This window comes from Alnus glutinosa, chromosome 1 (assembly GCF_958979055.1).
Source record: "Alnus glutinosa chromosome 1, dhAlnGlut1.1, whole genome shotgun sequence".
In the NCBI taxonomy this organism is placed as follows: domain Eukaryota; kingdom Viridiplantae; phylum Streptophyta; class Magnoliopsida; order Fagales; family Betulaceae; genus Alnus; species Alnus glutinosa.
The window spans coordinates 46,386,480-46,440,996 of record NC_084886.1 but is presented as its reverse complement, the minus strand read 5'-3'; the positions used below and the strand labels follow the sequence as shown (position 1 = coordinate 46,440,996).

The 54,517-nt window shown below is 36.4% G+C and overlaps 5 protein-coding genes across 11 annotated transcripts; 2 read left to right on the top strand and 3 right to left on the bottom strand.

Moving 5' to 3' along the window:
- Positions 1-858: 858 nt before the first annotated feature.
- LOC133853361 (altered inheritance rate of mitochondria protein 25) lies at positions 859-20,240 on the top strand. 5 transcript variants are annotated; one of them, XM_062289598.1, is made up of 13 exons: positions 859-966; positions 2,002-2,069; positions 2,179-2,805; positions 4,549-4,635; positions 5,495-5,536; positions 5,660-5,704; positions 10,954-11,019; positions 11,108-11,159; positions 11,280-11,337; positions 17,900-18,020; positions 19,115-19,192; positions 19,275-19,381; positions 19,742-20,240. In XM_062289598.1, the coding sequence occupies exons 3-13, from the start codon at positions 2,197-2,199 to the stop codon at positions 19,770-19,772; spliced, it is 1,296 nt and encodes a 431-aa protein (XP_062145582.1). In that variant the 5' UTR covers positions 859-966; positions 2,002-2,069; positions 2,179-2,196; the 3' UTR covers positions 19,773-20,240. The 5 variants fall into 5 exon arrangements, with proteins under 5 accessions (XP_062145582.1, XP_062145578.1, XP_062145581.1 ...); XM_062289594.1 differs by having other exon boundaries at positions 11,108-11,164; positions 11,276-11,337; XM_062289597.1 differs by having other exon boundaries at positions 2,158-2,805; positions 11,108-11,164; positions 11,276-11,337.
- Positions 20,241-22,438: 2,198 nt separating this feature from the next.
- LOC133862502 (pathogenesis-related protein PRB1-3-like) lies at positions 22,439-23,014 on the bottom strand. The gene has a single exon (XM_062298368.1). It carries the CDS (start codon positions 22,996-22,998, stop codon positions 22,453-22,455), a length of 546 nt encoding a protein of 181 aa, XP_062154352.1. The 5' UTR covers positions 22,999-23,014; the 3' UTR covers positions 22,439-22,452.
- Positions 23,015-23,496: 482 nt separating this feature from the next.
- LOC133853335 (uncharacterized protein At1g51745) lies at positions 23,497-32,458 on the bottom strand. 2 transcript variants are annotated; one of them, XM_062289593.1, is made up of 4 exons: positions 31,892-32,457; positions 29,084-29,682; positions 28,613-28,909; positions 23,497-25,447 (listed from the first exon to the last, which is right to left on the bottom strand). In XM_062289593.1, the coding sequence occupies exons 1-4, from the start codon at positions 32,071-32,073 to the stop codon at positions 24,171-24,173; spliced, it is 2,355 nt and encodes a 784-aa protein (XP_062145577.1). In that variant the 5' UTR covers positions 32,074-32,457; the 3' UTR covers positions 23,497-24,170. The 2 variants fall into 2 exon arrangements, with proteins under 2 accessions (XP_062145577.1, XP_062145576.1); XM_062289592.1 differs by having other exon boundaries at positions 28,613-29,682; positions 31,892-32,458.
- Positions 32,459-37,332: 4,874 nt separating this feature from the next.
- On the top strand, positions 37,333-41,000 carry LOC133853319 (uncharacterized). Its single transcript, XM_062289591.1, has 5 exons — positions 37,333-37,587; positions 38,175-38,787; positions 39,025-39,303; positions 39,409-40,568; positions 40,684-41,000. Exons 1-5 carry the CDS (start codon positions 37,474-37,476, stop codon positions 40,762-40,764), a joined length of 2,247 nt encoding a protein of 748 aa, XP_062145575.1. The 5' UTR covers positions 37,333-37,473; the 3' UTR covers positions 40,765-41,000.
- Positions 41,001-45,605: 4,605 nt separating this feature from the next.
- LOC133862368 (uncharacterized) lies at positions 45,606-49,784 on the bottom strand. 2 transcript variants are annotated; one of them, XM_062298193.1, is made up of 4 exons: positions 49,614-49,784; positions 49,235-49,294; positions 46,471-47,139; positions 45,606-45,885 (listed from the first exon to the last, which is right to left on the bottom strand). In XM_062298193.1, exons 3-4 carry the CDS (start codon positions 47,134-47,136, stop codon positions 45,865-45,867), a joined length of 687 nt encoding a protein of 228 aa, XP_062154177.1. In that variant the 5' UTR covers positions 47,137-47,139; positions 49,235-49,294; positions 49,614-49,784; the 3' UTR covers positions 45,606-45,864. The 2 variants fall into 2 exon arrangements, with proteins under 2 accessions (XP_062154177.1, XP_062154251.1); XM_062298267.1 differs by lacking the exon at positions 49,235-49,294.
- Between the last annotated feature and the right edge of the window lie 4,733 nt (positions 49,785-54,517).

Here is a 54,517-nt window from a genome sequence, read left to right as displayed (position 1 = left end):
ACGAACACTGATTTGGATAAGGAAATAGCAACCCCTTTGCAGGGGTTGAAGAGAAGCAGGCACAACAAATATTAGATCAAAATCACTAGTGAATGGGTCTCATAGAGAGACCAATACCCAACCATAGAAAATATAAATACAGAAAGCATAAAACTTCTCACAAAGCATCGGTGGCTGTAGGACCACTACTTGAGACCGGTGCAGATGGCGGATGGCGGTGGAGATCAGCTCCCATGGCATCAGGCTTTGGTGCGTGGAGTGCATGCTTTGGCGTGAGAGTACCAGACGGCGAAGTAGCTGACGGTGGATTGAAGGGGAGAGATCCGACGGAATGGACAGTATGATGGAGATGCCTCCTGAAGTTAGTAGATCTAAGTTGAAAAACATAGGATCTAAAAATTTCAAGATACCGGTAGTCCGCTGTCGATGATGTTGCAACAAGTGGATATAACCTCCAAAGAGGTTTTGGATAGAGTTAGAGAGAACTGCAGCTAGGTAGTGGCCTCCAGAGAGGCAGTAGCATAAGAAAAGGGAAGGAAAAATGGGGGTGGTCGTCACATAGAGTTTTTAGAGAGAGGAGAGAGAGAACAAAGAGAAAAGGGAGCGGTACCAAACTATAAGGAGAGATGTATCATCAAATTGTTAATGATAATTGAATAATGTTAGTTAATTCGCGTTTCTTTAAAAAAAGAAAAAAAAGAAGAAAAAACCTCTCAAACACACAAATTGTATCTACCAAATCTCATGCTCTCCACGTCACTGCTATCAACACGTGGGGTCTCTTATTTCTCCTTGACGTGGCAGATGGTCAGTGGGACAAGCCGTCCCATTCGTTTGTGATCACCATACCAAATCCAAACTTTTTAAAAGGAAATTACGAAAGAGAGAAATGAGGGGACAGAGTCAGAGAGCGACAGACAGAGAGAGACAGAGAGGGGGAAAGAGAGAGTTGAAGAAGGAAGAGCGGTGAGTGTTTGATTGTTTTCTCGTTTTAAACTATCGCATACGAAAGCAAGAATGTTTTCCTGAAAACACTTTTTTGAGTTCACTCGTGTTGATATCAATAATGTTTCTCGAAGTTTTTTCTTTTTCTGTTTCCGTTTTGGTAATATCAATAATTTTGTTGTGACTTCAACATGTGATGTTATCGTATTTGCTCTAACTTATGTTTGGCTGAAATTTTCAAATCTGCCGTGTTTGATTGGGTTAGTGGAGGATCAAGAGCTCATTTGGACACCAACGTAGACCAACTTCTAGAGAGAGAGAGAGAGAGAGAGAGAGAGAGAGAGAGAGAGAGAGAGAGAGGGAGAGAGAGATGTTCGTGCTTTTATTCTTCTTATTTTTGGTATTTTATGTTTTTACTCTCTCTTTTTTTTTTTTTTTCGTTGTTGGTAATCAAATTGGGGGGGTTTTTGGTACCGGGAATTGTTCCCAATCTTAAGTCTATATAATGTCCAGTATGTATAGGTTGAAATTTAGATCGTGAAACATGGAATTGATACGCGTTTGGATGTGGGAATACGTTATAGTTTACATATTTGTGGCCATTTATGTTTTGCCAATGTAATGTGCCAATGAGGTGTTAGCCTTTTCTGCATTTTCTGTATTTATCATACTAATTCCATGTGTTATGTTTCTTCTTGACATGATGTCTCGTGGGAGCATGGATTTCAACTGTTTGGAGATATTTTCTTCTTTGTAACACTAATTCCATTTGTTTACCTCTATTGGAGTCCCATGTAGTTTATTTTCTTCTCTTTGCTTTGTTGTTTTTGGAAATCGTTTCTTTCCTTCTCTCTCTCTCTCTCCCTCTCTCTGTATTTTAGCTGGTTCTTCAGTAATGGTTTCATTTCTCATAACAACAACTCTTATATATGAAGCATATTCTCTTTCCTATAACTATTTGTTTCATTTTATGGAACACCTTTATTACAGTGCTGCTACTTCACTTAGTGCCGTTCCTGTCTGATTAATGTGAGAAAATTATGGGATATGTGACAGGAATCTTCAACAACTGTAGATCAATTTTTCTGAACTGGCAATCTTCACTAGATTCTTTATTTGAAGAGGTATTAATCTTACTGATTTAGGCAGTATATTTTAACTGTGCTTTTCAATTTTTTTCTTTTTTATTTGTAACACATGGAGTTCTATCAGTTTGCAATTCAATTTCTGCAGGCACAACTGTTCTATTAGATGAATTGGACAGAGGGTTGTCGTTGCCTTGTAAGAATTAATAAAACCATTGGAAGGAGGTCATCATTGTATCATTCTTTAAATAAAAACCAAAATGGTGCTTTTACCACCGAGAAGGTTTGCATCGTTCCTGACTCGCAATCTCAAAGTGGATGTCTTCCGGCAAGATCATTGTGGCAATATGGTTTGGGGGGTGGGGCTATAGGTTTTCAAGAAAGGCTGATCTTAGCAAGACCTCATGATTGGAGATTTAAGTTACCTGGTTGTTTAGAGAGAAATTTTCCTTGGTCAACACAGAGCATGATAACTGGTTCCCGCAAATTTGGACACATTGTTGAAAATGATACTGACTTGAATAGGGATTTTCTTGTACAGCTTTGGGTTGCCGATAGGAAAATGAAAAATTCTAGGGGAAAAAGAAGACGGAAAATTGTTAAGCATGGAAAATTTGGTGGAACAGCATATGATAACCAACATCAATATGGGAGATGGTATTCAGGTACATCTCTTAGTGAAGAGAATGTTTTGGACCAGGGTAAACCAGTTTTGACTCAAGCACCTCTCAGCCAATCTGTCTCAGGTTTTCTGAAGCCAGAATCTCCAGAGGAGGTGAGATTGAGCTTTAATTTTGTTTTCAAATTGTTATTTATAAGAACTTAGCCTTAAACATGATAGTTGTTGTGCATATGAATCTTCAGTAGCTATTCAGTTAATGAATGCATCAGTTTTACCGTGCTTTTGCTGCAATTTTGTTATAGCTTATTTTGTGATAATTGGATCACTAAATGTGCATATATGTGAAGAGTGGGGCTTAGAGAAAGCGTATAAGACCACTAGTAGCAGCTTCTGTTAGATTTTCCTTAAATTTAGAGAACAAAGCTACTTTTTGCTTTCCTATTCAAATAAATTTCACAATAGCTTCCCTTATCCTTTTCCTATACCATTTAAATATTATTTCAAATCAATACTAGGCAAAAGAGAGAGCCTTTTTTGGAATAAAATAAGGATAAGCTTCCCTTGGTTTAGGGAGTACCAAGGGAGTTTGTTGTAGGTACGTTTTTAGGAGTTTTTCCTACATTTAGGGAAGGGAATGAAATTTAGGGAGTCTGCTGCTAGTGCTCTAAGAACAAAAGAAGAAACAGAAAAAAAGCAGCAAGAGAAAGGTGGAGGTTGCCATTGGAAGATTTTCTTTGCTTGTTACAAATAGCTGAAATGCTCTAAACCTTCAGAAAGAAGACACGTTAGCCTTCAAATATTTAACAGCAACTTATCCATGATAATTTCTTCTGAGATTATCTTCATTTTGTAAAATTTACGTAGCTTGCACAGCCAAAATCCATGCTTATCATCATGAGCTTCTTATATTTTTTGGAACATAGAGTGGATGATTGATGGTAATTTGTACTTAATGTTAAATCACATAAGATCCTTTATTTGCCCCTAGCCCTACCTCCACATTTTCAGATGCAGATAATGCCATTGTGCAGGTCATGAATTTTTGTTTTTTGTTTTGTTTTCCAATGGCCTAAGAATCTCCAACCTTGTCCGTCAGTTATTTTAACAGCTTCACTTACAGTGTTATCTTATTTATCATTGAAATCCCTCTTTAGCATTTATGTATCACAAAGTCCTGGAATTTTTCCACAAGTGGCATGATATTGCATTAGGCCAATTTTTCAGGACTAAAAGTAGTGCGCCTAAATGTCTGTTTTATGTAGCTACTTTTTTATCAAAGTGGAAAGAAACTCTAGTTTTGGAAGATACTGGTAAAAGACTTGATGGTTTTCTATGTAATGGATTAGTAATCATTAATGTAATTCTCCATATTTCTAAGGCCTTTTGTACGTCCATAAAGATAATGAGCTTTGTGAATATGAATTTACATATTCTTAAGGAGGAATTTGCCACATGTGAATATCAGTTTTTCTTTTTGGGGGGTGGGGAATGTCATCACTTTGGTTACTTGTAAAGAAATTTAAGAGAAAGAATAAAATGATGATGATGATAAAGAAAAGACTGGCTGCCGAACACCAAAAAGTGATCCATCACGTGTGGACTTAGCTATTCTCTTGGAGACAAATTGGAACTCATAGGAAAAATAAAATGGAACACTTGGCCAATCTCTAAAAGCCTGTTACCTTTTCCAGTCCGTGTCTTTTTTTATGTGTTAGGTAATGCTTTACTATCTCCTACTCTTGGAGACACATTGTCATACCAGGATTAAATGCCATGTGACATCTGGTTTTGCTTGGGCTTGTTCTTTTCAAGTTTCTTGCGTTCAAAGTTAATCTTTTTCGCCTACTATATGTAACGTTGAAGATGTCTTAACTTGGTATTTTGTGAATATATTAGGCCCAGGTCGCACCGCTTCTTGCTAGGTCCAATTTGCTGATTACTAGGGATATAGAGTGGGCAAATCTTGTGCTTGGTTTTGAGCAGGTAATTAACTTCCCAATCATTATTTTCTTCTCATATATATATAACTTATATCAAATTATTTTCTTCTCATTCATCTTGATGCAGATTTGGGAGCATATTTGGTTATCCATATCATGTAAAAGTAAAACTATGTATGATACTTTTAGGATGCCAAAATATTACCTTTCTTAAAAAAAGAAGAAGTGTTTTTACCATTGGCTTTAAAATAAAGTAGTAGATTGAAGTGTTTATGGTAAGAATGTTGAGATTTTTTTGCAAAGCATCAGATCAACTCCAAGTATTTCCCTGCAGCTTTTAACTTGGGAATAAAAAATTGTCATTGATTTGTTTAGTTTTGTTTTCTGTTGTAAAATTCTATCTTTGCTTATAATATGTGGCTGATGAGCTTACATATTTTTCCTTTCTTTAATGGTCATCTTGCTTATATAGTTGGCCTTAAATCTGACATATATATGGTCTCACGGGATCCATTCATTTGCAACTAGAATTATGGTGTGTTGTCTTTCACATGTTTTGCATAATTTACAAGACTTCAAGCGAATCTTAGGATGTTGGCACTGTGATGCTAAGAACCAAATGCTTGGTTTCAATGAACAATTTTTGGATCCATTGTTGGTAGAAATGTGACATTTATTGTCTGCATGCATATCTGCTTTTGGTATTTGATATTATCCATCTGGAGTAGTTGCCTAGGTTTAGTGAGGCCTGTTACCTTAATTATTAAATGAGTGTTTGCATGTTTTGATAACCTTTTTTCTCTGGCTCTTTTGAGCATTTCATTTTCCATTTTCTTTTTCTTTCTTTTATTTTCTTTATCTAGTTGTCTCTTTGTGATCAATTTTATTTGGTGGAACTGTAGGAAAACCGGTATGCAATAGTAGATGTGTGCTACCCCCAGTCGGTGAGCAATCATTCTAATTCCTTTATTCTCCTGAAGTTTTGCTATGCACAATTGTGTTTTAAACAAATGGCTTACTACATCTTGAACTATTTGAAATTCCTGCTACTCAATGTTGTTTTGCAGCCTGTAGGTTTTATTCGTGAGCAGAGTAATTTCATTTTCAGACAGGTCTGTAGTTTAACATTGTACTTCTCATTTTTAAATTCCTACTTTGTTGCTGCACTATAATCATAGATCACATAATTGATGTCAGTTTGTTATTGACGGTAATGTATATGTCTGAGGATTCTTATCTCATTCTTCCCTTCTGGTCACTACCCAAGTCAGCACATCCACACGCTAATGTGTACATGAAAATCAATAAAGTTTAATATGTATGTCATAATAAAATGGAAAGCCTACATGTTTTCCATATCATTCTCATTATGTGGACAATGGCGTTGTCAATTAAAACTATCACTGTAATTCAGGATTCCTTTAGGTTTTTTATTTTATTTTATTTTATAGGTAATTCACAACTCATGCACCTGTAAATTCATTGCTGAAAGTGGTGTTTGGCATCTCTACCAAAAGTTCCTTATTTGGTTTCCAAGGCAAAAAACAACATGCACTATTCCTTGGATGTTGGTATCCCTATTTGTATTAAATACTGAAAATGAATTCCACCCCAAACCTCTGCATTGAGAATTTCTCAAACCCTTCATTCTCATTCCTTCTTCTACTTCTCACTTCTTCAGCTCATCAGTTTCCATGCCCTACTACATGACTGTTTCATTTTTTTTTAAAATTTATTTCTCAAACCCTTCATTCTCATTCCTTCTCTCTCTCTCTCTCTCGTTTCCGCTTCGGTTTCGCTTGAGGGTGTGTTAGGGTTTGATTTGATGAGGAAGTATTTGATGAGTGTTTCATGACTGAATGGGGTTTGGTTGCGATATGATTGGGGAGTTTTTTATTTGAATGGCTTAGGGTTTCAATTTTGGCTGGCTGTTGGTATCACTGGCTTTCAATATGCTCTTTACATGTCTCTGCTATTTGCTGCTTTTAATGTGCTCTTTTCCTTTGCTGGGTGAGTGTGTGTTCATATGAGTTGTGAATGCTCTGACTATATCGTGTGTGTGTGTGTGAGAGAGAGAGAGGAGTGAGTGCTCAGTGAGACAGTAACTCTATGGCAGTCTGTATGTGTCAGTGAGAGAGGTTTTGCATGTGTTTGTGAACTCATGCAAAATAAATGCTCTTTGTGTCATGTGCTTCTTTGTGAGTGTATGCTGTGACAATGGGGTCTCCGTGTGTTTTGTACGAGTGATACTAGTGAATGATGGTGTGATAGAATAAATTATATGCAGTAGTTATTCACAGATAAGTGTGATTGAGGTATGTGCATGTAGATGTGGATACACGGTACTATACTTGGCTATAAGATATGTTTGAAGTATGGGAGCCTATCTAATCATTGAAAAAAAGAAAAGAGTAATTGTTTACTGTCATAACCAAATGCAACTACAATCGGCATAATGCATTCAGCAAAAATTCATTTTGAAGAAATTAATTTCAAGGTCAGTAGAGTTACCCAACCTACGTAATTATGTGACGATAGAATGATGTGGTGGTATGCTCTGCACACCAAATTCGCAAGCAGTGGGCTGTGTTATTTGTGTTTGATAAGGGAACTCCCATATCATTCTGTCTGAAAGTTTGGTTAGATTCATTTCCCATACCGATTTGTCTGAAAATATTGTAAGAAAAGCATCTCCTTTTGCATTTCACTATTGAGAGATTGCCATTAAATGAATAAAGCAACAAACTTCCGTAAGCAAGATAAACAAGAGGTTGAGGGTGAGTCATAGGTTCAATCCCTATAGGAGCCTATAAAAAAAATAGTAATAATAATAAGAGCTTGCCATTGAGTATTGTTTTAAACTAAGAAAACAACTAATGCAAGGTTTTGAACAGTGTCTACATCTGTTGACATAGAAAACCAGAAGTCATATTACAAATGTATACATGTTCAATTTTTGGCAATTTGATATCCAGTTGATATAGAAAGCCAGAAGTCATATTACGAATGTATACAATTTCAATTTTTGGCATCTATTAAGAAGGGCAACTTTGAAGAAATTTGGATCCCAAATTTTGCAGGTGACTTCCCCATATTTGAAATAGATGTGGCAGACTGGCAGTGATACATACATAATTTGAAGATATGGTTACTAGATTTTGGGGTGATTTCCCCCTATTTGAAATAGATGCGTCAGTGTTAGATACTGATGATGTAGTTGATCGCATGATCAATCTTGGGCAACAAACGTCTGAAAGGAAGAGTAAGAACAATTAGAAACTTGCTGGGGGTGCCGACATGGAAAATCTCCAATGCTTAAGTTTGCAAGAGGAATTGCCCTGAGAGGGAGAGCTAGAAGGATTGTAATACGAATAGTAAGGTGAATGTACCTAAATTGGTTGCATGCCTTCCCTTTTGCGGAGTGTCTAATAATGGGATACAATCTTGGCCAGGTATCTCCCACTGATGGTGTACAGCCTTGTCTAGGCGTGGCACCGTATCTGTGTCCTCTAGCAAGGCACGTCCTTGGCCAAGTGTCGCCTGGTGATGGGGTACAGCTCTGGCCAAGCGTGGCACCAAACTCCTTGCTTGCTGGCAGGCTATTGTCGTTAGTAGGTGTTGTGCTGGATTACATGTTTACTGGCAGGTTAAGAACATGGCCAAGTTTGCCATCGAGAATGATGGGACAATTAGAATGAATTCGTGGGGCAGTTATCCTCTACGCAATATCCCCAACTATTATCTAGACAACTGTTTCGTTGGTATGTTAGTTCCTATGGCTCGATTAGGGCTCGTGGTTTGGGCCTTATTTCCACCATTTATAATGTTTCCATTCCTAAGACAATCTAGGATGCACTCTCTAACCCAAGTTGGAGGAGAGCCATGGAATTGGAGTTGGTTGCCCTACATCAAAATGGGACTTGGGATCTTGTTCCCTTACCAGTTTGCAAACATATTGTTGGTTGTAAATAGGTGTATATTGTTAAGTTTCATCCTGATGATTCTGTTGACTGCCTCAATGCCTAGTTGGTTGCAAAGGGCTATACAGAGACTTAAGGCATTGACTATGATGAGACATTCTCTTGTGTGGTTAAGTTCTCTTCTATTCGTGTATTGATTTCTCTTGCTGCCAATCTTGATTGGCCACTCTATCAATTAGATGTTAAGAATGTCTTCCTTCATGGTGATTTATTTGAGGAAATCTATATGGAGAAACTACCTGGGTTTGTTGCTTAGGGGGAGTATCAGGGTAGCGTTTGCAAATTGAAATAGGCATTATTATGGGCTCGAGTAGTTACCAAGAACATGGTTTGGGAAATTCTCCATAGTAATGGAATTTGGCATCCTTCGTTGTCAGACATATCACTCAGTTTTTCACTAACATACTGATGCTGGATACATCCTAATGGTTATTTATGTAGATGAGATTGTGATCATGAGAAGTGACTAGAGGAATCACCAGGTTGAAGCAGTTTTTGCAACAACGCTTTTACACTAAATATTTGGGCAAACTTCGGTACTTCCTAGGAATTGAGGTTGCAAGATCTAAGATAGGCAACAATTTATCTCAAAGGAAGTGTGTACTTGCATCCTTGAGGAGACTGGATTGCTGGGAGCTTGACCTGTTGTTACTCCTATGGATCCAAATTCAGAAACTATTGATTTCTTTCCAAATCCTAGCAGATACCATCGATTGGTTGGGAAATTTAATTCACTATCACAAGGCCAGACATCTCATACGCAGTTAGTGTGGTGAGTTAGTTCTTAGAGGCTCCGAGACTCTCACATTGGGATGCTGCTATTCGTATTATTTGATCTTTGAAGAGAGTCCCAGATCGAGGCATATTGTTTAGGAAGAATGGTCATCTCAGATTGGAAGGCTTCATTGATGCAGACTGGGTTGGATCATCTTCAGACAGAAGGTCGACTATGGGATATTGTACTTTTCTTGAAGGAAATCTCGTAATGTGGAAAAGTAAGAAGCAAAATGTAGTTGCCCAATCGAGTGCAGAAGCTGAGAAAAGAGCGATGGCTCATACTGCTAGTGAGCTAACTTGGTTACAACATCTCCTTCAAGAGATAGGCTTCCCAGCACGTACACCTATCCCACAATCTTGTGATAACCAAGCTGCTCTACACATTGCCTCTAATCATGTATTCCAACAGAGGACCAAGCATATTGAGGTTGATTGTCACTTAGTCCGAGACAAAATACTCAGTGGAGATTTAGCCACACCATTTGTGAAGTCTGAGGACCAATTTGCTGATTCTTCACAAAGTCATTATGTAAGAGTCGGTTAGAATTTATCTATTCCAAGCTGGGTTTATGTGACATGTATGCTCTAGCTTGAGGGAGAGTGTTAGAATGCATGTTGTAATAAACTGTACTATTCTAGAAGAAAATTTAAATGAGGTGTCCAGAATAGGTGTGTCCTAGTACTAGCTGCCATTCTCAGGAAATTGCTCTCTCTATTGTAATCATTTCTCCTATATATATGGAATGAATAGCAGAGGGCTGGATATAGAAAATCAGCTCCTCCTTTCATACATTGTTTTCCATTTCCATCATGATTAACAAGTTGATGGTCGGTCGGTGGAGTTGGAAGTTAGTTTTGGTGCAACCATGAGCTGTTGCGTGGTAGTGTTGTTACAGAAAAGAGAGTGATTGTGTTGGAGGAGCCTAAGTGTGCAAAAACAACATTTTTGTTTTAAGCTGGTTTTGATAACTGCAACCAGAATTGTTCTGAAATACTCTTTGAGTACCAAAAGAGATTCAACTAACCAAGAAGGCTTTAATTTAATATCTGCACCATGATCTGGGACAATTGGTGGATAGGTCCAGAGAACCTTTTTGTAGCAATAGCATGCCCCTTAACATGCTAGCACCATTGACACTTTTGTCTCTAATTAAGTTGATTCTGGAAATTATCGTATGCTTAAATATTGTTGGAATGTAAATTAAGTGATTAAGTTCACATTTTCCTATCAGCTTAAGCTTTTGAGTTAGTGGTAATTTAATATAATATCAAAGCAAAAGTCATGAGTGCGAACCCTGACTCTACGGTTTATTTCTCATTTAATTAAATATTTCATGTGTTGGGCCTTATTTATTGGGAAGGAGCTTGAGCCCACATGTGTGGAGAGTGTTAGAATATTAATTAAATGATTAAATTCACTATTTTCTATCAGCTTAAACTTTTGGGATGAGTGATGATTAAGCAAGTATGATTACTAGATTACATGTTTGAATTTCTTAAAAGCTTTGCTGTTTTGGAATGCTGGTTTAGTTTGCTTGCATGCTTGTGATATTTAATTTTTTGTATGGAATTTTCCTTGCTAATGCTTGTTTTGCCTTTTGCAGTTGCTTCGGCTAAGGCGCCCTTTTGTTGCTTATATAACTGATTCGATGGGTAATGAGCTCTTCAGGGTGAGGCTTTGTAGAGATTTATTATTCTTTTGCAACTATGTGAGGCTTTAGATTCTGTTGGCTTGAAGTTTTTGTTTACCATGTTCAGGTTCGTAGGCCTTTTTGGTGGATAACCAGCTCAATTTACACAGAGATTGATGGTAAGGTATGGCAATTAGAAGTTTATGCTGTTTGCTATTGCAATACTACATAAAGTTTTGAGCATGTTAAACAGCAATTTGACTGTCGGTGATGTGAAAAATCTGTTCCTATCTAGGAAGTTGGTGTGGTTCACAGACGATGGCATCTTTGGAAGAGGGTGTATGACTTGTACCTTGGGTAATGGTATTTTCTGAACTACTTTTACAAAGTACTTTATTAAATCAGGGTTAGTACCTTTAAATTTATTTGCAGTTAAGATTTGGAGCCCAGCGGTTTTATTTGGGGTGCTTTCTTAAATAGACACATAAGATAGACGGTTGTGGAGTGGTAGATCTTCTAGGCCAGGAAGTGGCTCTAAGCGAATTAGCTTTTTAAGTATCTGCTATGTTGGCCATGAATGGGAGAAAGTAGTACTTTTGAATATTGTGGGAAGATGACTTTACTGTGTGAATCTTCTAGAAACTACAATGTGAAGCTATATTTTGTACTTTTTGAAGGACCACTGACCTACAATTAGATTTTTTATTTTTTATTTATAAGTAATTCAATCTTATTAGAAGCACAAAGAGACGCAATCCAAGTACGCAAGGAGTATTTAAGAGATAACACAAATCTAAAAATTCTAAAAAATTAGAAAAGTGAGAACAAGCAGCCATCCAAAGATGAAGAGACTTGATAGCTTTAAACTCTATCACTGTTCTCTCACAATCTTAAAAGTTTCAAGCATTGTGTTCTCTCCAAACACACCAAATTAAGCATTACGGAACCGTCCTATATTACAGTGGCTACCAACCGACCTTTCCAACTAGTCAACAGCTTCACTACCTGTTGGGGCATGATCCACTTTATCCACCAATTAATCACTATGATGTGTCTCTTTCTTAGGTTATCCAAGGTTAAAAATCTTCCTTAACGCTGCTGTCCAAACAAAGAACGCTAGGGGGGGGTGTTAAGTGCATGATAATAAGATCTGACCTTGAACGTCCTCCTTTTGGAAGGGAGCTAACAAATTTACCTAAGAATGTACAAACAATTAAAGAACGAAGTGATCACCTCCACCTCCCAATCATGCATTGATATGATATTCCATTGTAAAGTGTCGTTACAAAATTGCACATGATCTGCCACCGAGGCCTCCTATATAGCGCACAATACTTAACAGCGGCGGGAAAGCTGCCTTCAAGGTCTGATGTCCACACTACATATCTTGTCAAAACCTGATTTTACACCCATCTCCCACCTCAAATATCACCAATCTAGAGCAAACCCCCCACCCTCTCCTAATGTTTTTCCACACCCCAACCCTGTAGGACCCAAAAACCGCATTGGAACACCACCCTCCCCACATGCTATCATATTTAACTTCCATCACTGATCTCCACAAAGACTCCCTTTCCATGGCATAACACTATAACCATTTTTCCAAGAGAGTTAGTTAAATAAAAACAGGTTTCTAACCCCCAATACGTCTGAGGAAATCAGAGTTTGAGCAATTGACTAGCTAGAATTTAAACTCATCACTGACTCCACCCCACAAGAAACCCGCTGAAGTTTCTTGATGTAGTTAGCAATTTCAACAAGGATGGGAAAAAGAGACAAATAATAAGTAGGGAAAGTGGAAAGAGTTCTTTTAATCAAAGTGATTCTACCTCTCTTAGACAAATAAAGCCTTCCAACCCACCAACAACGTTCCATCTTTTCAATATTACTACCCTAGATTTATTTTGCCTTAAAGGAAGCCCCCAATAGAAGACCGAGGTACTTCATAGGCAAGGAGGACATGTTACAACCAAGGATACTAGCCAAGCCTCCAACATTTTCCACGGCGCCAACAAGAACTAACTATGATTTAGCCAAATTAAAAAAAGCATAAGAAAAGACATTGTTAATGACAGAGATGATCTGGATTTGCCTCACAAAAAAATAGGGTGTCATCCGCAAATAAGAGATGAGCCACTAGGAGCTCATCATTATTCCTGGACCCCACCAAAAAACCTGATAAAAGTCCCCTAATCCACAGTGGCAGACGACATTCTATTCAAAGCCTCTATGACTACAACGAAGAGCAGAAAGGAAAGAGGATCCTCTATCTTAGGCCCCGAGAGCTATTAAAGAAATTGGATGGAGTTCCATTAATCAACACAAAGAAATACATAATAGTGATGCAATGTGCTATCTAATCTCACCATTTTTCTCCAAAGCCACATCTCTTCAACAAATACAACAAAAAATCACAATTAACATGATCATAAGCCTTATCTAGGTTCAATTTACAAAGCACACTTGGATTTTATGATATAATTCTACTGTCAAGGCATTCATTTGCAATAAGAATTGAGTTTAAAATCTGTCTCCCCTTGATAAAAGCATTCTAAGACCTGGAAATAACCTTTTCCAACACAGTTTTCAGCTCGTTAGGTAGGACTTTAGAGATAATTTTATGGACGCCACTCACATGACTAATAGGACGAAACTCCTTAATATCCATCACCCCATATTCCTTGGGAATAAGGGCAATAAAAATAGCATCGAGACTTACTTTCAAACTTACCTTGAGTATGAAAGTCATGAAAAACATTCATGATATCTACTTACAAAAAAAAAAAAAAAAAAAATCATGATATCTTCTTTAAGAACCTCCCAATAAGACTGTAAGAAGGCCACAGAAAAATTATTAGGGCCCAGGGCGTTATCACAGTTCAAAACTTTCACCACCTCAAATACTTCACTCTCCTCGAACGCTCTTTCCAACTGCAAAACCTCCTTAGCACCAAATTAATCAAAATGAAGACCATCCAATTTAGGCTGCCAACTAAATTGTTTTTTAATAAAGACAAGTGTAAAACTGCATAATATGCTCCCTTATTTCTGAAGAGTCTGAAGATGCAGAATCATTAACAAACTAAGGATTCAACGAAATTGTTCCTTTTGTTCAAATTGGCAACTCGGTGGAAAAAATTTGTATTCTTGTCTCCCTCTCTCAACCAAAGTGCCCTCAATTTTTGTCTCCAACTCATTTTTTCCAATAGAGTTATCATCTCTAGCATACTACTATAGTAGCAATCTTAGCCTTTCTTCACCTTTCAACCTTAGATAAGGATCTCGCCTTTAGGGGCGCCTTACGCTTTTTATAAAATGTGCTTGCTTATCTATAAAAAAATAAAATAAAAAATAACATCAAGATCTCGGAGTTCGTCCGTAAGAACCTTTTTCTACTTCTTGACATTGCCAAATACCTCCTCAAAAGGAAGACCATCCAATTTAGGCCGCCAACTGAATTGTTTTGAATAAAGATCAGTGTAAAACTACAAAATATGCTCCCTTATTAAGTAGAACCATTAACAAACTTAGGATTCAATGGAGTTGTTCCTTTTGGTTGAATTGGCCAGTAGGTGGAAAAAAAATTGTATTCTTGTCTCCCTCTCTCAAACAAAGTGCCATTGATTTTTGGCTCCAACTCACTTTTTCCAATAGAGTAATTATCTCCAAGATACTAGCAATGTCAGCCTTTCTCACCTTTCCAACCTCAAATAAGGATCTTTCTTTTGCAATAACATCAAGATCTCGGAGTTTGTCCAAAAGAACCACCTTGCCAAATACCTTCTCATTCCATTTTTTCCAGTCGACTTTCAAAGCTTTTAGTTTGCTTGCCTGGACAAAACTAGGGGAGCCTTGAAAGCTGTAAGACGTCCACCATTGCTTCACCTTTTTCCACAAAACCCTTTGATTTTAACCACATTCTCAAACTTGAAATACCTTCTCCTGCTTACAACAACACCACAATCAAGAAATAACTTTTTTTTTGATAAGTAACACCACAATCAAGAAATAACGAGATCCGATAAAAGTTTAAAGAGCCTCCTCTGAGAAGCATCAAGAAACTGGGCTTCCCAATCAGAAGAGAGAATGAACTTGTCAATTCTATACCACGGCAGATGATCACAATTATTAGACCTAGTCAAGTTTCCGCTTACAGGAGGGATATCCATAAGACCTTGTGAAAATATGAACTTAGAAAAATTTGACATAATTGAGGAAGAATGGATAGTGGGTGATGTTGAAATCACCCATAGTGCACTACGGTAAATTCCACTAATTAATCAATCCAGCTAATTCATCCTATAGCAGTCTTCATTCATTGTGAATATTAGGACCATATATACCTGTGAAAGCCCATACAAAATTGTCATCGACATTTCTAAAAGAGCAAGCAATAGAAAATGCCTCCACACACTCCTTAATTTTCTCCACCACCCTCCCATCCCATATTAATAAGATCCCTGTAGAAGCCCCTCTCGAACCCAAATAACATCAATCCACATGATGTAAACGCCAAAGACTGTGGACAACCCTTGACACAAGCTCCAATTTGGTTTCTTGTAAACAAACAATATCAGCCTTCTATTCTCTAAGGAGATTCATGGCCCTCAATATTTTATCCCATTCATTCAGACATTCCAAGACAAAATCTTAGGCTTCATGAAGAATCAGTTGGAACCCTCCCCTTAACCTTTACCTCTGCTAGAATGACCTCCCTTAAGGTTGTAATTATTAGAAGAAGCTAACCTCTTTAATTCATGGTGCCTTCTGTTAATTGGCTTAGAAAGAGAACTAGAGAGGGACTAGCCGAACCGTCTTGATTTCGACTCGCTTCAATGGCAATGAATAAAGCCATCAACTCATATCCTTAAACCCCTCACTAGACAACCCCACAAAACGATGGAAAATCTCTACTTTCTGGACCACCCAATCTAAAGAATCTAATATAGGCAAAACTGGTTCTTCAATAACAAGGGGATGTACATTCAATGGTTCGCTGTCCCTAGGCTCTTCCCCAAAAAAGAGAACCGCGTTCGAGAGAGCAGACATCTCGTCCCCACATTAGCTATCTAGGTATGTATTAGCTTCACTAGGGCTAGCAATTCATGTTGGCGTGTCGGGTTCCGGTCGATTTGAACACGACTCATTTAGTTAAACGAGTCAAACCCCTCAACTCTGACACGAGCCATTTAAATAAGCGAGTGACTCAACATGACCTGTTTAATAAACATGGAGTGTTGGGTTGACCAACCCGACCCGCATAATCCATTTAATAAATAGGTCGTGTTAGCTTGACCCAAACATGATCCGTTTGACCCATTTTGACATGCATATAAATTTAAATTTAAATGCGAAAAAAAAAAAAAAAAAGGAATTTAAATTTATATGATATATGAATTTTAAAAATGAATTTATATGAATTTTAGCCTTTTAGGGTTTTGTTTTTTAATTTAAAAAATATTAATTTTATTTATACGGGTTATGTGAGTCACCCATGAGTTAAGACCCGGGATTGATTTGTTTATTAAAAATGAGTTAATTCAGGGCGATCCGAATTGACCTGAACCCAATTATACAAAACCTTAACTTGCTAATTTCGTGTTGAGTTATTATCGGGTTCGCTGGTCGTGTAAAAAATTGTCAGTCCTAAGCTTCGCTACCTGTTGATAGGGATGTTTGCACGGTTTCTTGCTCTTGTCTCGTACTACTGCCTTCCCCCTTGCTCTTCCTAAGAGAAGGAAGAAGGACCCCATGATTCAAACTTGGAATCGACACTCTCTTCCCATCTCTAAGGGCTATCACCCACTCCAAGACCTTAGGACCTCCTATGAAATCTGCAACGCTGAGACGTGGAGCAACAGACATGTCATCACTGAGAAATTTGCTAGAAGGCATACCCATATCCAAAGACCCATCAACCTGCAAACGAACATCCGAAACTCCAGCTTTTGGGTCAATTCTGGCACGATCTGAACTAAAACCAGAAGATCTGATAGGCGGCAGCATCAACGGCTGGGCGGCCCTTGACAAAGAAGCATTTTGTGATATTTGTGGATATGCTTTGATTTAATAAAAAAGATGGCAGTTCAACAGAGAAACAGGTTTCAATATATATAAAGAGATACAAACAAACAACACGTGTTAAACAATTATTTTATACAATCAAACAGCAGAAGAAAAACTAGTTGTCACTTACAAATGATTTAAAATGACAAGCTGATTCATCCTGCCCCATAGAAAGTATTGGCACTTTGGTATACAGCTCTCTACTTGTCATATGATGATGTACATTTAATTTTAGCATAATGTCTGAGGAGTTTTCATGGCAAGACCACCAATGTTGAGTTTTATAATTCATGAGGCATTTTATAGCTGCCTTGCTTTGAGGAGGTTCGCGTAGTCTTTAAAATCTTGATGTTTATTGTTAGCTACTTAACCATTGGCTAGTTACTTCTATAGGAAGAGGAAAGATTAGGATGAATTCAAATTCTTCTCTTGTACTTCAAATAGGAACGTTAGGGGATTTTTCCCTGGCTTCTGAATGCTCTGACCTTTTATTGTTGTTATTATTGTTGCATTCTTCTTTTTTTCTTTTTCTTTTTCTTTTTTTAACATTTTTGGGGGTATAAATATTTTCTGAGGTCGTACACAGTTGTGAATTACGTGTAGTCCTTGTTATGCCACTTGTATGATTAGCTTTTAGTGGGTGCAGCACTAAGAATCTAAGATGCTTCTGGTGGGTGTAAATATGTTCCCTTTTACTTTCTTTGTTTGATAGTATATTACCATCACATGTAGAGGTCAATTACTTCTTTCTCTCTATTATTTTTTTCTTTTCAGTCTAGAGTTTTAAGTTCTGTTGTTGGACTTTGTCTTGCTTCTTTCTAAATTTCCAAGCCTAAGATCATTTGATTTTCAGGAAGAATCAGTTTGCAGTGGTTGAAAATCCTGGCTTCTGGAATTGGACATTTACTTTGAAAGACATTGATGGGAAAGTGCTTGCCGAGATAGATCGCGACTGGAGGGGTTTTGGCTTTGAGGTAGCTTCTTCTTCTTCTTCTTCTTTTTTTTTTACAAAACATTAATATTCACTGTGCAGTTGGTTTTCTTGGTCCATTTGGTCTCTCTTTTCAGTGGCAGTTTCATTCATTTTAAAGAGCCGGTATTTTTTGGCTTATTTTTTATCCATTAGTTCCTAGACTAAGCTAATCAAATTGTTGCAGCACACAATAGGCACAAATTTAATGACGAAACCAAAAAACTCTCAATATGCCAAACTATATAACAGTCTTTGAGAAGTAGGAGAATATATCATTATGGGTATATTCACAGATATCTGGAGAAATATCAGCGTGACTTTTCATCTAATTTTATGTTGCCTGGTACATGCATTGTTTCATCTCGTGGACTGGGAGGGGAAGCAGCACACAACATACTCGAAAATGTGGTTCAGTGGGAGTTTATTTTTATAGATCACATAGATCATAGTGAGCTAGTTCTGAATGCAAGAATGATTCCCTTTTTCAGCAATAAGTTTTTAAGAAATGAGTATCGTTAAAATGCACAACTTTTTTATTTTCCTTACTATAAGACCATGTGTACCTCATGTATTTAGAGTTCTTGATGGTCCTTGCTTTTTACTATTGTTCACTTCAAAATATTCCATATCCAAGTTTTCACCCTTCTATTTACTACCTTGTATAGATTACCTTACAAAAATGAATAAGGACCGAGATAAAAGAGATATGTTTGGGTTGTGAAGATCAATGCTGTTGGACGAATGTACTGTTTTTTGGAAGGTTTATTTTGAAGCATACATCATTATGGAATTAGCATCTTACTGTGAATCTGATGTAATTAATTATGATACATGTTGCAGTCAGACCATTGGAAATGTGTTATGTAATTGTCCTTGTCGAAGTACTAGATACTGAGTTGTTACTGATCTTAAAAGCAGAGTTGGCGCATGCCATGTTGTGTTCCATCATTCACAGGCCTCTATCTAGCCCTCTGGGTTATATCATATCTGTTTTCAATCTATCTTTATTTGAGATATCAGAACTTATTTTGGTTGCCAAAGGAACTATCTACTGATATGGCAATTTAATCTTGAGCTATAATCTATGAAATGCAGATCTTTACTGATGCTGGTCAGTACGTGATCCGGTTTGGGAGTTCTGATCCCAGCTCCAAGACTGGTCCGGCCAGAGTGGTAGAGTACCGCATTAGAAAAAAAAATTATATATATTATATAATCATTTTTATAATCTTAATTCTGCTGTCTTTGATGGCAGATACAAGAGTTGGAAGTTGCCCGTCCACTGACTCTGTCAGAGAGAGCTGTGGCTGTTGCTCTTGCTATATCACTGGATAATGACTATTTCTCAAGACACGGCGGCTGGTAAGCTTGTTCTTAGTGCTGGTGTAGAATGTACTATAGGAATCTAGAATTTAGTCCATATTGGTCACCTCAACTGCTATTCATCTTTGAACTGTTTTTGAAATTTTGTCATTTCCTTAAACAGTTCACTCTTTTATCCTAGAAATGCAATTTTATTCTTTTCCTTCCATAGTGTCGGAAGTTGTCTCAGGTCAGTGACCTTTAGGTCAGACGAATAAGTTCATTAGTTCAAATCCCGTTGAATGCGTGAGTTAATCATCAAGCAAAATAGAAGCTCCAGAAGTTTTCTAAGTACTAGAAGAGAGAGAAAGAGAGTTGAAATGATTATTGATTTTGCTCTTGCGTTTCTTTTGTCATCAGGGGATTACCTTTTGTTGCAGTTGGTGAGTAGGTTTGGTTTGCAGTATCCTTAACCTGTGGTTATTTTCTGTGTTTGCAATTTGGGAAGGATAGTAGTAAGCCAAGCTACTTTAGAGCTCCTACAAGGTGTTCTTGTTTCATTACTTCACCCCACATTCTCAACTCGTAAGTCTACCCTTTTTTTTTCGAGTACTTCACCAAATAACTTGCTTTCATGGCTCTGCCTTTATATGTGGTTGTTGCTGTTGCTGACCATGATAAATAATGAGATGTCGAAATGACAACATCTTTTGCTGAGAGAATGTATCATTGTCAAGACCTGGTTGGTTAACTTGTTTCCAGTGTTTGAAAGTATTCTATGGGTATACTGTGTGGAGGCTCGAGTGTTTTGCCACTGTATCATGACCAGGAAATGAAAACAAGATTTCTGTGTTTGGGATATGAAAAGGTTGTATTTGGTTGGGAAAGGAAAGGTGTTTAATTATTTCTGTTTTTATCTTGAAGTTCTTCTTCACTATACATTTCATGCAATGTTTCAGCAATCTTTGCTCGTCGTCCATAAAAGTGAACAGGGGAAACTATACTTACCATCCTCAATCTGCCTCCCGATTTGCAATGTCCTTCCAATTTTTCTATTTGGTTAATGTACCCTGATGATCTACCAAATGCCCTCATTTCACAAGCAAAAATCGCAACAATACCCTCCATAATATATATACGTATATAAATCCTTGACCCACGGCCATGCCGTGAGTCTAGTTACCGCACGCGCTGTGGGTCACTAGACCCACGACGTGGAAGTGGATCACCAGATTTTTCTCTTTATTTTTTTTGGAATTTAAAAGATAAATACTCATAGATGCTAAGGTGGGTCTCTTAATTTATTTGCGAGAGCAAAGCAAAAGATGTCTAAAAGGAAATAAAAAGACAAGGGCTTCGAAAACGAGGTGTTGAAAAGGAGTGCTAAAAGTTTGGTTTAACATAAAGAGCGAGGAAAAATATGATTGAAGTTTATTTTATAACCAAATAATGTAATTACCCATCTCTAAATTCTTAATTTTGTTGCTGACTTCTTTTGTGTGTGTGTGTGAATGAATGTGAGAGAGACTTTGAGTAATGCTATCTATTATATTTTTATTCCACAATGTTGACGGGGCAGTTTAAACCAACCATATGATTAGCATTGTAGGATAAAAATATAATATATAGGATTACTCTTTGAAAATATGAAAAAGTCGATTTTTGAACACTGCTAAATGAGATCCTTCTTAATCTTTGATCATTTTAATGTTTGGTGAACAGAATAAACATATAAAGGTTATGTAATTAAATGGTAGGTCTGCTAAAACATAGATTAAATGAAAAGATAGAGGGGTATAATAATGTCATAAGGTCACACAAAGTGTAGCACCAAAATTGGTATATATATATTTATAAATCTCAACCTATAATTTTTCTCTCACCCCCATTGCCATCCCTGGTCTACTTTGGATGATGAACATTTTAAAATGAAGAGATCATATGGTAATCTCTTTCAATTTTAAATAACGAAGTAAATCATTAAGTGAAGCATATATCAAACTTAATGATTGATTTTATCTACTCTTTTCATCTCAAAAACAATTTTCTAAGTTGTAAATGGCATAATTCTTGATATAAAAAGAATAATGATCTTTTTAACATTGTTCTTCGTTGTTTATTAGAGGTTGGTATGACTTTTAACTAGACTTTTGCTTCTTTTCTTTTTCTTTTTATTTTTTTTTTAAAAAAAAATCAGAAGTGATGTTGAAAAATATATAATAAGCAATTGCAATTATAGAAAAGGACACAATTATTTTAGAATGTTCCATAACACTTTGCTTTGGGAGAAAGAATGTAATAGGATATGCTACTAATTGGAGGACCATATTACATATGGCGGGCCTCTAAGGCTTGACTAAAATAGCGTGAAGAAGCCTAAAAAGACGCATATATGGTTAAATTCACACCAGACCCAAGACCAATGGGATGCACTACAGATGACCTCATTTCTAGCCTAAACCCCAAGCACTCTCCTATATATCTCTTACGCACTACGACGCTTAGAGAGACTCTCTTACCTCTTACTAGCTTTACTCTCCTAGAGTTGAGGTTTTATTGACTTGGGCGTTGAAGTGCCTCTAGTCTTTAGATCGACGACCTTCTGACGACCCCTCCCTAGAAGGGGGCTTAAGGCTACTGTTGGTTTTTTATATCAACACTAACAATTAATTTATAAACAAGGTTCATTAACTTTTTAATCAAGAAGGCATAAAATATATCATTTTACAAGATCGGAATCCCCGACAATTATGGATCTCTCCTCTTACCCTTATCTCTCTTCTTTGGACAGAGGTATGTGAGAAATGCTCTCTTATCCGAGCAGAGGGCCCATCTAAGGGGCCTTCCTACTCAAGCAGGGGAGCCCCTCTCACAGCCTCCTGTTATTATTACCCCCTCCCTCTTCTTCTTTAAATAAGGAGTAACAAGGAATTCGGATCCCATTTTACATTCCATTATCATGCCAAACACTCCTCTACTTGTGTTTGATGCAAACACGAATTTAATGGAAAACTTAATTTAAATTTCACATATTCTTCAACAACTAAAATAGGCATTTACCCTACAGAAATGAAACAATTATGAATAAAACCCAAACAGATGATGAATCCCATCTCATTATATACAACACGTCAGAAAGGTTTTTGACCTATCACATTACCATGGGGATCATAGTTACAAGTGATAAATGTGTCCTTACTTCTACATATGACTTTTGCGCAACCAACCTTCAAGCTTTGCCTCCAAATAATCTGGGTATAGTGCAGGCAATCTTTGCCGTGAGTACAAGAATTGGTGTTGTGGTTGTAGTAACTTCTTTCGGCAGCCCATGCTTCAACTGCATCACCTGGTTCCCAATCTTCCCCACTTCCCCAGAAGAGATTTTCGCCGTAGTTGCTGTTGGAATGAATCAAAGCACAATCTCCTTGGCGTTGGTGTGCCCACCAAGAAGCGTAATTGGCTAGTTTTTTGCTCCATGTAAGAGGAGGGAGCCCAAGCTTTGCTCTTACAGCGTTGTGGGGTATCAAATACTGTGGGATTGTGTTGTTTAATAGGCTTCTAGCAAGAAGATGGGAGGAAAGTTCATGGGTTGAGTGAGAGAAATAGAGGGAAGGAGCAGAGGAAATCAGGAGGAAAGTTCCAAATAAGCAACATGAAAGCAAGCCTCTGATCTCCATGAGAGAGTGAGAGAGAGAGAGAGAGAGAGAGAGAGAGAGAGAGAGAGATTGTATGTGTGTTGGTTAGAGTTGATGAAGATCAGAAATCAATATATTGGTGTATAAAAGAGGAATTTGCATTATGTTTACTATTATATTAATGGCAAAGAGGAATCCTTTCATGTGATAGGGCGTCCATGTGCAAGAGATTTGGGTTGTAAAACACGTTAATGAATGTGAAGGAGAGAATCCGGCAAGTGAGAGGAGGCATTAAGAAAAGTTCATTAAGGGAGGAAGGGTCTGACTTTTAACTGCCAAAACCGCTTCTAATCATTGGACCAACATAATTAACGGAAAATGTTGGTCCTCTTCCTCCTGTTTTGCTGCTTTCACCTTAAAGCTTCTCCCAAATTTTACCATCTGAAGGCGTCACATTTTTGCAAATACAGAGCTGAGAGCCCTTTGGGTCTCAATGGTTGTGGGTAACATCTGCTCACATTCGTTCAATAACCAAAATACTTGATAAGAATATCCCAGAAATCTTTGAAGAAGTTTTACAGAACCATTTTACATAACAAGTAAACCTTTCAACGTCAGTATATCCTCATCATATCATATGCATTGCTAAGCCTTACAGAAAAAGTAGAGCTCGAAATATCTACTTTACATGAGTAAAAAAAAATCCAAGCAGTGCACCACATCTCTCTCACTGCAATGACAATTGCTCAACAAGATTACAGATTCGGGTATATACCTAAATTGATCCCCACTATTCAAGGTTTTCTATATTTTTCTTAAATTAGTAAAAAAAAAGAAAAAAGAACTTGTAGGTACATATGCTTGTACAGAAATGAAATATACATTCATCAACATAAATTTCAAAACACCTATTTATATCCATATAAGTTCTGACTACCTTGTTTCTGGCTAATAAGAGCTTTCTTTCTCCAATTCCTCAGAAACCCATATCCAACAAATGTACAGTAATGGCCCTTATATCAATAATATATGGTTTCTCCCTCTATTACCTGCTTCATCTCATTATTCAAAAAGGCAGCAGAATCTTCACCTTCACAGTGCTGACAATCAATAGGATTGGGGTTGGAATTGCTTTCTTTGGAAAGAAGAAATTAGCAACAACTGTTGTGCTAGCAGTATAAGATTATTGTTCCCAGTGAAAATGTACATGTAATCTATGATGGATTTCTCTCCACATTGCTATTCAACAAGACCGCATTACTAGCTGCTTTTGATGGTGGCCTATTGATCTTCTCGAGTAACCTACTGAATACTAATTTAACGGGTATGCAAGCTACTGTAGTGGGCCCAGATGACTCTGGTTTTATCAGCCCATCCATTTGACAACTATTGCTATCTTGTATAGGCTTGATACTAAAATTCTGTTCAGTGGCTATAGAAGACAGAGTTCTAGTTTTCTGACTAGATGATAAGCTTACTTTCCTTGGTAGCTTTTTCACAAACTTCCTGTCAGTTGGAGGCCGAGGAATGTAAGGGAGGTTACCCTTCTCCAGGCTTGCCTTGTGACTGAAACTCCCTGCATTTAATTTCTTTAATGGCGGTTTCCTTTCTTGATCTAAAAAGGGAAGATCGTTGGTGGCTTCATCACCATCCAATGCTGATGATAAATGAGGGCGTGGGATCCGAACATTCGCTGTCCTCCTTGCAGTCCTCCAAGCTGGCTGAAGTGCTGTATTTTCACTGTTAAGCACTTCATTGCCAAAATCAACTGTAGAAAGAAGAGCTTCAGCTGAACCGTCTTCTAGGGCTTCAATTTGAATTGGGTGCCCTATAATTGCCTTCCCATTTAACTTGCTCATTAGAGAAACAATAGGGACAGGCTCTTTCTGATAGCTTGCTTGAACCTTCAAATCCACATTTACAAGCATGGATCTCGGCCTCCCACCAAAATGACGATGGCCATCAAGATATTGACCAAAACGCCTTGCTTTGATGTTCCAATATCCTTTCAAAGCAGGCTGATCCTCCCATGTCAAGTCCTCCCAATCAACTAAATTACTACCAATACTATTTCGACCCCTGGATGCAGCTCTTGATGTCGAGGAGTATCTACTGTCCACTCTAACTCTCGGAGTCCCTAAATCCCTTTCATTTATATCATCCTCCTCAACACTATAGTCAAAATCATCACTTCTACGGAAGCTCAAACTCTGCCTCAATGTCCTGTGGCTCAAACGACTTCTCTTTTCTTCAGGATATGATCTGTAAATGGAACCTATTCCATCACTTGCATCCACAGGCCTTTTTGTAAGATTGCGAATATTCCTTTTACCTTTCAATCGCCATTTGGACACTGCATCATTAGCAGTAACATGATCATGAAGATAAAGGTGAGACATGTCGCCAGAAAATCCTGACTCCTCATGCTCCTCAGCACTCAAGCTTCCATGTTCTTGTGCTTCAGATCTTCCTGGAGCATTCCATTCCGCTTCTGTAGGTGTACAGCAACATCCAAACAGCATAAAGATTAGAGATTGCTGAGGAAAGAAATTGAAATAGCCAAGCCATCAAAAAAGCCACTAGAAAAAAGAAAAAAGAAAAACTTCCACATCATAGGGGCCTACAGACGGTCCAATAGAATGCAAGCTGCTATGTATAACTCTCAAGAACAATTAATAAAATCCCAAGTGTGAGCCCAAAGCCATTGGTATAAAAACAATTGGAGGAGAAAAATACATGAGGATAAACATATCTGAATTACATCGGCAGTCTCACTACATCAACAGAGGAAACAATTACCATCTCAAAATGAGAAGAGAAAAAGGGGGGGTTGGTTCAGAGGTTTTTTGGCTCACATCCCTGCTGCTCACTAAAATAATATGGAGAACATATTCAGAACCCTAATAATTAAATTCTGATTATATACTCAAATGCTTCTAATGGCCAATTTCTGAACAAAACCTGTGGAGTCAGGTGGTAATATTCCAACCCTAGCAAATTAAAGAAAAATATATACAGTTATCATAACACCAACTACACAATATCATCCACGACAACTAAAGCTAAAAGCCCATGATGCTTGTTGTGCAAAACAAAGCCTATATACTTAAAACAGATACACCACCAGGTCCACAAATGGAAAGCCTGTGAATTTTTGCGCTCTCTAGTTTAACAATTTCCACATATCTTCACCAACACACACACACACACGCACACCTCCCCACCTTCAGGTGTAGTATAACATGTTCCAGTTTTAAGTAGAACAAAATGGCTTCCTCCTCTTAACTAAAAAATACTTGGACAGAGGGGAAGCCTGGCAATTCTGCAAAAGATTTCTTATTAGCCTTCCTCTTTGTCAATCTGCAACTCATACTTTGCCCCTCTCCCTTTCTAGTCAACCCATCAGTAAAGCCAAAAACATGCCCGAGGGTTATTTTTGTCCAATAAAAATGCATAGAGTCAGAGTGCTATCCTCCACCTGAAAGTCAGGAGGTTAGCAATGTATACATATACATGTACATACACGAGAAAATTAAAAAAAAAAAAAAAAAAAAAAAAAAAGGCAGCTGACCAAAGTCACCACCAAATCTGTAACACATGTACATGCTTAGAGTGCTATCTTCAACCTGAAAGTCAAGCTGTGGGGATTTCCTTTGAGGGGGAATGTGAAGGGTTTTTTGGATGTCATGGCTCAAGTGGATGAGGGGCAGCGTCTTGAGGTCCCAGTTTCCACTCCTAAGATTAAAGGGAAAAGAGAACTAAAGAACCTTGAGTGCGATATCAATTTCAATGCTAGGAGTCTTTGTTCTAGCCGGGGCAAAAGCAAGAGGACTCTTGCTGTGATGTAACATGGCTTAGGGTTTGTGGGCTGGTTTTTGTTGGGGTGTTTTGGGGTTTCTGTTGTGGTTGGTCTTTGCGGGTGTTTTTTCTTGTTTTACTTCTTTTTTTCTTCTTCTTTTTTTTTTTTTCTTTTTTTTTTTTTTTCTTTTTGTGTGGCTTTTTTCTGTTTTTGTGTCCTTTTGTATACTTCATGTATGCTCAAGAGCGCCTACGCTTTTTATCTAATTGCCTATAAAAAGAATAAAATAAAATAAAATTCCACCATTTAGAGAACTTCCGGGTAAAAGGGATTACAACCATTTGATTTAACTGCGTTTCCAAACACAGAACGGAAACAATGCAGCCACAATGGAATCGATCCAGTAGTAAGACACTGAAAACTGCTTAACAAGATAGGCCATATTCTCCAAGTCTTCAAAAGTACTAAAAAACTGCTCACGGTATTGGTATTAATAAAACTTCCTGATTCCAAATTCTTAACTGCAGATAAATCTTCCTTCTCCAAAATAATCCTATACTTTCATCTCATACGTTCCGTAGGACAAGAGTATGAAATCAAATCCAACATGGTCATCATGACCACCCTTTTTATTCTTCAAATATAAATAGATAGAGAACAATGAAAGACTAGGACACCTCAACTGAACAACGAAAGACCATCTTTGATAAATAGATAGTGACCACCAAGCTTCTTTTTGTATAAGAACTCTAGATATCACTTTATAGTTCCTATATACTTGCTACCCGACTGATTCGTGACCAAATCATTCAAACACAACATTCACTTTCAAATCAAGGCAGCAAAGTCTATTGATTTTATCATAATCAAAGTTAGAAATAAAATACACAACCACCACGGTAGGGCATTCTAGGCATCATTATCTTTATCAATCAATCAATAAATTTCCAAATGTCTAATCAAGGGGAACCAAACAGACTAACATTTAACATCATTTCCTTTGCCTAACTAAATACGCATGCTGTTATACAAAAAAGGATACCAATGTCATCCACCTGTCTAGTCTTGTAGAACAAAAGTTTCCTGAGAGATCAAGTGAAGGTCTTATTACTAGAAAAAGACACAAAGTTATAAACTTCTTTTCATTTCAGGCAAATTTCCTTGTTCCAAAATATAATCAATTTTAAAAGACTGCTATCTGAAACTTCAAGAAATTAAGACAATATTCTCATTCATTAATTTTTTGCTGAACCATGATTGTAAATATACTTGCACTTGTTTCTCTTACCTTGGTTGCGCTTTTAATGATATTTTGATTACTTATCAAAGAAAAAAAACAAGCATGCCCTCATATACATCTTTAAAATAATATAGAAAACAAAGACATTGCAGAACATCTAGAATTCAAGTGAACTATGACTTCAACGATGAGGAGCAGTTTTCTTGTTGAATTCACACACACACACACAGAGTAAATTTATTTAAAATGTCGTTTGAATCCCACTGAACAAAACCCTGTTGAGCTTAATCCCAGTAATTTACCAGGGTAAAGTCTGTTACATATGTTGAACAGTTCAAAAAGTCAAGGCATGATGCAAGAGTAAGCAGACATAAGAACAAGATATGTTTCAACAGCAGCTACAACATTTGTGATATGTACACCTGTACATGGTTAGTTAACAACAGAAAAAGATACCGGATCTTTCAACCAGGACAGATATCATCAGCAAGCATCAAACAAGTGATCTATTGAACATGTAAAGCACTAAACAGCATAGATTAATCAAGTTTTGATAGATATATAATAACCACAGTATGGGCACGAGACAATAAATTTAGAATAGTAAGACTTCAAACCTGATAGTACAGCCATCTCTTCATCCATATCTGGTTCCGTCTCAGAAGAATCGGACTCAGATTCAGAAGAATCGGTTTCAGAAGAATCAGATTCAACATATTCTGTAAAACCAGAAGAGTTCTCTTCAATCAAAGAACCAGGATAAGGAACAAAGTTCCCCATTCCGAACTGGGAAGCTGACATCTCAATCTTTCTTGGAGAAGTTTCATTGTAATCCAAAGAATCATTATGCTCAGCTTGCACATAGACACATCTGCTCCTCTTTGCTCGAGAAGTTACTCCCATCTGCTCCACTCCTGAAATAGAAGTAGAAACAGTACCACAGTCAGGTTGCAAAGAATGAGAGGCTCCTAATTTTGCACTACTCTGCAAAACTTGAATAAGAGGGCGGCGCTTATCACGTCTCTTGACCAAAAATTCCTCAGTCAACCCCTCATGTGATCTTTTCCTTTTGTCTAAAGAATTTTTACCATTTGCATGACTTGTATTTCCCATGCTAAGATGGCCACCACCAGGAAGAGCATCAGCATGATTATCAGCTACAGGTTTCCGAGAACCATTTGAAGCTGCAGAGGATAAAAGCCTTTGTTTGGAAGGGGCAATCCTAAGACCGAAATCCTGCAAATCTCTCATCCGAGGTATGATTTCAGAATGATCATTGGCCCCACTCGGTTGATTTCCATCTTTGGCTTTCTGTGAAGAAAGAAGACCACCAACAGTCTTGTCCTTATGATACATTTCAAGCCTGCTAGAACCTTGATGTGAATTGGAATTTCCAAGCTTTCCATTATCATCTCCAAAACTTTCTGAAGAAGTAACTAACCCCTTTTTCATATCACCAGATGATTTACTGTTCCTGCGATCAGAATCTATAGCTAAATTTCCTTGTTTTTCCAACACCTGCCTCTCAAGTTCAAGAGCATGAAGAATAGCATCTTCTCGACGTGCATATTTCTCCCTTTTCTTTATTGGCATGCCTTGGGAGGACTCAGCTTTTTCAATACAATCATCAAACTCACCACATCTAAATGCCTTCACACGCTTGGATTTCTCTAAATTGTACCAATCCCTGAGAAGAAATACCATCAAAGAGCCTTATAAGTATCAGAGTAGGTACAACAAAAACAGCCATGAATATAGAAGAAGCAGTAGCTTGGATCATTGTGCAGAATAAGTCTTCATTACACCATTTTTAATTTACAAATAAAGAAGAAGAAAAACACTTATATAACACTTTTTTATAAATAAAGAACATAGTATGTCAAGTTACTTCTTAAAAAAACCAGCATGCCACTTTGCTGTCTTTTTTCTATCCAACCACGTGTCAAAGCTCTTCAAACTCTTCATTAAAATAACTATGAGCATAAAAAAGAAGAATCCATCTGATATATGAGTAAATACAAGAAAAGTATCATTTGAGGCTGATGACATAAATTATAGAAAAATATAACTTGATAAAGGGTTTGCAAGCTTGCCACAGCAGAACATTTGAAAAAACAAACATAAAAAAGGAAGAAACAAAGAAATAAAGGGAAAAAGGCCTGGTAATAAGGTCAATGTGATGCAGAAAGGGGGGAGGGGGGGGGGGGCAGATGTCATGGGAACAAGTGCCTGGAAAGGCAGAAATGGATCCAAATAGACTCTGCAAAACAAGGCAAAAGAGGCAGGTTTAGTTACATTTCCTTGGGGTTTCTCTGAATCGCCAATTACTATGTCCGTTAGGAGTTGGTTAGTCCAAAACCCAAATTCCCAATTCCTTGTAAAGCTATAAATGATCGGACAAGAAAAGTAAACCACTGAAACACATCTTTTGTACAAAAAAGAACATAAGCTGGAAGGTACATTCAAGGTGCTAGAACCCAAGTCTCCTAAAAAAAACTCCTACGTAAAAGAGACACCGGTTTTTTATTAAAACGGGTTGACCCAAAATAACTTTTTTTTCCCAAAATAAGAAGAATATCTTGATTAGTTTCCATGGTTAAGCAAGTGCTATGCAGACAATAGGGGGTATTTACCACCAAATAAGAGACGAAAAAGAACTGCCACAATAAAATTTGTGCAAAAGCAACGTTTTCTGCAGTGCAACATGTAAATCATAGAAGACACATACACACATATACAGTGGGCGGGTGGAGGTATTTGGCAGTCATTACACACGTGACACGCCGGAAAGAAAAAGTACAAACTAGCCCATACAAGCAGCACAAGCAGCCATTATATACTGAGTCCAGCTAATATATCCTCACCAAACAACAACAACAAAAGAAGTAAAAAAAAAAAAAGGTGGGGGAAGAAGAAAAAGAAAAAGGTATTTCAAAATGGAGGATGCCCTATCGTCATTCCTTTCACTGTCTATATCATTCAAAGTACAAAATAGAAGGAAACAATTAAAAATAGAACACAAAAAGAAAAGACAAAAAGACATAAGCTTTAAGGTTCAAAAAGAAATCTATACAGAAACTCAATATTTTTATCAAAATCCAGAAAACAGAAAAGAAACATACATACATGTAATGCGACTAGATATAAACATTCAAACCCTAATTTCGACAAGTCAATTGTAAGTGTCACCCTCCTACCCATAGAATACCAAACACATCTAAGTAATGAAGTTTTTCTTCTCTCTTTTTTTTCAGTTTTCAATAAGATGAAAATCTATTTATTATAATTGAAAATTTTATGTGCAAAGGAGTTGAAGATCCGGTGGGGTTTGGTCCATAGTTTGTGGCAAATGTTTTATTTCCAGGTAGCTGAATGATCATGTATTGCAGGGTCATGCGTAGAACAAGATGGAGGGTGAGATCATGGTTTTAAGATCTACTAGGCGCGTGTATAATTTACCAATAAAAGAAATAAGTATATCAAAAACGTCACAAACCACCATCAACAACCATTTCTCGAAACAATTCCTCTTATTTTTCTCTATATCCTTGTTGAACGAAGTGATGAAGATTTGCCCCATTACAGTTCCTACTAACCCAAAAGATCATTATCACTCACCAACTAAATTCTAGCCACAAAAAAAGTCAGTCTTTACCACAGAAATATTCTAAGAAATGCACAAGATACTATCATTTATCAAAAATTCATACACCCATTGACCCATTTGTGATTAACAAAAGATCAAAAGAACAAGTATCCAATAATCAACCCCACAATAATTATACAGAAATCACGAACAGCATCAAAATCTTACATCTTTACACAAAATCCAATCCCCAAATGTAAATTTGAATAGATGAAAATCAAGTTAGAGAGAGAGAGAAATAGAGACTGACACGCTAGCGTCTTCCCTTCCGAGAAGCTTGACGGGAGTCCCAGAGCGCGGCGACGTGAGATGCGAAGTGGAGAGCTCTTCGGGCCCCAGTATCTTCCCTGGCCACCAAGACCCGTTCCTCCTCCTCACCCACACAATCGAACCCGCGCTGCACCCCGCCGCACCTGATCCCTCACTCTCCATATCTCTGACTCTCTCTCGCTCTCTCTCTCTCTGCGTCTCAGCTTAGCTTTCTCTCTCTCTCTCTCTCTCTCTCTCTCTCTCTCTCTCTCTCTCTGCGTCTCAGCTTAGCTTTCTCTCTCTCTCTCTCTCTGAGTCTCCGTTTGGCTCAGCCACCGGCGAAGAAGAAGCGGATGGTCCGAGAACTGGTGTATCCGAAGGATCCGATACTGGGAATCCGGGTTAGGGTTAGGGATTCCATTCAATTCAGAATTGGGGATTTTTGTTCGTTCTCATATCTAGGGCTTTCAGTTTTCAATTTGCGTCTCTCTCTAGAAGGGTCTTTGGTTTCTCTCTCTACAACTTGGTCTCCGTTTCTGTGTTGGTTGGGTCAACTTTTGGTGGGTTGGGAAACGTGAGCGGAGTGGGTTGAATCAGTGTGCTACGGACTTTGGGCTTGGACAACTCACTGGGCTCGGATCGGATGGGCTGGGTTGGGTTGGATTATTGGCCCTTGTTATGTATTAGGATCCAACTTTTTTCTTCCTAGCTAATAAGTTAATAACTATCCTTTCATTTATATATAAAAATAATAATAATAATAATAATAATAACTATCCTTTCATTTACAACAAAGTAATGCTAGAAACAACGGCAGTTTTGGCAATTGGCAACAATTTCCCCTTTATTTTCATTTCTCCTTAATATATATATTACCATTTACCAAACAATTTTTTTTTTTACTGTTTTCTTTTAAAAAAAAAATCAAATCTTATTTCATGAATAACTTTTTATTATTATTCAAGCTAAAAAATCCACAACAAAATTCTTTACTAAATGCACACCTTTATACTACAATTATCTCACAATATTGATGTGTCAGTCTCAACAAATCTTTAGATCAATCATTGTTAAAAAAAAAAAAAAATTCAAATGTTTATTGAAACCGTCATGTCAACATTGTGAGAAAAAAATATGGTATGTAGCATTTATCTTTACAATATACTCGCTTAAGTATCATGGATCGTTACTGTGTCCAAATCACAATATTGACCGAAATTTCTCTAATAAAAATGACAACATTTCGCTTTTTGTTTGGCATTATAATTTTAAATGCAAAAAATTACATTTTTTGTTCATTACTATCTTATTTTGTTTACATGGCAGTGTCAATCAGCCCTTATTTAAAAATAAATAAATTAAAAAAAAAAATTAAGACTGATTGATATTGTCACATCAACATAGTGAGATCGTGGCTTCTAAAATTGCTATAATTTTAAATCCATATAACATATATTACGTCGCATTCACACGAAGAATCCCACTCCAAGGCCGTTAGAGCTATTTTGTTGCTTTGATTAGACCTCCCAATTGGCTACCCGCTAGTAATGGGGGGAGTCTTATTTAGTCCTTATCAGTGCATGTCATCTGAATATAAGTGTGTATGTGTGTGATAAATGTAAAATGTATATAGATATTGTAAAGCATACATATAAAGTCGAAATAGAATTATTTAAGTCTAAATAATGTTATAAGGTATAATATAAATAGTTTATATATATATGGTTTATTACAAATATAAGGTTGGTGAAGTTAAATTTTATAAGTTTATAAATAATTACTTATATTATTGACTTGAAAGATAAAATCTTAACAATAATGAAGTAACTAATGATTAATATAGATTTATCAAAAAAAAAAAAAATGATGATATTTACTTTACATAAAAAATGGATAAGTTAATTGAGTAGTTTGTGAACAAGCTCGAGCTCGTTCAAAAAATAATTAACCGAATTTGAACAAATTATATAGTTTAGTCATCAATGATAAGTTTGAAATAGATTCGTGTTAAAAAAAATAAACAAACTGAGTTTTAACATTCAATACTTGATTCAATTACAACTCTAATATCATATCATGGTCTACAAAGAATCTCGCACCAAGGCCATTAGCACCTGTAACACACGGCTAAATTAAAAGCTATAAGAAAATAGGAATTTAGAACAAATTGATTAAGATAATAAAATAAATATATATTTTCGGTGTAAATATATGGGGCATGGCAAGCTTCGTAGTTTTTAACTGACCAAACATTAAGTTTTAGGGTTTAAAAACTTAGAGGTTTTTGATTTTGTGGTGTCACATTCGAACGCAACCGAATCGCGTTCAAACAAGAAGGCATCTTCATGTGTAACTAAGTTGGGTTGATCATGTTCGAATGTTTTAAGTGTACTATTCTAACTCAATGGCATCTCCACAGGCGGGAGCGGTAAGTGAAGATCAAGGACCCAGATCAACCCACATGTGCGGGTATGTGAGATTTGACGCACATTAAATGCTGATTGATGTGTCGCATTTGAACATGTTGAGATGCCGTTGGAACAAGACTACTTTGAACAATGTGTATTTAAATCTTAAAACGAGAAAAACAAAGGGAACTGTTTTATTTCTCTTCCCTTCATCCAAGCTGCCGAGAGAGAGACAAGGTGGCTCCCGAGTGCCTCGATTGCAAACCGTTATCGAAGCTCATTCAAACGAGACTGGACCAAAGTGTCCCGTTCGAACCCTCTATTGAACCTCGTTCGAACAAGACTGTTTACAGTTGAGAAATGGGGTTCTTCCCGAGGAGAGAGAATGTTTTAGAGTTTCAAATTGAGGTCTAAGGTTTTAATAAGGGTAAAGTCTAACTAATAAGTGTAATGATTTGCATATGATCATGTGACATGTATCGGAGAAGGTTAAACTCAAGGTAGGGTTTAAGGTTTCAATGTTGTAAAACCACGACTAACAGAACCTATCCTAATTTTAAGGTAAATGAGAAATGCTATATGGTTACCAGTGAAATAAGATTTAAGATAAAGGTCTTATGATCAGTTTTAAGATAAACATTTGAAGAACAGTTTGAGATAAAGGGTTTTAAGCAGTTTTGAAACAAATGTTTAACGTAGTTTCGAGGTAAAGGTTTTAAAGAGAAAATCCATTAAGTAAGCACATGCCTTAGGTCGAGCAAGATCACATGCTCAATGTTTTAGGTTGAGCAAGGTCGTAAGCTAGATAAGCCCTATATCGAGCGGGGTCGTACGCTTGACATGCCCAAGTCAAAATGAGAATTGCGATGCCCTAAGATGAGTAGGGTCACATGCTCGTCAGCCCTAGATCGAGAGGGGTTGTACATTCGACAACCCGGGGTTAAGTAAAGATTTTACGTTTGACACTAATCCCAAGAAATGGTCTAGTACGGTTGAACAATAAATTTTCACAAAACAATATATATGTTTAGTCTCAGTATTATTTATGCATGAAAGTTCTTTACATTTAAGTATTTACTTTTAATATTTGTTGTTAGTAGAAGATTTGATCAGAAAGTAATTTCAGCCTTGCTTTAACCATCTTTATGTATGAATGTAGAAAAAACGCTAGCATTGAAGTTAGTATGAATTTCTGTTTCAATAAATAGAAAATGTCTCTCTTTTTATTTCAAGGAAAGGAATTTTACACTGATGTCTTCCGCAAAGTTGCATTGGTGTATCTAGTTTTCAAATAGTTGGGTAATTCATTTAAAAAGGAAAATGTTGTATCAGAAAACTGGTTTTGTATTTTTAACATTTTCAGTTAAACAAAAGAGAGATAAGTTTTAATTAGAACAAAGATGGCTCACGTCACATACACAGTTTTGGTTGGGTATTTTCTTATTGAAATGTGGTCTCACAATTCCACCTGTAAAACGTTTGTTTTATAGAAAGCGAGTATGTTGACGCAAAGAACGAGCAACTAGAATAATCAACTATGTCGGCACTCACGTCACACACAGAGTTTATCAAAACGTTTGTTTTATTTGTTAACTAGCATGACCGTTAAAACCTCAGTTTCTCATTTTCTATATAAGACTCATAAGTCACGACTTTCATACAAGTCGAAAGGCCATATTTCATAGTTGTTGGAGAGGTTTACCATTGTTGTTAAGCCTAAACGGTTTCAAACTTTCTCCATATTTCATTTTAGTTTACATCACATAAAAAAGCCTACAACCACTAGAGTCTAGGTTGAAGCGAACAAGATTCATTCGTAAAGGTGATCATTGTAGAAGAAATCCAAATGTTCTAAAGCCACTGCAGTAGAAGATGAACAAGTCTTTTGATGGGGTTACAAATTGAGTCTTGGAAATTACAAATGTTTTGTAAGTAAGAACAATTTGTAACACGATTATTATAATTGATGTCTTTGGGGTTGGCTCGTACTCGAAGTAGTTTTACTTTTGAATAGTTGTTCAAAGGTTTCCACTTCATTACCAAAATCTTTGTATTCATTTCTTTTATGCTTGATTTGATTTTGGTACTGATATATGTGGTGTTTGGCTTTAAAAGATGATAACTTTGTAAATTTGGTTAATAACAACTTGTCTAAAACAATTTTTTCACTTGTCATTCCAAAGAAAGAGGTGCACAGAGGTCCAAGTGACAATAGCTATCTTTATGGATCAAATTTGGCTAGCTGAGACTCAAGCAAATTGCTTTCCTCTCCAAGGATCACCTCAAAACATATGTTTTGTCAAAGGTGAGAAGATAATTTTTTTTTAAAAAAAAGGGTTTCGTGTTTTGAGTAGTGTTTTGCATTTGAGGTCGTTTGTTAAGGTATTTATGTTGAGAACATAAAATAAAAGACAAAAAGCAATCACAAAAACAAACCTAGCCATTGAAATTGAAATTGATGCCTATTTTGTATGTGAGGCAAACAATATAAATGAGGCTGTATTATGTGTGACAAACAATATAAATGAGGTTCTATTTTCATTTGAATTTTGTCCCCTATTTCAATTCAATCAATCAATTCGATAATTATTTTTGTGTCATGTTACAACTCATCAAATATTCATTCATTTATTAATTTTTTTTTTTTAAAAAAAAATAATAATAATTACTGTTCATTTCACCATGGTTGATTTGCGAAAAAACCTGTAGAGAGATGTACAATGAATGAATAACAAAATTATTTGTAGCATTTTTTTCAAAAAAAAAAAAAGCAGTTAATTATTAGACACGTGTCTCTCTCCCATAAGTCCAACATTGAAGCAAAGGATGGCCACTCGATGTCCAATCCACGGCCCCAATTTACCCAATCAGTCTATAATGCCCACTTCCACAGAATCTGGTTTTCTAGTCAATAACCATACACACCTCTAACCCTAATCCAAATTCAAAATTCAAATTCCACGCTCCAACGGTCACATTCCCTAGGGTTTCTCCAACGTCTCTCTTACATATACCCCTCCAACCATTTCCTCCCTCTCTCATCGCCTCCACTCTCTCTTTCTTCTTTTGCAACCAAATCTTCCACAACCCAAAACACCTTGTTTTGAACATTTCAAGCGAACAGTTTCTCAAATTCTTTCTCGTTTTATTGTTATTGTTTTGTGAATTTTGAGTGATGGATTTCCACAGCCTTTCAAGAAAGGAGCTCCAGGCTCTCTGCAAGAATAACAAGATTCCAGCCAACATGACCAACGTAGCCATGGCTGATGCTCTCGAGGCTCTTCAACATGTAATCTTTTTCCTCAACTCTTCAATACCCCATTTTACATCTTTCTTTCTTTTCAGTTTGTTTGCTGGGAAATTGTAGGAAAATGAAAGATAAGTTTGCATTCATATAACTTTATGTTCATCACATTTAGTTTGTTTGCTAACAAATCATAGGAAAAGAACCCACATTTTGGATCTTTTTTTTTTTTTTTTTTTTTTTTATAAGACCCTATTTCATATTCTTCTTCCTAATCTCTTTTTCTTGAATTCGAGGTATCAACTGGAATGTTATGTTCAGATTTCATATCTATCTATGATTGTATTTAAATTCGAGTCCTTTAGGTGCCCATTGTATATCTTCGCTATTCTCTGTTTGTTTGTTGAGAAATCACAGAAAAGGTTGCGACTTTTCATGCATTTTGTTTGGAACCAAACGGAACCATTGAGTTTTACAGATTTAGATTTATTGTAAACAGATCTATCTATCTCAGAACTTACAGAAACAGAAAGATCTATCTTTCCATTGTTTTGATTCAATCTCTCTGCAAATCCTTAATTTTGTTTTTTTTCCTTTCAATATTTATCATTCAATCCAAATCGATGTGTCAGGTCGAAGGGCTCGAAGAATTCTTGAATCCATCCGATTCCGATCTCTCAAAACCTGCGGAGGAAACTCTGATCGGATCGCCAGATATTCCTCGCACTGCCTGCAGAACCTCGACTCGCAGAAAACCCATCCAAGAAGAACCTAAAAGCACACAACCCTTGACTCGCACTCGTCGCGGGACAAGAGGAAGAACCGCCGAAGACATCGATCAAGAAAACAAAGATGTCAATGTGCCTACAACCCCGGCGGTGGCGAGCGGCCGCAGAAGAGCACCGGCAGCTTCGGCTCGCAGAAACATTGAGACCCAGATGAGGGAAGATGAAGAGGATGGGAAGAATGAGGCTAAAGGAAGGAGTGCCGTGCCAAGCAGCCGGGGACGACCCCCAGTCGCTTCGGCTCGCAGGAAGCTGGAGACACAAAAGGAGGAGAATTCAGTGCAGGGAGTGTATAGTACGAGGCGGTCGGTGAGGTTGTTGGAGAACAAAATGGCTAAGTTGTGCATGATGAAGAATGGAAGCGCAGAAGCTGTAAACATGGATCGTGACTTGTTTGAAGAGATGGCTAATAGTTCGGAGAGATCCGAGGTTTCAGTTGAAGTTGAAAAGAATATCCATGGTATGTGTTTGGGTACTATTCCTGGAGCAATTCATTATGCATGACATATTTGATTTTTTTTTACTTGGACTATTGGTTTGCTTACTCACCATATGTACTTGTGTGACACGTGTGTTTGCTTTTCTGAATAAAGAATTATTCTATGATTGAAAGTTAATTCTTTACATTTTCACGAGAAATAAAAATGGAACGAAGGTGATTTGATGTTCACTGACACTGTTTATATTTTGATCTCAGGAACTAATACGCAGACAATATCAGAAGTGGGTTCAGATAAAACCGATGATTCCGAAGTTGCATCGGATCCAAAAACATTTGGGTCTCTTGAGATTGAGAGAGAATTGAAAGTTGGCGTTAAAGATAAGGACAAGAGTGATGATGGGTATGAATTAAATGTTTTCAAGTCAGAGGCAGTAGGTGATGAAGCCCATGATGAGGGATCTGACGAGTCAGATGTAATTTCAAGTGAAAAATTTGAGAAATCAATAGATGTGGATGATGAAACTGTAGAGAAGGGTGAGTTTTATTCAGTTATTGTTTTTAATTGTGATCACTATCTTGGTAATTTTAATTCGTATAGCTGTTGAGTTCTATGAATTTGATGGTGAATCCCCCTCGCAGGACCTGCTGATGTTTCAGTTACTGTGCAAGAAGATTCTTTGGCAATTAAAGCTTCCACTGATGTTTTTGCTGAGGTTAAGGACCATGTTGTTGCTTCTCAATCTTTGCTGCCAGAACATGGTAGTATTGATTGCGATAGTGTAGAAGAATCTCTTGAGCCCAATTTACAGAGTCAGAGTTCCTCCCATGTTCAAGATGAGAACCCACAAGATAAATGTCAAAACCTGGCAAGCAAAGATTCTCACATCAATGTGGTGGTGGATGATGACCTTGGCAGTCATGATTCTGAATCGGAATACACCACTGAAGGGGAGTCTGATGAAGAAAATGCGTCAGATGCAAATTCATCTGACTGTGAAGAAAACATCAGTGATGATGATGCAGAAATAGAAGAAAAGGATCCAGAGGCTCCAGTTCTTCCTGAATACCAGATGGTTGGCGATACTGCTATTGACAACGATTCAGGTTCTGAAATCTTTATTGCTGAACACTCGGCAATAGAGTCTGTTGACTTTGCTGAAAAAGAAAGCCCGAGTGATGATGACTATGTTATGGATGATGGGATTCCAAAATTTAAGAAGAATATGAGTCCAGGTCTCGTAATTTCTGACAGTGAAGTCACATTATCAACCGTGGCAACAAATTCCTTATCTGGGGATCCAATGGCCAAGGTGCAAGAAAGCAGTAAATCTGAATCTTTGGTTGATGTCTGTGTAATGCCAGCACTTGAATGCCCTCCATCTCTGGACAAGACTCCAATTTCTGACAGCAAAGTCATCTGCGAAATTCCATCTCAACCATTTGCAGCTGACCAGATCTCGGGCCAGTTTCCTCGTCCAACTCAGTTGACACAAAAAAAATCTTCAGCTATAAAACAATCGATTCAGAAGATCACTGATGTTTCAGACGATGATGATGAAGACCTTGACAACGGTAATGGGAAAGTGGAGCTCGAAAAGGATAAGACAAAGCAAGATGAGAACACAGTTGATGGGGATAGCATACTGGAAATCTACACAGGAATGATGAGTTCAGTTGATGGGGATGGCATGCTGCCCGCAATGTTCGCAGAAATGAGTTTAAGGCAGCTCAAGAAGAAGGTGAAGGAATGCCAAATTACACAAAATAGAAAGAAAAATAACGATAAAAGTGCCCCTAATGTGAGTCTCTTCTCTCTCTCTCTCTCTCTCTCTCCCTCTCTCTCTCGCCTTTAGCTGGTAATTGTAAGAGTTCATAACTGTATAGTCCAACTGTTTTTTGTTTATTGATGAGCAGGAACAGGTGGGGAAGAAAAGAGTTGCCTTGAAACCATTGCGAGAGAACAGTATGGAGGAAAATGAAATACCTTTATGCTGAAGGGGAGAAGTGTTTTAAGAGAATGAAACTATTCTTGGGTATTGTTTCTTTTATCCAAATTCCGGTTGAGAGGGCCAATGATGGGAGGAGGGTTTAAACCTTGGTTTGCCGTTTTTGTTCCTTTTTTTCCTGCACAAGTTTTGTAATAATGTTGGCTCACCCAATGTTTTGTTGATGGTGGGTTATGAAAGGATCAATCATGCTTATCAATAAATACTATGAGCACAGTTTTGTCATCTTTATGTCTTTATGTCTTTATTATGTCTTCTTATAAATTATTACAGATCTCTGTGTGTGTATGTACAGATCTCTTTATTATGTCTTCTTATAAAGCAAGCTGAATTTATTAGAATTTTATCATTCTACCAGGCCATCAGATCAATTCTACTATGACTTAAATAGCATATTATTGTGCAGCAGCAGTTGATTGGTTTAGATAGACTAGTAAAACTAGTTAATAATCCTAATCTCTCACCCATACATAGAAGTATCGTAAGAAACATAGGCAGCTCGCTATCATGACTATGTTTTGTTTACATGTAATGTAGTCAGATTGCCTCTTAGGCACTGTTTTAAAGCTTGAATACTGAAAGGTGGTACCATCAGGCATGTATTTGTTTACATGGAAATACTGCAGAGGATCTTGAAATTAGATACGTCATGAAATGGGTGGTTGAACTAGTTGAACCAAAAACTTGTGGATTTGCTCAATGGTGTTTAAAAAACTCTCCAGGAATCACAAAATGCTGCCTCTAGGTCTTGTGAAAAACGTAGGTCAATAGACTTATATAGGCCGGGAGAAGACAGATTTTTAGCTCAAGTCGGATGAAGATTAAAATACTTTGTGGCTATCTCATTTGACAAGAATTGATCTCGTTCGAACGCGGGCTAGGGTTTCACAAAAATTGCATAGTGGAGATCGAGGGTCTTGGAGCTGGCTCAATATTAATCCCGATCAAACGTGATGCGATCAAGAATGCACCTAAGGGCCTAAGGCATTATTATGTAAAACACTTTGATTCAGCCCCGATCGAATGAGATATAATCGCCATTGTGGTCAAGACATTCTATGAGTCTTCGAATTCAACCTCATTCAAATTGGATGCGATTGCCCTTACAACCGAGCCTTTTTGAAACTTGAATTTGAATTGCCTTTAAGCCCTCTTGTGAGTTGTGATCCCCCTTGCTATCAACAACTTCTGGTCTCTTACTATTTGGGATCTCTTATTCCTGGTCTATTTTGTACTTATTATCTTTTCTTAGCACTGAATTTACTTGCTTACAAATAATAATAATAATAATAATAATAATAATGAGCAAGTAGTTCTTCAAACCACCAATTTAATCATGAATACATTTCATATGATATGCCAAGCGAAAGAATTAATACTCTTAACCAAGCATGCCATATCATTAATTAAGTAAAATTTGTAAAATTTTGAGAAGGGAACTACATAAGAATAGCATGACTCTAGTAAACTTCGTTCAACTCTAAATAATTAAAAAATAAAAAATAAATTAAGAAATAAATAAGATTAGAAAGTTCATTGTTCCGACCCAGAATACAATTAATCCGGCATGAATTAATTGAAAAGGCTAACAAGATGTTCCATTTTTCATTTTTGTTTAGTGAGTAACATAAGGAGGAGGAGAGACGAAGGCCGGGTGGAACCAATGATTTTTGCGGGTTTTGATTTCTTTTATTCTTTTAACCAACAAAGCGAGTGTCACTTCAATTCGATCTGTTTGAGCCATTCTTCTCAAATCTCAACCTTGATGGGAGTTATTACATAGATAATACTACTTTTCACGCCTATTTATTACACTCACGTCACACCAGCATGACGTGTTTTAAGTCGCTTGCCACATTATGTATGAGTTTTACAAAGATTCTCGATCTAGCTGCAGATGAAAGCCACCTGTCAGAACCTAACTCGGCTAACTGCGGTTTTTAAAGTCAATGCAAATAAAATTCTTTACACTATATATACGAATTTTCTTACGCAGCCAATTTCACAAACTCTTTCTCTCGCTTCATTCAAAAACAAAAAGAACGAGGAGAAGGAGAGGAAGAAGAAGAATGTATTCGACATCCTTTGTTCAGAGGAAAATCTGCACGCTTGCGAAAAAATTATGTTTTAGCGGCCATTCCAAGAACTCATACGAGCAACCTGATCAGTCGGCAAAGATGAGCTCCAGGGCCGGAAAAGTTCGAAAAGGTTGTGTAGCTGTGTACGTGGGAGAAGAGAAAAGGAGATATGAAGTTCCGGTGAAGTATCTTTCGCTTCCAACTTTCCAAGATTTGATGGTGCAGGCAGAGCCAGAAGAGCTTGAACCAAAGATTGAAGGACCCATCATGCTTGCTTGCACGACCGAGATATTTGATCAGCTGTTGAAGCTAGCCAACTAAGCCAAGGAGAAGGATTAATATATATATATATGTATATGTATATATGGAAGCTGCTAGATTGACATGTATATATATATATATATATATATATAGATGGTTAACAAAAGTTTGGATTCATGCGCCACTGTAGTATATTTTGGTCAAGAACTTTTGCTCGTTTTTGTTTCTCTTCATTTGCTTGATCATGTTCATTTATGTAAAAGTAGTTTTCCATCATTCAAAGTTCCTCAACTCTCATTAAAAGTGAGACAAAAAGGTCTGTAACTATGAATTTTTTTTATTTTTATTTTTATTTTTCGTAACCGACAAAGTTTTCTTCTAAATTAAGACGGAGAAAATTTCTTTAACCTACCAATTAAACTAACATTTATCCTCGGCACAAGTGATTTTCACATTCGAAACAAAATTTATTAAAAATGCATGTAAAACTGATTAAGGTCGGTGGAATTTTCTCAAACTCATTCGGAAGAAAACTCTCTTTTCACTATTATTATTATTATTATTATTATTATTATTATTATTTTGAAAGTTCTCTTTTAACTATTAAGGATCACGTCAATGTTAAAAGAGTTTCCAAAATTAGTATATATATATATATATATTTAAAGAGTCTTAGATGAAGAAAGTCCAACATGGGAAAAAGAAAAATTAAATGAGGCATTTATAATGCCCATCTCACACTAAGCTATTGCTTTAAAGCAATTAATAGAGTAATGCTAAAAGGAAGACTTTTGTCCTCCTCTAAGCCTTTTTGTCCCTCAAAATATGATGTGCCTTTTAAAATTACTATTAGATCAAAATCTAATTTTGATCCAACCCAAATGCAATTGTAATTTTAAAAGTCACATCATTTTTGGAAGGACAAAAGTCTTACTTCTAGCATTACTCTCAATTGGTATATGCACTTGTGTGTATGCTTTAATTTCTCATCGTGTGTGATAGTGGGCTATAGGGCACATTGATAGCGCACTTAGCTCTGAGCAATCACATCATGACTATTAATTTTTGGACGATCATGATCATACAATCTACTGATTTGATATGCTTCTAAGGTAGATCCAACGGTTGGATTTAATTGATTGTTAGTAAAGTCAACTATAAGATTAAATTAATTTTAATTTAACAATTGAAATTAAGTACTCGTTACTAACAATTATGATCTATAATTATAAATTTAATCTAACTATCAAGATTAAATGTTTGTTAATATCGGATGGTCAAATTTTAATGATTGATGAATTAGCAGTTATTTTTTGTTAAAAGTAATGCTATATACAACACCACTATCTCACTATACTACATGGTATCGCCAATCCACCCTTAGATAAGTCCCTTGTTAAAAGAAAAAGAAAAAGGAAAAAATCAATAGTCAATTGGCAATGCCACATTGGCATAGTATATAGTATGATAATGGTGTGACATATAGCATTACTTTTTGTTAATTTCGAAATTAAATGTTTGTTAATGAACATACATTGAAACTGCTAAATTGACAATGTATAGTCCATTGCAAACCAGTTTAAAGTACACTAAAAAAAATTTCTAGCTTCTTCTGTCTCTCTCAAAATCCTTTCAAGGTTTTTAAAACTCGTCTCTCATTGCCAGATTAGAAACTCCGAGGGTGTTCTAAGTTGGTTTCGTTTTATGCAAAATACAACCAAACTTCAGAAGTTGTTTTGGGCTTCATTGTATCCTGAAAATTTTTTTGCTTTAACTCGGTGCATACCAATTGATCAAAATCTAATTTGATCATATATGTATAGATCACTTATGATATTTTGACTTTGTTTTTTGGTTCTTCGGAGAACGTACGAGGCAAAATTGCTGGTATTTTGCACTCAACAATGCAAAATTGCTAAGAATCTCTATCTTGTTTTCGTTTCTCTTAATTGCGGCTTCGATTTAAACTGCAATGCCATCGGGGTTAGAAATGAGCATGGCCTGTACCCCTGCAAACCTTAGGCTACGCTCAACTATTGCTCGGCTAGATGAATACGATGAAATTAAGAAGAACAAATGGTTCGAATACTGCAGATGAATAGATGATAACATTCATAAAAACATTTAAACCCTTTGGCTTAGGGTTCCTAATGGTCAAGTCTGATAAGGGCATTTGAAGTTTTTATGTCTCCCTGAAGAGGCATATTTTTCAAGACAAGTGAGTTTCTGTTAGGGCCTGCCAATCACTAATACCTGTTTAGTAAAAGCAATTAATTGTATCAAACTTAAGGGGAGCATATGCTTTGTAAATTAATTACAGGCTGGTGACAGAAGGAACTTCCACAAGTACAACAGAACCAAGGGAATGATTATGAAACATGTTTGGGCTGATGTCGCTGTGCCCATTAGCTCTTGGATTAACCCTTACTCGATTATGAAACGTGTCAAACGGACAATTTGAAAATCAAATAAAACTTTAACAAAACCAAGATAAGAAATATCAAGCAGGATAGAGTTAATTAGTAAGTTCTGCTGAGATACCAACTAATGCTAATCTCAAAATAAGGAGAGTAGGGGTACTAAACTATGTTGGTGCCCCTTGAGGCCTTATCATCCTCAAACCCACATGCACTAGAAGAAAAAGAAATTTAGCAGTGAAATTGTTCGTCCACAAAAGATAAGTCATTGCTAATAGCTAATCGTTTATGTTACCGTAACAGGGGAAAAAGCAAGTCCAAGCGATTCATCTTTCAAGCATCCCCATCCCCTTCCTGCAAGAAGAAAAAATAAAAATAAAAATCACTACATTTTCTAATAGGTTGAAAGGAGACAACAATATTCTCCAATATAATGCAGTTAAGAAAAGTTAAAATAACATCACTCACTATACGTTTTACCCTTAATTAATTATCCTAGTAGCCAAACCATTCCACAACTCTCAAACCAGACTTTTTTTTTTGTTATCCCTCTTTTCTTTATAGTTTCTTTTTTTTCAGGGAACAAGTCAGATGTGCTCAAACAGGTCCCATGCCAAAAGAAGTTAATAGGACAATTTGGCTCAAATAGACCCCTATAAGCCATTCTAAAACTTTGCTTTTACTGACCTAAAATATTACATACTCTAAGAACTATCCTTTCCCCAACCTGTCTTTTACTAAAAGTTTGTATTGGCAAGAGCTCCATCCTACGAAGATCTCAGGCCAGTGGCACTAGAATTGGATGGTTTTGCCCCCTAGACAATATATATAGACCTGTTCAAGTCTATATAGTCCTCCTTAATTACCTAACTTGCTATTTATTGACTAAAACAAAACCATTGCATATTGGTCTTGTCATTTGAAGAAATTGAAGCTTACTCTAGTAGGTGGCTGAGTAGAAGCGGATGCCCCAAACCGTAACAAATCCTCAACAATCTTCTCAGCCTCATTGCAGTTGTCTGGGAGTGAATTACCTTCTGGGAGTACACTCTTCAAAAATTTAAGCAACAAGTCGAAAAATTCGTCGCTCAAATTATTGGAGCACTTGAAGTTAACTAGCCCTACAATGCAAGACAAGTTGGACTTCTCGTGACCTGGATAAACTTTTTGTTCAGCACGTTCTAACAACTTACGAAAATTTGCCGCTTCCACCTTCTGTTCCTGAGGGCCACTTCCATCATTAGGACCAAGGCCACTTAATTCCTGTTTGATTAAATTGCTTCCGAGTAAATCGTCACGACCGACACTGTTTCCATCATTTGGCGAGTCATTGTTCTTCATACTGTTTGATTTCAATAAGTCTTCCACCTCTTCCCCATGAAGGTGCCACTCGGTGTAATTCTTGTAAATTCCATTTTTTACCAGATCAGCTTTCACTTCGCCTCGACCCTTGAAGGTGACATTTCTACATTTATTGCAAGGACACCGAATTCTATCCACTACTCCACTAGCACCAAATGCAAATTTAAGGAACGTATCAACTCCCTTTTTGTACTCAGGGTGGCTTTTGTCCTTGATCTCCATCCAACGCTTATCCAAAGCCATATCCTAGAACATTTTAAACGAATTCCTTTTCAGAATAATGCGATACAAATGCAATGAGGCATATGAATTCCTAAATTATACACATGAAAAATTCAAGAATTACTGGCAAACAGATACTCACATCACTAACACAACCAAGAAGTTTTCTACTTTAAGGACCTTTGTCCTACAAGGGAACCTAACTCTTCAATTACATAACCATTAACCAGTTCATCTTACATGTGTGATTAGAAATTAACGTGACACAGTAATTCAATGGAATCCAAGGTTGGATGGGACACTTTAATTCTCAAATGGTAGTATGTTAAGGATAAAAGTCAAATAAAATTACAAACAATCCAATGCGTAAACGAAGCATATCATGGTTTACATCTGCTTAGAGAATAATCAGACAATTAGTTACTTCTCCAATCTACTAACTTAGTTCATACATTCTCCTCATTATTCTAGAAAAATCGCTTTTTTCCCTGCAATAAGCAGAAAAAAAATAAATGGGCACTCGCTCTCTTGTGCTTAACATTCCATTGTACTAACATAGTAACATGTGTTTGGTAGTCCATGAAAGAACAAGACCCATTGACCCATTGAACTACATACAGTGATGAAACTTGTAAAAAAAACAAATCATATGATATTCATAATTTAGAAACTAGAGAAAAAATTACAGAAATTTTCCCATTACTTCAAAAACTGTCAAAGTGCAACAGACAATGGAAAAGTATAAGTTCTTAACATGTATTGGCATAATATTTTAGAATGCAACTAAGATTTTATTTAGTTAAAGGGGTAACCTAGAATAAGGTAAAGACCTATCTAAAGTGAGAGGACCTCACCCATTTTTCCATGCAATGACTAGATTTTTTTATAAATTTAAAAATCGTGCATTTGATATACACTTAAATTTGTAGGATGAATGGTAATACATTTATAAGCAAAACTGGCATTCATCTTTCACTAAAAGAAGTTCCTAATATATAATTTTCACTTTAGTATCTCTTAAATAAGAGAATCTTAACCTATTGAATAGCTTAAATTGAAACATAACTAATGCTTGAAAAACATTAGTGATGCCCTATCAATATTGATTAAATGCCATCACGTCATACTGATTTCCAAAGTTAAAAGATGCATAAAGCAAGCCGGTGTCATGCATTGCAAATTTACATGATAACTAAACAGAACCTTTTGATGAAAGAACTACACACATGCTGAACCACCTTCCCAGCTCCTCGCAGATAGACACAATGAGACACATATAAACAGGGACATACACTGCCCAACTAAATATATAGATAAAGATAGATACATCAATACAGACAATCACATGTACATGTGCGCATATACAGACTACTAACCCTTTTTCAACCTATTACAACTAGAAGCTCACAGTTCTAGTGGGGATAAATCTTAACCAGCAAGTCCCTCATTTTGCTCATAGCAATCAAACAGATTAATAAATTCTATTAACTACCAAAGAACTAATCTACCGACCATACACATGGGATCCAAGTAGAAGTCCTAGAAACATGAATTTCAAAATTATACAGATATCAAACTCACACTAAATGATCAAAAAATAAGATAGAATAGAATGTAATTTGCAAAATAAAACAAAACCCATTTGAACCGATCAACTCATGAACCATGTAACTAACAAATCAAGGTTGCATTTTCACAAAAAGTATGGGACTTTTTACTGATAATAGTACGCTTTAGAAGAAATAACTAAACTTGTTCACTAGAAATATATATATATATATACATTTGAAAAAAAAAAAAAAAAAATTAGAAAGCCCAATCCTCCGTATACGAATAGGGTGAGAATGATATAGGAGAGAAAGGATGGATATTCAGATAGACTGAGTGAGAGAAAGAGAGCGAATGTAATTTGCAAATTAAAACAAAACACATTTGAACCAACCAACTCATGAACCATGTAATGTAACTAACAAATCAAGGTAACATTTTCACAATAAGTATGGAACTTTTAACTGATAATAGTACTGATTAGAAGAAATATCTAAATTTGCTCACTAGAAAAATATATATATATATATTCGAAAAAAAAATAAAGAATAATAATTGAAAGGGGAGTAACTATAAAGGTGGCGTTTCAGGGGTCCTGCTTGGTACAGTGAAGCTGCTTTGAAAGATTTCCCTAAAAAAAACAAAACCCATGAGTTTCTTCAGAAAAATTTCTCAAACCACACAACCTAAGAAAAGAAAAAAATGAATTTCAGTTCTAGCTGTATTTTCACAAGAAGTTTGGAACTTTTGACTGATAATAGTACACTCTTTAGAAGAAAGACCTACGCTTGCTAACTAGAAAAATATATATACATTAGAGAGAGAGAGAGAGAGAGAGAGAGAGAGACTTTCAGAAAGCCCAATCCTTCATATACCGAATAAGGTGAGAATAATAGAGAAAGAATGAAGATTCAGAGAGACTGAGAGAGAGAGAAGAGACCAGAATGTACCTGAGACTGGGTGTGACTCGTGTGAGAGTGAGAGAGAGAGAGTAGAAGCGTTTTATATATGCCTTAACGTTGCTAAAAATAAAGGATTTGCGCGCGTTTTGCAACTGCACGCTAACAACTGCCGGTGAAACATAGAAGAAGGGGCCCAGGATGGATCAGGATCCGTATAATTTCTAATGGTTCGTTTGGTTGTTGAAATCAGAATTCAGTTTTAATTTATTGTGCGAATTTTAAAGTTTGACTTTGTGAGATAAAATTTAAAATTTTTTTAAAAAAGTTGAATAAAATATGATTTGTTTTAAAAAAAAAGTAGAAAAGAATTAAGATTCAAGTTTGTTCCCTAAGAAATTTGACATTCTCATATCAGGATTCCTACAATTTTTCTTTGAAATCAAGCCATTTTTTATATCAAAATGATGTGAAAAATGCTACATATTAAAGATATGACATGTTAACAATTAAAAAAAAAAAAAAAAATCATTTCAAAAGATTTTTTCTTACACTTATGTCGTATAAAAGTATTGAGCAAAAAATTGTCTTTCGATTTAGTTAAAAAGAAGCGTCTTTTTAAAAGTAAAGAAAAAACCTTTTGTATTTTTTTTTTTTTTTTTTTTGGTTTCATTGTTAACATGTCATATCTTTAATAGGCAGCATTTTGCACATTATTTTGATGTAAAAAAAGGGCTTCATTTAAAAAAAATTGAGAATCTCAAATTTATTTGAAATTATAAGGATCCTAATCCGCCCAAGATTGAAATGTAGGAAATCTATACATTTTAACTCTCACTTGACACTTTTGACGATAGTTTTAAAATTATTATTAAATTTTGTTATTAGCGTGTAGAAGACATTGACATAACTTGCATTAATTTATCTTAAAGTAATTGTAGTTTAATTAAATAAAGATAGTTATAGTTATCTATCTAAGTCAGAGTCTTTTAATTATTTGTAACACTATGGTACATAAGTTATTTAGTAATAGATTTCTCCAAATTAAAATTGAAGTTATCTCTAACTAGTTTATTTGTATTATGAATTTATCTTAGGGTAAAGATAGGAGTTCATATCTTTTTTTTATGTCTTTATAATTCTCTTATTTATATGCGTGAGTGATTAATAAAAAGAAAGCAAAAAATTAATCTCAAGTCTAGTGTTTGAAAATGACTAAATTTTCTCAAAACCTAACAATTTATCTCATTATCTTTATAAGAAATCATTCACGTAACAAACTTCAAAAGACACGTCAAAAGTGTAAGAGTGAAAAAGTGTGTAACAATTCTCTTAATATAATGGCGGATGTTCAATATATTGATTGATTCGAACTCTTCAGGATAATCCATATTTAATTATTTAATTAGTTTGATTATAATGTTTTTCAAAATATAGCCCGTTAAAATTGCTATATTATCCATATATCTCAATATATTTATATAGGTTTTTTTTTTTTTTTTTGGTATTTGTGTCGGTATATGCAATCATTTTCATTAAAATAGAAAATAAAATTAAACCAAACGTTAGATTGATTATAAGGTTAAGTAAATGTTACTTTACATAGTTTTAATAAGAGAATTAAACATAGTTTGAGATTAAAAGAATGGGAATATGATCCTCTCCACTTGAAATGAAGATGATTCATTTAATGGTCTAAGATATATTTTGTTGCATTAAAATATCTTATTTTTTGCGTTGTTTTCTTTTCACTTTGGGACTGTTGTTGGGGAACTCACTCCTTTTTCGATTTTAGGATTCCCCACTCTCTCTTCATTCCAGATCAAGAATGTGAAGAATCTCCCTTGTAACCCTTTTCCGGTACTCAATTAAAAAAAAAATAATAAATAAATAAAAATTATAAAAAAAAAAAAAAAACCAATGTATATAATGCCACGTTGTGAATATGTATGCTATGTCATTTAAAAGTTTTAAATGGTATGGCATTATGTATATCATTAAATGCATAAAAATAAAATATTGACTATGAAATAACTCACTTCCATTTAACATGAAATGCAAAATAATGTCTAATTTTTCTATTAATGAATAAATTTACTTAGTATAGGCATGTATGGCTAATAAAGTCAACAAATGATGGAAACAAAAATTAAAAAGTTAGGTAAGAAAATTTAATTGAATATATATCACTGTTGCACTTTGACAAAGGTGTTAATTTCTTTTGATATGTAATTCGCACCAAGGAGAAGGGAATGAAAAATTAGAATTAGTAACTTCTGTTTCATGAGGCATAGTTTGAACCCGATTGTGTTATCCTTGAGGTTACAAAGGTTTAGGGGGAAAATTGTTCAAATTGAAAGTACATGAATTAAACTGACACGTCACTTAAGGTTGACAATCCGAGTTGCTGTGTCGGGTTCGAGTTGACATGCCAACCCGTTAAGGGTTAACTATGACACTACTCTTTTAGTTAAATGGGTTAGATTTCTCAACTTTGACATAACCCATTTAAATAAGGGGTATGCAAATTATTCAATTACCGAAAACCCAACGACCGCCACCGAACCTCTTTCGACCGCCTACCATCCACCGAAAAATTTTAAATTCAAAAATCGGAATAAAAAAATAATATCCGAAATTTAATTCGATCGGTAATCGGTGGAAGTCAGTTTTCCATCGGTTACCGACCCAACCCGACAAAGTCAAAACGACGTCGTTTTGATTAAGAGCCAAATGACGCTATTTAAGAAAACATATATATATATATACATTCAGATGCAGTTGTGAGCATCACATAGAGGGGGAAAAAAACAACAAAATGAAACAAAACAAAGGTTTCCACGCCCAACAAAAGAAAAAAAAATAATATATATTTACAAAAAAAAAAAAAAAAGCATACATAGAAAGTGATATTGAGAAGCTAGATGAATAGAATGGGATATGAATGAATTGAAGTTGGGTGGCGTACCGTAAACATCAGCATCAGATCCGGCTTCGTCTTTTTCTGCATCAGGAAGATCTGCGTCCACAAAACACTCACACATGAATACATATTCGCCGTCATCGTCCTCTTCGTCGTGCTGGTGTGGGGTTGGGCTCTTCATCGCCCCTTTCCCTTTTCCTTCTTTGCTTGGTGGAGTCTTCACAGAACTAACGTTTGGATAATGCTTTGATGGGGCGTGAGCGCCGCTGGGCGTGGGCATCGTGGGGTGCGGTGTTGTGGGTTGTGCCGTGCGAAGATGAAGAGGCAGAAGACGTGAAGAGCAGCTAGGGTTAGGAAAGTTGTAACTTATGTATTTTTATTATTATTTTAATAATATGCGGGGCGAGGACCCGCAAATTTTAAAGGGTTCCCCCCCGCAACCCGCCCTGCCCCGCCCCGCACGAGTATATCATTTTTAGACCCGTACCCGCAAAAATCAACTAAAACCCTAGATTTTAGGGGCGGGGCGGGGCATGCGGAGTGGGCGAGTTTGCAGGTATTTGATCACCCCTACTCAAAACCCTTAACCCTACTTCACTTCATACACTTCTTCACACTTCATTCCCTCACGCACGGCATCGTCTCCCAAACCCTAGCCTAGAATCACTTCCTCCCAGCCCCACGTCTTGACGCCCAACAACAGAGCCGCCCACAGCCCACGCCCATCCTCCCGTCCTTCTCTCTCTCACTCTTGTGTTCTAGAGTCTTGGTGTTTAGTGAAGGTCGACACACACATGACGAAACCTGAACCTAGTTGCCGCTCACACCCACCTGCTGCCTTTGCTCAGCCGGCCACGACCAACGCCCAATCCACCAGCCGCTTGTTTGTCTCTATCTCTCTCTCTCTCACCTCAGATGATGTAATGGCCGATGGGGATCGAGATTGTCTCTTTGTCTCTTACACTCTCGTCTTCAACTGAATTGAGCCATCGGTTAAACCATTCCCACTCCTTTTCTCCTCCTTTTTCTTTGATTTATATATATTGTGATTTTTGGGTTTGAATCATAATCAAACCGTTCAATTATTGTTTTGAGAGTTTTGGTTATTGGGTTTGTTCACTTTGTTGGAATTTTAGGCTGTAATCTTGTTGAATGAATGGTTGAATTACCAATTTATCCAACCATCAATTATTGATTTTTCCGATTATTTCAAATTATCTGAAAATTTTGAAAAAAATTCATTATCGGAATAAAGTCTGGTAATTCCCCGACTATAACCAACTATTTTGGTCAGAAGTCGGTGAAGGGGTTTCCAACACCGACTTACCTGATACCCACCCCTATTTTAAAATAAACGGGTGACACGATATGACTCGTCTCACATATCTGATAAATAAGTCATGTTCGGTTGACCCGACACGCATGACTAATTTAATAAACAGGTTATGGTGGGTTGACTCAAACACGACCTAGTTGACCCATTATTTGATAAACTAAAAAAAAAAAAAAAAAAACCACAAATATAAACAAAATAAAGTATCGCAGACGTAGTAAAAAAAGAATTAGTAGCAAATCCAACAAGTAGAAACAAAATCTGATGCTAGTAGCACCTCATAAAACCAACATCCATAACTAATATCCATATTCCATAACCAGTAGCTTATTATCAGCTCACCCCATTTGCACGACTGTAAATCATGAAAGAAGCCAAAAAAAAAAAAAAAAAAAATCGATGATATTAATATTCCATCCAGATTGTATCTAATTCACCACCTCAAACTGAACAATCCCACAGCCAAGACCATTTTGAAGCCCAGCACTATTTAGTATGAAGCAAAAAGAACATCATAAGCTGGCCCTTGAATAGAACAACAAACCATTTCATCAATCACCATATAGTTCCAAATATCAAAAAATAAGGTTATGGGATAAGCTGAAGGTGGAAATTAATAAACAAAACAATGAACAAACATAAGAGAACTAATAGCCACATAGTAGTAGACAAGTAGATAACTTCATTTTGCTTAAGGGT

Bases quoted from the DNA above. Each gene is read 5' to 3' on its own strand.
- LOC133853335 (XM_062289592.1), bottom strand. From the start codon at position 32,073: ATGGAGAGTGAGGGATCAGGTGCGGCGGGGTGCAGCGCGGGTTCGATT. The intron at 29,683-31,891 runs GTCAGTCTCTAT...ATTTCTTCTCAG, and splicing joins GGAAGGGAAGACGCTAGCGT to GGATTGGTACAATTTAGAGA. The intron at 25,448-28,612 runs GTTTGAAGTCTT...GTACACCTACAG, and splicing joins AGAGATGGCTGTACTATCAG to AAGCGGAATGGAATGCTCCA.
- LOC133862502 (XM_062298368.1), bottom strand. From the start codon at position 22,998: ATGGAGATCAGAGGCTTGCTTTCATGTTGCTTATTTGGAACTTTCCTC.
- LOC133862368 (XM_062298193.1), bottom strand. From the start codon at position 47,136: ATGGCTTTGGATAAGCGTTGGATGGAGATCAAGGACAAAAGCCACCCT. The intron at 45,886-46,470 runs GTAAGCTTCAAT...TTCTTCTTGCAG, and splicing joins CTACTCAGCCACCTACTAGA to GAAGGGGATGGGGATGCTTG.
- LOC133853361 (XM_062289594.1), top strand. From the start codon at position 2,197: ATGAATTGGACAGAGGGTTGTCGTTGCCTTGTAAGAATTAATAAAACC. The intron at 5,705-10,953 runs GTCTGTAGTTTA...TGCCTTTTGCAG, and splicing joins GTAATTTCATTTTCAGACAG to TTGCTTCGGCTAAGGCGCCC. The intron at 11,020-11,107 runs GTGAGGCTTTGT...TACCATGTTCAG, and splicing joins TGGGTAATGAGCTCTTCAGG to GTTCGTAGGCCTTTTTGGTG.
- LOC133853319 (XM_062289591.1), top strand. From the start codon at position 37,474: ATGGATTTCCACAGCCTTTCAAGAAAGGAGCTCCAGGCTCTCTGCAAG. The intron at 38,788-39,024 runs GTATGTGTTTGG...TTTTGATCTCAG, and splicing joins AGTTGAAAAGAATATCCATG to GAACTAATACGCAGACAATA. The intron at 39,304-39,408 runs GTGAGTTTTATT...TCCCCCTCGCAG, and splicing joins TGATGAAACTGTAGAGAAGG to GACCTGCTGATGTTTCAGTT.